The following is a 64,283-nucleotide window of genomic DNA, read 5'->3' on the forward strand; positions in this document are numbered from 1 at the left end:
ACAACTGGACAATTGCATTAAAATTCTAATGGCACTTACCCCTGATCCCTATGTATATCATGAACAACTGAAGATAGTTACAAAAGCCTCATACATTTCAATTCTCATTTGCGGTCTTTCTATTATTATTTCAGTTCCTCAAAAACTTGAACTCTTTTTTTCCTTCTTCATTTTTTTAAGTGCAAGTGGGGGTCTCAAATTTGAGATCTCTTACTTATACTCTCTTCTGTATCATATAATTTATTTCTCCCCTGAACTCTCATTTTCAATCATTGTGTTATTTCAATCCCTCGAAAATTTTGTGTGATCTTTTAAGATAGAAAGATGAGTGAGTGCATGATCTTTTAAGATAGAAATATGAGTCTGTATCTTTTAAGAACCAAACATTTTTATAGATTTGAGTGACCGAATTAATACTGTTTACTTATATATGTAAAGGATTATTATAGCAATTCTCCAAAAAAAAAAAAAAGAGGTTATAATCTGGTCAAATTAGTCTCACTGAGTCCCTGTTTATTTACAAATCGATGGAGAAATAATCATGCATGCTTTTGGTTGCTTTTGGCCGAGTAAAAGTATGGACTCCAGTAAAATCTTTTGAAGAAGGCAAATATTAATACTGTGATTTACAATAAAGTTTCTTTTTTTTCTCTTTTTTTTTTTTACTTTGTTTTTGTTAAATCTGAATTTAGTTATAAGTGTCAATTTTAGCATACTTCATCTCTACTGCCTAGGTCAATTATAATTGAGCCCATCATGGTTGAACTTTTATATTTGTTTCTTTCAATTTATGTGGCTTTCTAATCACATTAATATTGAATAAGATATTAGGAACATTTTTTTTTTGTCAGCAACGATACAGACCCAACTAGACTAAAAAAGTGTTATGACACAACTCTTAAATTTTTTTCGCTGCACATGAGATTTGAACCATCACCTACAAGCCAAAAAGAGATTTAAGTCCCTCTCTAGTTGCCACTCAGCCATTGGCCCAGTGGTTAATAATATTAGGAACATTATAAGTATCAAAATTACAACATTTAGTTCAATTGACCAGCATGTTAAGAATTGTTTCCAGTCAAATCATCGTCATGCCAAATGCGAAAAGCAAAATTCGCCAATTAGGTCCCGAATTAATTATCCCTGGGTGACTGATGGGGATTGATGGAAATACAGGAGCGCACTTGCATTATGAAAAAGTTTTATTTATCTCGCCTTTTCTCTTTTTTGGTCAAGATAACAGCCTGGAAGAGCTCCCTCTTTTTTTTTTTTTTAATCACTATCAGTTTTCAATATTTATTTCTTTATTTTGTTTATTTTTATTACTCCATCATCTCTTTCAGTCTTCTACAGGCTTTTACCCACTTTTAAGTTTGACACACGCCTTTAAAAAAAAAAAAAAAAGTTTGAACACAAAACTTTGCCTCGGTTAACAAAAGGAATTTACTAGAGAAAAAAATTTTTTTTTACCAAATCAGTTGGAAATTTCTGGAAATATTGGATTTATTGAACCTCAGGAAAACTTAATACAAATTGGTAATTATCTTGTAATATTAAGATTTCACCTCTTAAAAATGTACTCCTTATATCCGACCGGCAATATCATCTTTTTTGGATGTTATACAAAAAGAATCACTCTTCGAAAATTAACGCAAATATAAATTTCAATGTGCCATTATATATATATATATATATATATATATATCTTCCACCTCATAATTGGATACTTTTTTTAGCTATATAAAATGCCTATCCAATGATCATTTGGTTCTTAGCTCAAATTATAAAAAAAAAACGCGAGAAATCCCTTCAATTTTCCTCAAAAATTTCCTGCTAACATAATAATTTTTTGAGTTAAAAACAAAATGGTATACTAAAACGGGCTGGGGCTATATTTACATCTGAGGGACTAAACGAAAATGTTTTGACTTATTAAAACCGTGTTTCTTGTCTTAATGTCCAACCAAATAAAACGGGGTTGCCAAGGAAAAAAAAAAAGAATTAAAACAAATGAAATGGGAGAAATAGTACCTACTTTGAATTTTTTTTGAATATTTATGCATTTATTGATCCAGAAGTTATGTCAACAATCTTGTACAAATTCTACATACAGAAACAAGTTGCTTAAGAAACACACGAAATAGACCATTTCTTCCTCATAGTTGCTTGTGGAAACATGTTGAGGAAATTAATTAACAAGCTAAGTGGTATACATATCTAGGGAAGTCTTGAATTCTAATTCTCTTGTTTATTCTCCATTTTTTAAATGTCATCCTGAAACCATTACGATAAATAAATAAATAAATACAAGGTTTTTACCTTGGGAGTCAATGAATTTCAAAACAAAAATTGAAAAAGCTGCAAGCTCATAATCTCTAGTTTTTACTATTTGTAAATACACGGTCTTCAAAAACCAAAAAGAGTGCAGATTGTGAGATAATATGGCACAGCTTGAGTCATTGAATTTTTTTAAAACCAGCATTATTCAGTGCGAGCCGGGGAGGGTTGGGTTGGGTGGTACGGGGGAGGGAGTGTAAGTGAGAGGTCTCGAGTTCGAGTTCTCCTACTTATACTAAAAAAAAAAAAGATATCATTAAAAAAAAAAAAGTGCGAGCCTCTTCCCTATGTACCACTACTCTTCTTCAGTGTGTCAACCTAATGAATAAAATATGTGGTTTTGTCCGCAGTTTTTGGTGCCGTCCAAAAATTGTTATAGATTAGATTTAGTTGCCAACAACACGCTGAGTAGCCTTAGGTTTAATTTCCTTTTTGCACGTCTCCTCCTTATTCCTGAATCCTGATCATTTTGTCACGTGCAAATATATCTAATCACAATTTTTGCCCTTCCCGTATTCAGATGCTTTACTAAATTAATTACAGTTTCAATTAAAAAACCAACTCCTCAAAGTCCTTTCACTAAGTGCCTATTTAGCACATTTAAATATAAATATATAAATGTCTATCGCACATTTAAAGAATCTATAACAAGAAATTAAAACCAAACATGGGGTTGTAATTTGTCCAAAAACTATAGATGAGTGGGAACAGTAATAAGTTATGGGCACAAAGAGAATTGAACCTGTTAACAAATGTTTCTTAATGGAGTTAACAGAGAAACATTTGTTAATGGGGTTAACAAACGGAGTACAAAATCTGCGTGGAGTTTGAGAAGCCAAATGGAGTTTAACATTTGCGTGGAGTTTACGCCCACGCAAAATCTGTCAATTTCTTAATAGTGTGTTTGGATTTTCAATTATTTCTCTTTATTTACACCTTATTTACACACACTGATTTGCCTGTATCATCAACACATTTTTCAATCATCTTTTTATCTCATATACATCATATCAAAAAAGTGATACAGTACTTTTTTCACAAAAATTATCTCAAATAATTTACAATCCAAAGAGTTAACAGAGAGGACAATGTGGGATAAATTTGAAAGTTTTGAATATAATGTGTTCAAAAATAAGATTGAGGCTGCAAATTGAGAAGCCATAAACAAAATTAACGGATGCAAAGTGGAATTAGAGCTTTAATTAATACTAGTGCTCAATGCACACTTAATGTGTGTGCAATAAAAAAAATACATAATACTTATGATCATATATTTTAAATAAAATTTTTATTACTGAATCTAACTTTAATCTTTTAAATATTTTCCATAAAATAATTTTATATGGATAGTTATAATATTTAAGAGCAGTTATGTTGAAAACATATACTTAAATAGTTAAAAGTAAAAGTAGTTTGATAGTTATAAGTAGTTAAAGTAAAAAAATATTTTTTATAAGGATAAATTAATAAAATGACAATAAATATTAATCCTAATATTAACACCAAATCCCTTCCTCAAGCTTTATATATATATAGTATAGATATGAGTTCTATCATCTTACTTTAGTGTTTATGGCCTATCCTTGACATCCTTTGAATACTTAATTAGGCCCTCTAGCTATACATCAACAAAGTCAAAATTCATGTAAGTTCTTTGACATTTTAAGTGGGTATATGTGTGTGTCTACAAACACACATAATATATATATTGTTCTGTCTAAGGGGGTGCTCACAAGGCGATTGTTAAGATATATTTCAAATGTTATATTTTAAAAATATAAGATTAATTAAGAAAAGTACATAAATACAAGAGAGAATAGGCAAAATTAAATAAAAAAAGTACATAAATACAAGGAATGATAATAATTGTTAGTATGTATATACATATATAATAAATTAGGTGAATATTATATGTGTTAACGAGTGCATTAACCCTTAAGTTAGAAAAAAAATTATATATATATATATATATATATATATGCCACCAAATATTACACTTATCTCACACTCCTCATTCAAAGTTATCTAAGTGATCAAACTAATGCTGAAGATAATATTACCAAATGATTTGGGGAATAAACAACCAGAAAAGAAATAAACCTGATTTCAAAAACATTTCCAAACAAAAATAAAAAAAAGTAGTGATGCAATTCTTTTTTGTTACTTTTTTCAAGATCATTAATTACCTAGACAATGACGTTTATTCCTTTTTACTACTACAATTTTCAGCATTAATTATCAAATGCATGCCTAGTAATAAATCTATGATATCATTTTCAAGAGTTGGATTAAAAGAGACGTTTGTTTGACGTTTGTTTACAGCCATCAAGAATGTACTAGATTAATGGAGCAATGATTGTGATGACCAAACCAACTGTGAAATGTACGGCCAAACATGAAAGCCGCCATTTGATAGATTGGTTCGACACGTGTTTCCAATCACCATATCCTATAGGCCGCCTTTTGATTCTTGATCACTAATTGTGAACGAACATTATCACAAGTGGAAAATAAGCCAAGAGATCCATCTATAATTCTATATTGGACCCCCGGTGCGATGGGGAGGAGGGGGGGGGGGTGTGTGTGTGTGTGGAATTAACAGAATGGCCAAAACTGTGGGATGTCATCAAACCAATGGGAGATCAAAGTCCAGCACATTATTAAAATGTATGTATGAATATTTATTAAAAAAATAAGAACCTTAACGGAAGTAAAGTATGATGAAGTGTGTAGTTAGTTTTTGTTGGAGAATATTCTTAGTAAAATAACATTTGTAAGGACAAAGTGGTTAGCTTAGTAGTTTAAAAGTTTGTTTAGAATTAAGTAAAATATTCCGATTGTGTAACCTGTTAATGATTTGGTTAACGGATGCCTATTGGGATATCTTAATGTCAATTACTTGAAAGAGTGAAATTAATTTAGAAAAATGTTTAATTGTATGCATTCACATGATAAATTAGGTATACTTTAGGCACTAATCATTTGGAAAACTGCTATTACTTTGGGGAAAAGTAAAAATGTAGGAAAAAGTGCCGGTAATGTGTGCAATCACAAAGTTATGTATAATTTGAGTGTATTAACGAATGATCAATATTAAGGAAAATCCGACCATTAATACGGGATATACAAGTGATCATATTTTTTAAGCATGTTATTGGGTAGGATTAATGGAAGATATATGGAAGCATTAATGTTATCTGTATTTGTATTGTTTTTTTAGATCTGACATATCTATTAATTTCAAATCTATATATATCTATGTCATGTTTGTTTGCTATATTTTCTGTCATTAGTACAAATTTATTTGAATGAAATGATATTTTCTATATAAAAAAAAAACGTGTGATCAGTATTGAGGAAAATCCGACCACTAATACAGGAGACACAAGTGATCGTATTTTAAGCATGTTATTGGGTAGAATTTAAGTTTAGATCCATTAAATCTAGATCTGCATACATCTATTTATTTGAGCGCAAATACAGACCAAACCCTTGTGTGTTTGTAAAAGAACATCCTGACCTACCAAATTCGAGATACCCATGACCTTTTCTCGTGAAAGAATATGAATACCGACTAATATTCCTGACCTCAATTTAGCCACATGAATGAAATTTTGTACCGAAAAACAAAAGAAAAAAAAACTTGTTCAATTGAGTACTATTTAAGACAAAAAATCCGAACCATTCTATGCCAAACCAAATTAAGCACAACTACTCAGTGCCGAGCTTATTGCTAGAAATAATGCATTTTACCGACCAAAAGAAGAGTGAAAGAGTGCATTGTTTGGATGCGTTCGTTATGGTTCATTCATATGAAGACATTTGCATGTGGCCGCAGAAGTCTAATTTGAAGTATCATCATCTGCAAGGACAACTTTTGTCTCCCTCTCTCTCTAGAAGTTAAAGCCACGCTATCTTTGATAACTAAGGAAGAGAATTCTAGTAGTATTTCATTTGAAAACTATAAATCAAACAAAAGGAGGCACCGACAGAGCCAAACACTACCTACATATGTACAATGTAGGAGGTTGGTGGGTTGAATGTGATGTCCAATTTATTGTGCTAAAATTTGGAATTATAGCATTGAGTTGTGTTTGGTTATAATAGTCCAAAAGAAAGCATTATTGGCGACAGATGTAATGTTTCAATCTTCATTTTTGCCTTGTATTGAAAAAAAAAAGAAGAAGTCAGGTGATCTTTCTTTGATTAGATTTATTTGCATATTTGAAACTAGCGAAAATATAAATTTTCTCAACTAAAAAGCTTTGAATTAGTATTTATTTTTGTTCCAGCAAAAGTTTTGCCAAATCATGTGTTTGATAATTAACCAGAAGTTGAGGTTTCGTGGTGGTTCATGCCAATTATTTAGAGTTTTCTCCCCAATAAAATATATGAGAATCATTAATCACTAATGAACAAATCTCAGTGATGCTACACTTGACCAATCATATATTCTTAGTAAATCAAAATTAAATCTTGCAGAAACAAAAATGAAACTTATTAATATGCATAACAATTTTGTTGTAATTAATTAATCCTCATTAATCTTCTAAATAGTTCATCATGTGGTCCAAAGCTTGCATTTTATTCTCCATAATCAGAAGATGGTAAAAATTACCCGGCATTCTATTTTTCTTTAAAATTAATCAATGTTCATGTAAAAAAAAAAGAATTAATCTTCTATATACTGACAGTGTATACACTTTCACGATTAGATATATGATACATAATTCGAATTTGAATTGAAACTCAAATTTTACATATGTGTTGTATATCCAACTGTGATAGTGAGTGCATATAAGATTTACTCAAAAAAAAAGTGAAATATATAGATTGCCTTTAACTGAATTTGGTAAAATGATTCCTAATTATGTAACAACCATAAGATTTAGGTACAACTAATGCAAATCTCATGTCCCAACAGCATTTCAAAGCTTTATTCAGTGTTTTTCCCTACTAAGTACAAAAAAATTGGAGACATAATGATGCAAAAAAAACCTATTGCTTTGAATAGATTACACCAACTTCCTTCAAAAAAAAAAAAAAAGGATTATACCAACCCTCTTGAGTTTTATCCAACATCCATCTAATTTCCAAATATAACTCAAGTTCTTTCAATTTTTTTTTTGAAATTACAAAATTAACTAATAACAAACCAACATAAAAACAAGGCTGCTATAATTTCGCATCAAATATACCTAACTTAGTTTGATCAACTTGACGTCGGATCAAAAGCAACTTGACAAATGAATGACTAGGTAGTCAAGCGCTTTTCTAATAGTGACACAGAGACTTGAAAAAGTTTCTATGCAATTGCACAAGTGTCTAAAATTTAGAGGGCACATAATCTCCAATTTTCAATTGTTTATCTCTGCGATAATTGTTTAAGATTCCACATCAACCCTAGTCAAATTCATTTTAGTTCTGACAGAAAATCATTTTCTTTTCTTAAACGTAGAAAGTTGAGACAAGTGATTAACAGATTAATTTCATATTCATATGAGTTCCAAAACCAAAAAAAAATGACAAACAAAAACGTAACTCAATCATTTTCATGCATCATACTTTGCCCATTGGTCTTTGAGATGGAGTCTACCACACGGGTCTTCAACTTGACTTGAGGATATTCTTGGGATATTTCCTTTTTCCCCTTAGAATTGGACTTTTCTATTGATCCCATTAACCAGTAATTTCTAACCAATTTCCAATATAGTTGCCTTCTTCAGAAATTAAGAAAAATCCCACACTCCATGCTAAACCACAAAAAAAAAAGCAACAAATACCGGTGGTATTATTGGAAATAATCAATTATATAATTGAACTTAATCCTTGTGGGGTGTTCTCTATTTATACTATAATCACACTCCAAAACAAATTAACACTATAGTTATCGTAGGATTAATTATTATTTATAGTGTTCGTGTAAAGAATTTTTTACTCTAATAACTTCAAATCCATGCATTCAAACCTACTGGTATTCTGCGGTAGACGTGTTTAAATATTTAAGTTAATATATTCAAACTTAATTAATCTCATTATCAACTCAAACTTAGTATTATTATCGACAAATAAGTGTTTTAATATGATTATAAGTATAATGGTACCAAACGATTATTTTCATTTTTGTTCAAAACAGTAAAAAAAAAAAAGGGTCACGAAAATTATAGTTAAATAAAGATAAAAGTAAAAAGAGAAAGAGAGCAGCATGATTGAAGGGGCGCGCCATGAAGTCCAAAGCGGGGTGCATGCAAATTATAATGGCAAGGAAAGTTCCCACCAAATAATTTTGCATCCCAAATATTTAGTCACTCGTGGAGTTTTTACCCCACCATAGTTTGACAGTTATTATTATGATGGTAAATCATGAACTCCATTTGGCTCCACCATTTGACCCAGACTTGTTTTTTCCATTTTGTGATAATTTAGATTTCTTCAACATATACATATATATATATATATAGTCCAAATCATGCGCATTGTCTTATTAGAATATCCAAATTTTAGAGCATAAATCGAATTCCTAATAAGCACCATTCCTGGAAATTGAGACAGGCATTTCTTTTGCAACTTCTAATTGAACATTAAAATTTTAGAAAATAAGTAGTCAGGGAGAGAGTACATATGATTTATCTTCAGCACTCTTTTTTCTTTCTTCTTCCCTTTTTTTCCTTTAGGAATTTCTGATGCAATAATCGAAATATCATTTTCAAGGTTACTATCTAGCTATTTAAAGTTATATAATCATAATATATATGTGTGTATATATATGTAATTTTTGTTTCAAAGAAAATACTTATAATACAATATTTAGACCTTGTTTGATAATCCAATTCAGCACTTAAACTTAATGAATTCATATCTTAACATATTCAGACCATTTAATAACCAAAAATTGAACATTTAAATTAATTAAGTAGCACTGAAATTTCTAGACAAAACCTGCTCCCAAAATTAAGTGATAAGTTATTCATTTATCACTGAATGTGATACACACTCAAATGTATTATATTTAATACTTAATAATTTAATAATTTAATAGATTTAGACTTTAGATTTTAGATTTTAAACTCCAGTTTTCAGACTTCAGTTTTATCTGACGCACCCTAAATCAAACCTTACTTATGATATGCTTGATTACTATACTAATTAATTTTCACTTACTACTACAATATACTTGATTTTACTCGCATTTTACCTATTAAATCATCCTTTATTAATTGCTACTGTACACCTAATTTTAAGTTTTACTATAAAGTCAATTCAAATGGAAATGAAAAAGGATTGAAGTTAAAACTTAGAAGAAGTAAAATATGTTTGTATGTGCATTAAGAAAACTATAAAAGAAAGAAAGGCAAATGCTCAACTAAATTTTACTATACAGAAAAAACCAGCTCATCCTGAAAAGGACACCCTTCTACAATAAACCATAAACTAAAAGCAAAAACAACCGAGCAAACAAAAAATTGGTCAAAATCCAAACACTCCCTATTCCACTGTTTCCACAATCACCACTTTTTTCCTTTTTCCCTTCCCCCATTATTTCCTCTTCATTCTTTCTCTTCAACCTCTTCTAACCAGAAAGAACCAAATTTCTTATTCTATCCTTCTCTCTCATCTCTTATTATTATTTTTTTGTATCTTAAAGAAGAAATCAGAAAAATAAAGGGTGTAGAAAAGAAGATATAGCTGATCACCAGAAGATTATATTAAGTATCCCTCCCAATTTCAGCTCTTTGCAGCTTGATTTTCTCTTATTTAAAGAATTCATTTAGCCCCTCCTCTGATTTTCAGCTCCTTTCTCTTTTAGTTTTCTGCAACTTTCTGGCTAATATTTCTCCAAAATTGCCTCTCTTGTTCCCTAAATTTCTTGTTTTCTTTGCTGTAAAGTTCCACGATTGAAGCGAACCTTTTAATTTTATTGAATTTTAGACAAATGGGTCTGATCAAAATCCCAACTCTTTCCCATATCTTCAACCTGTAGAGCTTTTTCAGGAGCTTTTGCCAACTGGGTCTTGGAAAATTTAGGTTTTCAGCTGAAGAATCTGTAGAAATTAGGGCTAAGATGGCCATTTCTCCGGTGCCAATGGAGCCAACTGGCGGGGCATTGACTGAAACGACCTTGAATTCTGAGGATTCTCGTCGTTTTGGGAATCTTAGAGGTGTCCAGTGGCGTATTGATTTGGGGATTTTGCCCTCTTCCCCTTCCTCCTCCGTTGATGATCTCCGCCGTGTCACAGCTAATTCCCGTAGAAGGTATATTTACAACTTTCATTTTGTCTGCCTTTTGATTTTTGGGCTAAAGCTTCTGTTTTACAAAGATTTGGATGTTATATTTTTCTGTTCTATTGGGGAAAGTTTCTAATTTCCGACTATCTATTGTGTATATTCATGTGTTTGAATTATGGGATTCCTCCCTTTTTTTATGGTAATTTTCTCTGTTCTTAGATATCATATTTGGGAAGTTGTCAAGCTGCTTTAAGTTGGACTTGATGTACTTGAAAAATGTTTTAAACTTTTTAGTTTCTTTGACTGTTGTTGTTGTTGTTTTATTATTTTTTGGGGGGGGGGGTTGCTATGGTATTGATGTTACGAATTGCTGTACCAATCTGGTAATGTTTTGTGTTTAGCTTTTCTGCTAAAATGGTGGAGAATGCTACTTAATTTGTAGGTTTTGGTCAACCAGTCTAGCTAATTCTGTTGCCATCTGCAGGTATGCTGCTCTGAGGAGGCAGCTTCTAGTTGATCCACATTTGCCAAAGGATGGAAGTAGTTCTCCTGATCTAGTGATTGATAACCCGTTGTCACAAAACCCAGGTCAGAATTTGCACCATCAAGGTCTTGTTGCATGATTTGGCATTCATTCTGATTGACTGTGCTTCTAACTGCTATTCAAATGCTAACCAGCCTTGGTGTTTGCTGCAATAAGAATCTTGGCAATGTTATTTAATTGGTCATTTGGGACTCTGTATTTGTGTTCAGATCCTCATGCAGATATTGATACTGATAATTGGGTTTTCTTCATATTGTTATGCAGATAGTATGTGGGGTCGCTTCTTCAAGAATGCTGAATTGGAGAGAATGGTTGACCAGGATTTAACGCGTTTATATCCTGAACACGGTAGTTACTTCCAGACATCTGGATGTCAGGGCATGTTAAGAAGAATTTTGTTACTGTGGTGTCTTAGGCACCAAGAGTATGGTTACAGACAGGGTAAGTTAGAAGGATGTCAGGTGCTATTTTCATTGCTTTATGTATGGGTTAGACGTCTTAGTTAATGCATATTAGCTCAGTGTGTTTTAGGCAGTTTTGGTATTACATCATTGTTTTTTTTTTGGGGGACCCATGGAGTCCAGACTATCAAAAGCCACTTTTCACTGTAGTAACAAAAGGTTGAATTCGGCAAACCTATTTGTGCTAGATACTTTCTGGCATTAGTTGATCAGTGAAACTTCACCCCATTGATGGAAGTTATGTATTTGTGCCTTTTTCTGTGAAACCAGTTTTAAAATCAAATATATTTGAACTGCTATAATCCATTGTGGTAATAGAAGTGATTTTATCTGTTCATCTTCACAAGTCTCTTCCCTTCTTGCTGTTGTTGTTTTACAAGTAAACATATTGCTACAAATGGCAGGGCTGTGCTCTTCATTCTAAGCTCTGAAGCATCTAAAAAGCCTCATAGAAGCATTGCATATGAATTTGGTAATAATATTTTGGAAAGAAGATGTGAGCCTTTTTTTTTTCCTCTTTCATGATTTGGGATTGGAATCTATTCTAGTTGGAATGGTATTATTATGTTACTCTTTGCAAACTAGTGGTAAAAGAGTTGTGCAGATGCTGCTGATTTATATGGCCTTGCTGATGTAACTGTGTTCCTTGGGTTTGTTTACAGGAATGCATGAACTCTTAGCACCGCTCTTATATGTTCTCCATGTTGATGTTGAACATCTTTCTGAAGTGAGAAACACGTATGAAGACTACTTCACGGACAAATTTGATGGATTCTCTTTTCATGAAAGTGACTTGACATATAAATTTGATTTTAAGAAATTCTCAGAGTTGATGGAAGATGGGAATGGATCTGGAAAAGTTGCCGCAAATGCTAGCAGCCTCAGTCAACTTGATCCCAATATACAAACTATTGTTTTGCTGAGCGATGCATATGGGGCTGAAGGTGAACTTGGTGTTGTCTTATCTGAGAAATTTATGGAGCATGATGCATATTGTATGTTTGATGCTCTGATGAATGGGTCTGGTGGTGCTGTTGCAATGGCAGAGTTTTTTTCTCCATCTCCTTTTGCTAGTTCACATACTGGGTTCCCACCCGTGATTGAAGCTTCTGCTGCATTGTACCATTTGCTTTCTCTGGTAGATTCATCTCTTCATACTCACCTTGTTGAGCTAGGGGTAGAACCTCAATACTTTTCACTGCGCTGGCTACGGGTCCTATTTGGGCGGGAATTTGCTCTGGAAGAACTTTTGATAGTCTGGGATGAAATATTTGCTTGTGAGAATTGCAAGCTGAATAAATTGGCAGAAAACGATGTGGATACAAGCTCTGGAGTACTTGACTCATCTAGGGGTGCATTTATCTCAGCTTTTGCAGTTTCAATGATACTTTATTTGAGATCTTCTTTGCTTGCCACTGAGAATGCTACTTCCTGCCTAAAGAGATTGCTGAATTTTCCGGACGATGTAAAACTGGAGAAACTGATTAGGAAGGCAAAATCCTTGCAGGCACTGGCAGTGGATGCAAACAACTCAAACCCACTGCTTACTCAAGCAGGAATGTTTGAAAGGAGTGAGTCAGCAGCTGTTAGAGGACATAGCCTTTCATTTGATGCCACTTCTCCAAGAACTCCCCTGACTTTAGTGCCTGATAGCTACTGGGAAGAAAAGTGGCGGAATCTACACAAAGAAGAAGAACGCAAGAAAGATGCCTTAGAAAAACAAGCTCCAAGCATCAGGAAGGGTTGGTCAGAGAAAGTGAAACTGGGCTTGTCTAGAACTGAATCTGCTCCATCCTCATCTAGTGTTGATAAGAGGAAAAAGGACCCAAAACTATCTGTTAGGAGAAATTTGTTGGAAGATCTGGCCCGGCAGCTTGGAGCTGATGAAGACACACAGAGCATTATGGATGATGAACGTGCAGATGTGAAAGATCAAGGGGTGGAAGATGGCCAGGATTTTAATGATAAATTTGCTTGTACAACTGAGCAGACATGTTTGAGTGGTAATGCAGGTAGTGAAGAGAACTCTTCTATTTTCTCTGATCCACCAAGCCCTATAAATGGGGTTAATGATCATGGAAATGAATCAGGGAGAAGTAGTGTTGCTTCAAATTCATCAATTGATGAACATGATGGTGGTACAAATACAGCAGAACTTTGTGCACATAATCCAGAAGGCTTACCTCTTGATGAACATGATGGTGGTACAAATACAGCAGAACTTTGTGCACATAATCCAGAAGGCTTACCTCTTCCAGTGTCTGATTCACCTGATGATGTCTCTTTAGAGGCCAGTCCAAATGATCAGACTGCTGCAGAAAAATCAACAGTTGGCTTGAAAGAAAGGAAGCTGCTATCTAATAGTAAATTTCAATGGCTATGGAAATTTGGACGGGGTGGTGGTGAAGGAATACCTGAGAAAGGGCAAGTCTCTGAGGCAAATAAAGGTTGCAGCAACAGGTTTGATCATGATAGTGTTACTCGCTGTTCTGCATCTAATGGAGGAGTCATTTTGTCTTCTGAAAGTAGCAAAGGGGAGACTGTTGACCAGAATGTCATGCTCACTTTGAGAAATCTTGGGCAGTCCATGCTTGAGAATATCCAGGTATTACCAAGTATCTTTGATCTTAATACTAATCTGATTGAACATTTATTGGTTCAAATCTATTGGCCTCTTATTACCCCACTAATTTGCTTGTTACCAAACCCAATTTAATGGAATACCGTGATGTTTTGATGAGATGATGGCATGCCGAAAAACTTACTGATTGTTTCTCCTGCGAACATGTTACCGAAAGCAGAATAAATTTTTGCTTGGTTTCAGGGTAAAGATGTCATAGAGGAATTTAATGAGAAAATGATACTAGTTGGTTCCATTTACTACTATCTCTGCTTGTTCTCAGATGCTTCTAATTTTCAAAGCAGAATTGGATGCTGAAAGCATCTTTTTTATGTTGCTTCTCATTTTCAGCCTTTTTTTTCCCCCTAAAAAGGTGTTTGAAGCAGTATTTGAAAAGCAATTGTGAACAGAAGAAAATAGCTTTTCGAAAGTAATAGCTAGAATCTCGCATCTAGAATCAATCAAAGATAGGCTCTGTGATTTCTCCAGAATCTTTTGGCTTGGTAAAAGCATATGAGAATACTACCTGCCCTTTGGAAGTAAAATAAAGATACGAAGCATAACAAAATTTAGTGAACAGGAAAATGAAGTGGTCTGCGCAAGTTCTGGTCTTCTTTATGCTTCTGTATCTCCGATAAATTTTATTGCTTCATAAGTAGGAAATGATTGCCTTGATGACTAGATTCCAAAACTGATTTTGAATCTTTTGTTTCCAATTGCTTTTCCACAAGGTTTGATAGATAACAATGGTAATGTCTTGCAGGTGATCGAATCAGTTTTCCAGCAAGATCGAGCTCAAGCAGCGCCCGCCAAAAACGTTCTTGTCGGTAAAGGACAAGTTACAGCTAGGTCAGCCTTGAAAGAGCTTCGGAAGATTAGCAATCTTTTGTCTGAAATGTGAGCTGGGAATTATCTGTCAACTTTGTACATACGATTTTTTTTGTAATTACTACATCCTGAGTGCAAAATAAAGACCATTCATCGGCTTTTTATACCTCTTTCACGTCTGGTCATACCAATTTTGTAATGTATCAAGACTGTTATGTAAATACAGATTTGTTTCAATAAAATTTGATCAATATTGTTAAAGTTTGGAGAGCAGCAAGTACCAAAATTAGTCCAAGCAAAAATGAGTTTTGAGATGGTTTTATTTGGTTGGTTTGTTTAGGCTTTCATTATCCAGCTCAAAGGCTTGATTATTGATCATGCTTTGAGTTGATGAGCTAGTTTTACTTGGTTCATAATTTCAAGATTTCATGTGCTGATTGCATGTATGGTACGCATTCACTACGCAACAGCCATGGCCTAGACTAACTCCATAAAATTTGAGAATTTCAGTTAGGAAAATATTCAAGTTTGACAAAAAAAAAAATAATAATAATAATAAAGCAAAGAGAGAGAGAGAGAGAGGCCCATTTCCATCTGGGAAACTTTACCATACGAACCCATCAATCATCAACTACTCAAAAACTAGCTTGAGAAACTACTCAATCACGAGCATTTGAGATTGAGATCATTACCTACTTTCCAAATGCTAAAAAGAGTACTTTTCGTTAAGTACTCTTTATTATTTTTTGTACTTTAAGTGACCATTTACACTATGTTGACAAACATTTGGGTGGTTAGTGTTGTGGTTATTATCATTATTATTGTTGTATCTTTGGTTTCTTTGGCAATACATAATTAGTGCACATTTTGTTGGTATGGGAGGGATACATTTTATTTAAGGTTGATTCTTTGATTACTATTCTACTAAATGAGGGAGGCGTAACTTTTTCTTTATTTGTAAGGTAAGCAGTGGAGGTGGGTGCCCGTCCCACAGGAAGAAACATGGGATAAGGGGGATGCGAGGCAAGTTGGATAAGGAGGATGCGAGGGACGTTGAGGCTTAACTAGAATAAAAATTTTAATTAGTTCTGTAATTATAATTAACATTTTGTACATCATTTTTATGCTTCTAATTTTGTCAATATTCTTTATCCTAATGTTGGACAACTCAAGAAATTTTGCTAACATTTTTCCTCCACTATGCCTCTTTTCTTGCTGATATTATTAGAAGTAATAATAATAATAATAAATTGAGCTATGGGACTCAAAGGGCAAAAGAAAAGGGATAATTTCAGAAACCTCCCTTGAGGTTTCTAACAATTTCTCTAGTTTCTCTTGAAGTTTATAAAATGACACAAACCTCCCCTGATGTTAAGGTTTTGATAACAAAATTGGGATAATTGCAGAAACCTCCCCTGAGGTTTCTGACATTTGCACTGACCTCCCCTGTGGTTTGAAAAATTACACTGACCTCCCCTGAGGTTACTAATCCTTTGCAAATTTAGTCCAAATGATTAAAATATTATTTTAGGGAGTGAAATTAGAATTTTGTACCAGATTTGCCCTTTGTGCTACATATCCAATGACTGACAAAGTATTATAAATCAATTAACAATTAATAAACTTTAAGGAGTATAATTTATGGGCAAACACGCATTACTCATTTAAAGTACCGACTCTTTACGGGTATTTTACTTTCAAATATTTAATTTATGATAAATATATCAATATTTGTAAGTAAAATTCAAAGAGTGTTACAGTAATATTCTTGTAAAAAGGAAATTTGTAGGTTATTTATTTAATATAAATTAAATATTTTTTTTAAAAAAGAAATGGCCCATAAAGTATTAATTTTTTATGGCTTTCATCCATTACGTGAGTAAAGTATTCGCTCTTTATGTGCATTTTATTCTGAATCATTTAATTTATGTTAAATACATAAATGTTTGTAACTAAAATTGAAAAAGTGTTATATTAATATTTTTACGGAAGAGAGGTTGGTGGGTTTTGTATTTAACAAAAATTAAATATTTAAAAGTAAATACAAATCTGTATTTGAGCGTAAATATTTGTATTAAATTAAATGTTTGAAAGTAAAATACCCGTAAAGAACCGGTACTTTAAATAGTTACCGGCTCTTTATGGGCAAACATGCATTACTCATTTAAAGTACCGGCTTTTTACGGATATTTTACTTTCAAATATTTAATTTATGATAAATATATCAATATTTGTAAATAAAATTCAAAAAGTGTTACAGTAATATTCTTGCAAAAATGAAATCGGTAGGTTATTTATTTAATATAAATTAAATATTTTTTTAAAAAAAGAAATGGCCCATAAAGTATTAATTCTTTATGACTTTCATCCATTAAATGAGTAAAGTATTGGCTCTTTATGGGCATTTTATTGTGAATCATATAATTTATGTTAAATACATAAATGTTTGTAACTAAAATTGAAAAAGTGTTATATTAATATTTTTCCGGAAGAGAGATTGGTAGTTTTTATATTTAGCAAAAATTAAATATTTGAAAGTAAATACAAATATGTATTTGAGCGTAAATATTTGTATTAAATTAAATGTTTAAAAGTAAAATACCCATAAAAAGCCGGTACTTTAAATAGGTAATGCGTATTTGCCTATAAACTATACTCCTTAAAGTTTATTAATTGTTAATTGATTTGTAGTATTTTGTCATTCATTGGACATGCAGTACAAAGGACAAATTTGATAAAAAATTCTAGGGATAATTGCAGAAACCTCCCCTGAGGTTTCTGACATTTGCACTGACCTCCCCTGTGGTTTGAAAAATTACATTGACCTCCCCTGAGGTTACTAATCCTTTGCAAATTTAGTCCAAACGATTAAAATATTATTTTAGGGAGTGAAATTAGAATTTTGTACCAGATTTGCCCTTTGTGCTACATGTCCAATGAATGACGAAGTACTATAAATCAATTAACAATTAATAAACTTTAACGAGTATAATTTATGAGCAAACACGTATTACTCATCTAAAATACCGGCTCTTTACGAGTATTTACTTTCAAACATTTAATTTGTGATAAATATATCAATATTTGTAAGTAAAATTTAAAAAGTGTTACAGTAATATTCTTGCAAAAAGGAAATCGGTAGGTTGTTTATTTAATATAAATTAAATATTTTTTTAAAAAAAGAAATGACCCATAAAGTATTAATTTTTTATGTCTTTCATCCATTACATGAGTAAAGTATTCACTCTTTATGTGCATTTTATTCATTTAATTTATGTTAAATATATAAATGTTTGTAATTAAAATTGAAAAAGTGTTATATTAATATTTTTACGGAAGAGAGATTTGTAGGTTTTGTATTTAACAAAAATTAAATATTTGAAAGTAAATACAAATCTGTATTTGAGCGTAAATATTTGTATTAAATTAAATGTTTGAAAGTAAAATACCCGTAAAGAACCGGTACTTTAAATAGTTACCGGTTCTTTATGGGCAAACACGCATTATTCATTTAAAGTACCGGCTTTTTACGTGTATTTTACTTTCAAACATTTAATTTCTGATAAATATATCAATGTTTGTAAGTAAAATTCAAAAAGTGTTACAGTAATATTCTTGCAAAAAGGAAATCGGTAGGTCATTTATTTAATATAAATTAAATATTAAAAAAAAGAAATAGCCCATAAAGTATTAATTCTTTATGACTTTCATCTATTACATGAGTAAAGTATTGGCTCTTTATGGGCATTTTATTCTGAATCATTTAATTTATGTTAAATACATAAATGTTTGTAACTAAAATTGAAAAAGTGTTATATTAATATTTTTACGGAAGAGAGATTGGTAGTTTTTGTATTTAACAAAAATTAAATATTTGAAAATAAATATAAATCTGTATTTAAGCGTAAATATTTGTATTAAATTAAATGTTTGAAAGTAAAATACCCATAAAGAGTCGGTACTTTAAATAGGTAATGTGTATTTGCCTATAAACTATAGTCCTTAAAGTTTATTAATTGTTAATTGATTTGTAGTACTTTATCATTCATTGGACATGTAGTACAAAGGACAAATTTGGTAAAAAAAATTCTAATTTCACTCCCTAAAACAATATTTTAATCGTTTGGACTGAATTTGCAAAGGATTAGTAACCTCAGGGAAGGTAAGTGTAATTTTTCAAACCACAGGGGAGGTCAGTGCAAATGTCAGAAACCTCAGGGGAGGTTTCTGCAATTATCCCAAAATTCTAATTTCACTCCCTAAAACAATATTTTAATCGTTTGGACTGAATTTGTAAAGGATTAGTAACCTCAGGGGAGGTTAGTGTAATTTTTCAAACCACAGGGGAGGTCAGTGCAAATGTCAGAAACCTCAGGGGAGGTTTCTGCAATTATCCCAACAAAATTAGTCCAATTAGAAAAAACAACATAAAAAAGTAGGGATAATTTCAGAAACCTCCCTTGAGGTTTCTAACAATATCACTAACTTCCCCTAAAGTTTACAAAATTACACAAACCTCCCCTGAAATTAAGGTTTTGATAACAAAATTAGTTCAATTAGAAAAAACAACATTAAAAAGTACTTTAAGGAGAAAAATGAAACTTTTATTTCATAAATACCTCATATACATGTATATAAGTTGTATTAGTAAAAGAATAAAAATAATTAATTTTTTTTAAAAAAATAGTACATACATTTTATCACTCAAAAAGTTCATACATACATTTTGCCTTTCTTGCCCTCTATTTTCATTAAATACATAAGTTGAGGTGGTGCAGGGGGATCCAGAATAGCATATTGAAGACATTGTAGCAGGATTGGTAGTTCAAAACCAGGTACAAGAAAGAGTTGATGATTTTTTTTAGAGATTTTATTTCAATTAATTCAAATTATTTTCATCTCAAATTTTTTTTTAAATTTCCGTGACCTAGGAACTAGACGAAGAGAACATTGAATAAGCCATTGAAGAGGAAGTAGTGCATCATGAGGATGCTGAGCTAGTCTTCGGTCAAGCTCAGGTATTGGACGAATCGGTGACTAAATTTTTTTAGAGATTTATTTTATCCCTTTTCAAGAAATACCTTTTTAATTTATTGAATAATAAAAAAATTTATTCAATTCTCTGTGCTTAGGAAAATGGGGTGGAAGAAACTGGAGAAGAGTAACTTGAAGTTGCACTGGATGTACCTCAGGGTCAGGTGCTAGACGAACCGGTGACTACATATTTTAAGAATTTTATTTTATCCTTTTTATGCAAACCATTTTAACTTATAGAATAATGTAAAAAAATTATTCAATTCTCTATGGTTAGGAACATGAGGAGAATGATGAAGAGCATATGGAACAAGCTAGAGAAGAGGAAATTATGCATGCTGAGGAAGCCGTAAGGCAGGTGGTCCAAGCTCAGGATCTAGATGAACTAGTGACCGAGTATTTTTTAGAGTTTTATTTTATCATTTTTTATTAAACATTATTTTTACTTAATGAAAAGAAAGGTAAATTTTGAAAATTTTTCTATTCAAAATCACAAGAATCATAGCAAACATCATACTAAAACAAATGACTAGTCTGTTTTGCTGAATCTTGTGATTATTAATGCAGTTTTATTGCTTATTTATATTGTCTAATTTATTAAATATGAATTTTTTGAATAGTAAATTGTGTGTATTAATTATTTCTAACATTTAATTATTTTTATTTTTTTACTAATACAACTTATGTACATGCATAAGGGGTATTTATGGAATGAAAGTTTCGTCTCTCTCCTTAAAGTACTTTTTAATGTTACGTTTTCTAATTAGACTAATTTTGTTATAAAAACCTTAATCTCAGGGGAGGTTTGTGTAATTTTACAAACTTTAGGAGAGACTAGTGAAATTGTCAGAAATCTCAAGGGAGGTTGCTGGAATTATCCCTAAAAAGTACTTTAAGGAGAGAGATGAAACTTTTAATCCATAAATACCCCTTATACATGTATATAAGTTGTATTAGTAAAAGAATAAAAATAATTAAAAATTAAAAAAATAGTACACACGTTTTATCACTCAAAAAGTTCATATTTAATAAATTAGATAATACAAATAAGTAACAAAACTACTCTAATGATCACAAGATTCAACAAAACAGGTTAGTCATTTCTTCTGGCATGATGTTTGTTATGATTTTTGTGATTTTGAACAGAAAAAAATTTCAAATTTTGCCTTTCTTTTCCCTCTGTTTTCCTTAAATACATAAGTTAGATGGTGTAGGGGATCTAGAATTGCATATTGAAGACGCTGTGGCAGGGTTGCTAGTTCAAAACCAGGTAAAGGAAAGAGTTGATGATTTTTGCTTAGAGATTTTATTTCAGTTAATTCAAATTATTTTCATTTTGAGAGTTTTTTAAAATTCCGTGACCTAGGAACTAGAGGAAGAGAACATTGAAGAAGCCGGTGAAGAGGAAGTAGTGCGTCATGACGATGCTGAGTTGGTCTTAGGTTAAGCTTAGGTATTGGACGAATCAGTGACTAAATTTTTTTTTTTAGAGATTTATTTTATCCTTTTTCATGCAATACCTTTTTAAGTTATAGAAGAATAAAAATATTTATTCAATTCTTTGTGCTTAGCAAAATGGTGTGGAAGAAGCTAGAGAAGAGGAACATGAAGATGCACTGGACGTACCTCGGGGTTGGGTACTGGACGTGCTAGTGACTAAATATTTTAAAAAATTTATTTTATCCTTCTTATGCAAACTATTTTAACTTATAGAAGAATTTAAAAAATTATTCAATTCTCTATGGTTAGGAACATGAGGAGAATAAGGAAGAGCATATGGAAGAAGTTGAAGAAGAGGAAATTTGTTAATGTTGAGGAAGCTGTAAAGCAAGTGGTCCAACCTCAGGAGCAAGACGAACTAGTGATTGAGTATTTTTTAGAGTATTTTTTATCTTTTTAATTAAACATTATTTTTACTTAATGAAAAGAAAGGTAAAATTTGAAAAATTTTCCATTCAAATTCACAAGAATCATAGCAAACATCATGTTAAAAGAAATGATTAGTCTATTTGCTGAATCTTGTGATCATTAGTGTAGTTTTATTGCTTATTTATGTTGTCTAATTTGTTAAATATGAACTTTATGTTTAACAAATTTTGTTATCAAAATCTTGATCTCAGGGGAGGTTTGTTTAATTTTATAAACTTTAGGGGATGTTAGTGAAATTGTTAGAAACCTCAAGGGAGGTTTTCTTAAATTATCCCTAAAAAATACTTTAAGGAGAGAGACGAAACTTTTAATCCTTAAATGCCCCTTGTACGTGTATATAAGTTGTATTAGTAAAAGAATACAAATAATTAAAAATTAAAAATAATTAATACGCACATTTTATCACCTAAAAAGTTCATATTTAACAAATTCGACAACACAAATAAGTAACAAAACTACATTAATGATCACAAGATTCAACAAAATAGACCAGTCATCTCTTTTGACATGATATTTGTTATGATTTTTGTGATTTTGAACAGAGAAATTTTCAAATTTTGCCTTTCTTGCCCTCTATTTTCATTAAATACATAAGTTGAGATGATGCAGGAGATCCAAAATTGCATATTGACGATGCTGTGATGGGGCAAGTAGTTCAAAACCAGGTACAGGAAAGAGTTGATGATTTTTTTCAGAGATTTTATTTCAATTAATTCAAATTATTTTCATTTCAATTTTTTTTTAAAATTCCATGACCTAGGAACTAGAGGAAGAGAACGTTAAAGAAGCCGGTGAAGAAGAAGTAGAGCATTATGAGGACACTGAGTTGGTCTTCGGTTAGGCTCAGGTATTGGACGAATCGGTGACTAAATTTTTTTAGAGATTTATTTTATCCTTTTTCATGCAATACCTTTTTAATTTATAGAATAATAAAAAATTTATTCAATTCTCTGTGCTTAGGAAAATGGTGTGGTAGAAGCTGGAAAAGCGGAACTTGAAGCTGCGCTAGACGTACCTCAAAGTCAAGTACTGGACGAACCGGTGACTAAATATTTTAAAAAATTTATTTTATCCTTTGTTTGCAAACCATTTTAACATATAGAATAATTTAAAAAATTATTCAATTCTCTATGGTTAGGAACATGAGGAGAATGAGGAAGAGCATATGGAAAATGTTGGAGAAGAGAAAGTTATGCATGCTGAGAAAATTGAAAGGCAAGTTGTCCAACTTCAGGAGCTAGATGAACTGGTGATTGAGTATTGTTTAGAGTTTTGTTTTATATTTTTTATTAAACATTATTTTTACTTAATGAAAAGAAAGGTAAAATTTTAAAATTTTTTCATTCAAAATCACAAGAATCATAGCAAACATCATGCTAAAAGAAATGACTAGTCCGCTTTGCTGAATCTTGTGGTCATTACTGTAGCTTTATTGCTTATTTATGTTGTCTAATTAATTAAATATGAACTTTTTGAATAGTAAATTGTGTATATTAATTATTTCTAACTTGTAATTATTTTGATTTTTCTTCTAATACAACTTATGTACACGCATAAGGAGTATTTAAGGAATGGAAGTTTCGTCTCTCTTCTTAAAGTACTTTTTAAAGTTATTTTTTCTAATTGGACTAATTTTGTTATCAAAATCTTGATCTCAGGGGAGGTTTGTGTAATTTTTCAAATTTTAGGGGAGGCTAGTGAAATTGTAAGAAACCTCAAGGGAGGTTTCTGAAATTATCCTTAAAAAATACTTTAAGTAGAGAGACGAAACATTTATTCCACTAATATCCCTTATACATGTATGTAAGTTGTATTAGTAAAAGAATAAAAATAATTAATACACACATTTTATCGCTCAAAAAATTCATATTTAATAAATTGAACAACACAAATAGGCAACAAAACTAATTAATGATCACAAGATTCAACAAAATAGACAAGTCATCTCTTTGGACGTGATATTTGTTATGAATTTTTTGATTTTGAATAGAAAAATTTTCAAAATTTTCCTTTCATGCCCTCCATTTTCATTAAATACATAAGTTGAGGTGATGCAAGGGAAAACTAGGTACAACAAAGAGTTGATGATTTTTGTTTAGAGATTTTATTTCAATTAATTCAAATTATTTTAATTTCAAAATTTTTTAAAATTCTATCACCTAGGAACCAGAGCAAGAGAACTTTGGAGAAACCGGTGAAGAGGAAGTAGTGCATCATGAGGACGCTGAGCTGGTCTTCGGTCAGGCTCAGGTATTGGACGAATTGGTGACTAAATTTTTTTAGAGATTTATTTTATCCTTTTTCATGCAATACCTTTTAATTTATAGAATAGTTAAAAAAAATTTATTCAATTCTCTATGCTTAGGAAAATGGCATGGAAGAAGCCGAAGAAGAGGAACTTGAAGCTGCGTTGGACGTACCCCAAGGTTAGGTAATGGACGAACCGGTGACTAAATATTTTTAAAAATTTATTTTATCCTTTTTATGCAAACCATTTAACTTATAGAATAATTTAAAAAATTATTCAATTCTCTATGGTTAGGAACATGAGGAGAATAAGGAAGAGCATACGGAAGAAGTTGGAGAAGAGGATGTTGTGCATGCTGAGGAAGCTGTGAGGCAAGTGGTCCAACCTCAGGAGCTAGATGAACTGGTAACTGAGTATATTTTAGAGTTTGATTTTATCTTTTTTATTAAACATTATTTTACTTAATGAAAAGAAGGTAAATTTGAAATTTTTTCTATTCAAAATCACAAGAATCATAGCAAACATCATGCTAAAAGAAATGACTAGTCTGTTTTGCTGAATCTTGTGATCATTAGTGTAGTTTTATTGCTTATTTGTGTTGTTTATTAAATATGAACTTTTTGAATACTAAATTGTGCATATTAGTTAATTCTAACTTTTAATTATTTTTATTTTTTTTTACTAATACAACTTATGTACACACATAAGGGGTATTTATGGAATCAAAATTTCGTCCCTCTTCTTGAAATATATTTTTAATAGTACTTTTTCTAATAGTACTTTAACTTCAGTAGAGATTTGTGTAATTTTACAAACTTTAGGCGAGGCTAGTGCAATTGTCAGAAACTCAAGGGAGGTTTCTTAAATTGTCCCAAAAGAAAATAAAGTTGCTAGGCAGTGTAGGAGGGGGGAGGGTGGAGGGACGGGGGTTGGGGGGTAGGGCAGGGACATGAGAGTTTTCTAACGACGAGGTGAGCTACAAGGGAAGAGTCTCCTGGTCGAAACCCGTCTCCTTGCCATTTCTATTTAGGGAAATTTGCTAAATTGGTCTCTCACATTTTCAGAAAAAACTTTTTTTGTCCCTCACATTTAAAATTAGCCACAATAGTCCTTCAGATATAAAAAGATCTACCCTATTGGTCCCAAAGTTCGTTCTCGCTCAGTTCTCCAGCCAAAAAGTGCACACATCTCTCATGTGCTCATAATTTCAAGAACAAAAATGAAAACACATTTCATTTTCTCTCTTTTTTTTTTTAAAAAAAAGAAGACGAAAATGTAAGCCACCAAACCCTTTCTTCCCTCTTTTTCCTATTTTTTCAGCTGCCAAAACCCTAATTGTAAGCTACCAAACCCCCAGTCCAAGAAAATTTCAATATGATTACCTACAAGTAATAGTAGAAAAGCAAGAAAAGACACCTCAGAAACTCACCCATTGAAGAGTACAATGAAACAAACAATAATCGGTGTCATTGTGGCAAAGTGCTCATGATTTTGACTTCTTGGAAACCTGCAAATTCTAGAAGGGAGATTCTTGGAAACCGGCATTGTTGTTGGCGTGATATTAAAGAATGAAGAAGTTAAAATCTCTCTTGTTTAATCTAGGTTTATATTTAAGGATTTGGTAGCTGATATGTTTCTTAAGAGGAAACGAAATGTGTTTTATTTTTTACCCTTAAAATTATGGGCACATGAGAGATGCGTGTGCTTTTTAGTTAGAGAAATGAGTGAAAACAAGTTTTGAAATCAATTGGGTAGACTTTTTTATATCTGAAGGACTATTATAGCTGATTTTAAATACGAGGGACCAAAAATTTTTTTTTCTAAAATTGTGAGGATCAATTTGACAAATTTTCCTTCTATTTATTTAACTACGTTGTACTTGTAATTTATATGATTTATTATGTGACTATCAAAATCATTCGCACTTCAACCCGACACTCAAACCCAAACCCAAAGAAAAAAAAATTCTGTAGATTTAATTTAACCAGATCAACGTGAATTCATATTTGATTCGCCATGTCCAACCATCTTCTTTTTATGCTTTATTTAATTAAAAAATTTGTCATAGTTATTAACAGATCCTTTTCTGAATGAAATTACCCATTGGTTCAACACGAATTCCTTTTAATATGTCTTACAATGATTTTGCCAAAAGCATCAACTCAAATCGGTTGCGAGTGATACTCTGAAAGCTAAATACCATCTATATTTTAATAGCTGGGAGTAAAATCTTTAGGAATATATGTGTTCCTAGGAACTCAAAGGTTCACACCCCCCAAGCAAAAAGGGCCGTTCAACATGTGCATCACCACTCTTAAGGGACTTCCTCATTGAGGACCTGCTATGCTAGAATTTTCAGGGTAAAGCCTAAAATCCCAAAGGGAAAATGTTATTTATGTTAAGGCCTTTACATCATTTCAGCGGGCTGGTTCTGGGAAAATCCATTTCAACATACATACAGCCTCCAACAGTCTCCAGAAAGTTATGGCATTCACATAGTTTTTTTTTTTTGTTTTTTTTTTGGGGGAGGGGGGGGGGGGTGGTGTGGGTGTGAAGAAAAGGACAGCCTGTTTAACTCTCCCACCTTTGTCAGAGTAACTATAATGGATCTACATCCATTTACAGTTTAATCTATGTTATGAAAGCCAGGAAGTAGTGATGTGATGAAGCCAAAGACAATCAGTTGGATCTCCTTCACAATTACCCACAAGCGGTTGCCACCTTCAGCTCTGCCAGGTTCCACGCCAGGTTCATTCTCTTCTGCCCCATTCTCGTTAAGAGGCTGATGCTCATTTTCGCCTACAGGTTGTCCATCTGCCAAGATTGAAGATGGTCATGTGTTAGGAAATGATTACTCTTTTGGTGACAACCGTAGTCTGAAATAAGTAAGGGATCGAGAATGGAACTTCATGTAACCACTGACATATCAAAATGCAGGTCATTTATGAGTTTTGTCCATTAGATTCTGATGATAACAATCTTTTATCATAGTGCTAGATGAGCTGTAAGGTTGTTAAGCAGAAATTGTGAAAATGCAGATAGTGCAGCTAAGCAAACAAAGATGAGAATCACATCAACATCAAGAAACTACAGCAGGGAGCAACTGTAACAAGACCATTCTCTTTCCATTTGATATCGTCTATTTGCACTCTTCATGGATTCTTTATACCCAAAAAAAATTGACTTTCAGACTAATTGATTCACGAATAATGGGAACCTAGCCGAGCCCACAAACAACCTCTGATATAGCTCACCAAAAAAACAAGTAAATGAAAGTTGTTCAAGACAGATTCCTTCACAGGGAACCCAAGATTGTTAGATAAATCACCAAATAAGCAGATGTGAGTTTCTCCGTGTGTGTGTGTGTGTGTGCAGAGAGAGAGAGAGAGAGAGAGAGAGAGATTAGAAAGTGAAACATATGAGGCTTCCAATAAGAAGGCTATACAAGAGAGAATCTGGAAGTAACTCAATCAGATTAAATAAATAGCCAAAATATATTCTTGTTGAGAGCTCATCACAGGATTGGGAAAAATTAATTTTTTAAATACAAGTTCTTGCCTTTTTTTCTGCATTACATGCTTACAGATTTTCAATAGAGATATAGTTAGTCAAAGTACCGGCAGCAGCAGCATCATTCTCATTTCCAGCTCCCTCAGGAGCATGAGCATTATCTGCCCGCACAGCAGGCCTTGGTGGTTGGGGAGGTGCAGCTGCCCGGTGCATCCCCTGTGAAAGCCACCGAACTAATGGTGCCAGAGCTCCAGTTTGATACCTGCATCAGCCAGTAGAATAATTGCAGCTCTTATTAGCTGGAGAGCAAGAGAATACCTGAACAGTATAAACCATGTAACAAACTTTTGATTGAGTCATGAACTTTTTGATTTTTTTCATTGAAAACAAAGAATTCAGTTGCCCAGTGGTTTTTGGCGGTGGACAAACAACAAAAGCGAAAATCCTGAGAAACTCTGCTACTTACAGATAAACTAATGAAGCAAAAAACACAAGCAGCACCAGCCTTTGTCTAGATCCATCTTGGTTAAACAAAAAGATAACTGCCACCAGCTTCAGAATAAGCAGCAAGTCAAGCTGGAAAGCAATTTGAAATCTCCTTACAACAACTTGTCGATGTCCAGGCTGCATTTGCTGCGGCTGTTGCTGCTCATGTTGCTGTTGTCCTTGATTCTCACCCACTGCTCCAGTTTCTGGTGGACTTGGCCCACTGTGAATGGTACAGATTTGCCAAATCAGTTAAATAAAATCACCAAGACCTCCTGTACTTAGAATTCTAGATTTGCAGTTGAAGATGGAAACAATTACGATTTTCATAAAATAGTGCATAATATGCATGCCAATGGATTGTTGTTAACTTCCTACACATTATTATTATTGCATTCACATAGAAAATATCATGACACTATTCGGAGGCCAAGACATGTTGCCCAACATGTTTGATTTCTGCATTTATTAAAATGCCTTGCTGATTGCCTCTGCAAGCTAAACAAGCAAGGTAAAAACCTTGAAGTAAGTTAACTAGTTTTTACCAAACTACCACTTCAAATCTTTTTAAAGGATATGGTAAATTCTAAAATGACGGTTTACTTTCTTGTGAATCCAAAATCTCAGCTGCGAAAGGAGTGCTTCACATTCAGCATGTCTAAAACCCCAAAGGGCCCAAACTCCAATAGTCCTAATATCCTGACAGATAGTAACCAAATAAATGGAGCCATAATATGAAGAAGAGATTACTATGAAAGGAACATCTATAACTATAAAAGATTAGGACAAAGTTTCATTTCCCTCAAAAGGTTCCATGTAGTTCTTTATCAACAATATTTGATATATAATTTGTTAGGGTTTTGCAGGTGGAGAAGGGCCGAGTCTGCAAGCATACTTTCAACAGACCTTATTTGATTCAACAAACTCTAATGCTTGTTCATAAAATTATCCAACAATCATTTCTTATGCGCACATACCAACAATAACCAACTAATAACATAATTTGTTAGCTACTGAATGAAAAATAAAAGGGCATCATTTACTTTAACAAGGATTGTACTGAATCTTAACCGAAATTAATGTCAGAAAACATACTTTTATCCTCTTGCACCTAGGGCTGTAAACAAATCAAGCCATAACGAATAGTTCAGGCTCAATTTGTCAAAACTCAAAAGCTCAGTTCCAGTAAAATTTTTAGTGAGGTCGAGCTCAAATTTGAACAATGATTAGAATTCGATTAAGTTATCGAACTGAGTTCGAATACCAAGAATTTGCCTCGTTAAGGCTCGAGTATTTTTTTATATTTTTTAAGAAACATACAGCTATATTTTACATAGAATTACATTTTTACTATTATATTCCATAAAATCGATATATGTAATATTCATAAAATACTACTCAAATTAAAAAAATAGAAACAAATTTCGGGGTTTCCAGTCGAGATAGACCCTATAGAATACAAGATTGATGATAAGGATATGGTATCTACACAAGGTTCCCCTTTAGGTTAAGAAAGTCAAATTGAACTTGAGCTTAAATTCTAAGCTTGTATAAGATACAAGCTTGAAACCCAGCCTCACAGGTCAAAAGTTTTGGATCGATCCGATTTGTTTACAGCCCTACTTGTGTTATTACCTATTAACTCAATAAGAACAACCTATGGACTATATATAATAAAGCAAAATATGGAAACCTTGCAACTTGCTCAGGATTTAGTGAGTGATACTCCCAGAAACAACACTAAAGATCGATTTTATGCATGGAACAATAATTTTCCCTGCTATTTTGCATGCTAAGTGCACAATTTGTAACGAGGGACAACTTCTGCACAATGCATAAGAAAGGCCTATAATTGCCGCGTATGCCCAATGATCTTCTGGGACTTTGGTTAATTTTGCTGAACACACTTAAAAAAGTGATGAGTGTGGAAGAGAAATGGTTGACATGCAGGGTCATGTTGTAACACGGAAAGGAAATTCAAACTTTTATGACACATTACTAACAATTCAGACAAGTATACTTGGCAAATGCTTACGAGCTTCCATCAAAGTCTCACATGCAGGAAAAGCTTTTAGTAGATCCACTAAACATGTACGTCTAAATAAGCTAGTAAAAAAGCATAAGAAATATGTGACGCCCCAGCTAGGCCCCAATTCCAAACTTACCAACCTAAGCCTGCCTACTCTCGCAAGAAAAAGAGGAATCAAACCTACTGAAAAAATAACTCTCCTAAAATTAACATAATATCCTCAAACATCTTGTCCAGGGGACCTAGCAGGTCCAGCTACTGAATTGGCACCAGATTTAGTCTTAGAAGGATCCTCGTAACCAGTGTCTAAGAATTCCATGCCCTCTAGGTCTTGATTGGCTAACCTAGTCATGGCCTGGCAACCTGCTTGAAATTCACTAATCCAAATCCTGACCTCATTAGTCACTTCTTGAAAACACCAGATATGTTCTCCTAACTCAAGGTGCTTCTGCTTGGTCCTTTACCTCTCCTCCAGCACATTCACACACAGTGTTTGGAGGCGGGTCCCAGTTGGGACATCACAGAAAAAGTTTTTTGACCTTGTTAGCTTAGAAGTATACCCACATAATCATCCTATATATTCCAACAGAGAGGAGAACTAACATGGTGATTGAGTTTTATATGCCGCTGGAAAAGGCCCATTTCCAACATGACATAAGCATTTGCTTTTCCATTGTCCTTTCTTTTACCTTTTCCAATTTCTAAACCAAAGTAGTCAAGTGCTTTATATCAGGGAATACATGTTGCAGAGCTAAATATGCGAAGAATGATAGATTCACGCAATACCTGGATGCTTATGAAGACCAACAACGGCAATAAAAAAATTGCTTAAGTGTAAGATATCAAACAACAAAAGCAACACCCTAGTAGTTCAAACTATGGAGGAAATAAAATGGTATTAGGTTTTAAAAATTGTAAATCTGTAATACCATCGAAAGATTCCTCTCCTGGCCCAAGAATCAGTAAATATAAAAAGATGTCCATCACTTTTAGTGATAAAGATTCTAACAGAGATGAAGTCACCCATCTGGCCTTTCATCATGTTCTACACCACATAGCAGATCAGTATATCCATTTAAACTATGATGAACACATATCTCAGGCATTGCCAAATAAAGTTCAATTTGATTTAACCAGTTTCTTGCAATGAGTAAACTTAAGTGTTTAACCAAAGATTAACATCATTTTGATGTGCAGATAAAAGTAAACACCAGAGGGACCATTTCTTTATGTTTTATTTAAGAGGCACCATTTTTCTCCTTACCATTTTTTGCTTCAGAAATTATAATTCCATTCCTTTAATATGCAGCAATCCCAGTAAACAATCTCAATGCATTTTGTCCTGTTAAACTGTAAAAATATTGTTGTTTGCCTTTTTTTTTCTTTTTGGTGTGTAATAGCTTGATATTTAGGTGAGGATTCCATTTTGTAATGTCTCTCTGCTGGAAAAAAGGCAAAAGAGGAAAATAAAAAGATTAGGAAAAAAATCTTATATGCAGGATAAAATCAAACAGACAAGAAAGCGTTGGACTTGCAAAACCATTGTAAAGTTGCATGCAGCACAAAGAATCAGAAAGATTACTTGACCTAAGCAAAATACTACTGAATTATTATACCATCAAGTCATGCATAGCTAGAACACTCACGAAGGTATATTATAGGTGAAAGGGATTAGAGTATTTGGTGCAAATGCAGCAGTAGGCCCCATGAATGGAAAAGCTGGAACAGCATAAAGGCCACGTCCATGATTCATCCGTTCCTGGTTCTGTTGTGGAGGGTAAAATCCAGGAAAATATGAAGGATACATGATCGGGAGCGTCTGAAAATCTCCATTTAGCGAAGGTAAGCTGCTAAACTGTGCCTAGACAATTGAAACAAAGAGATTAGAACCCAATTAAGGAATGCATATAACCATATGAGCACAAAGTATTGAGTCTCCACAGCAACAAAATAAAGTTTCTTAGCTTTGCTTGTCAATGAAAATAAAGTTAACTACATCATTCTTCATGTTCTAAACAAAGAAAAGAAAAAATATGAAACCTTTCCAGTTCTGAATGAGAAAGGAACGGCAAAGTTAGTTGGAGGAAATCCGAATGATGAGGGAAAAAAATCATAATTTATTCACAGCGTTAACCACACTGGGAAATAAAATCCCTGAAAGCTTTTATTTTCATTTATTTGTACTTTACAACATAGGCAGAACCTAATATAGCACACCTTCCACAAATTTGGCAAACAAATAAGCTACCTCCAAAAGATTTGTGGTGGGCTATGGTGTTAAATTGTTGGCAAAAAGTCACATTAAACTTCAGCTTTAATGAAAACACTTCCTCATCTGGTATTTTGAAATATCAAATCTGAAAAGAAAATAACAAAAGGTTCTTTTCCTCACATCTTGCTAGAAATACCAGGATAACCCTTCCAAATAGGTTGATTCTAGCCTTGAATCAAAAGAAGTAGAATTCCAAATGTATATCCTTAACTCCAACTTAAATACTGCATGATCTTACCAGCCAAGAAATCAATTCCTTGTTTAGTTGCTAACTAGTGGGTTTCGAACAACTTGTGTACTCAGTTTACAAATACAAGAAGGAAAAGATTTTGATATAACCAGTTCATGGAACGTGGATAGAACAATAATTGTTCAAAAAAATAAGCTCAGCGGCAGTTGATATAACCAAGCACTGGAAAAATGTTGCTATTCAGCCCATATCATACGAGCATTTGGGGACTCAAAGACTAAGGTGACAGCTGGCATGATTTGTGTATTGGTTTTTTCCATTCGTGATCACGCACTAACAAAAAAGATTCATATTGGCAACTAAAAGAGTTAACACTCTGTCCTAACCAAAAATATTTGTAAAAATAATGCTTTTACTTGTTTAACCAAAGAAAGTTACTGGACAAAACATGCATGATCATTACACATAAATGATGTACCCTCTTCGTTTACCAGTATAAAAGTTCATACTCCTCTCTTCTCTTGTCCCTGTTCATTGTACCCTTCCAGCTTCCTGCCTCACCCTGAAAAAGCAAACCAACCCACTTTTCATGGCTCATCCCTGGTTCCCCCCTGTCATCCTCCAAACACCCTTTTCTGTGAGTCAACACCCTCTTACCACATTTCTGAATCATCTCTCTGATCCTCCCCTTCTTGGAGCCCCCCCCCCCGGACACTAGAACCTCTTCTTTGAAAAAGTTCCAAACACACACACACACACCACTCATGCCAAAAAGAAAATGCCCTCACCAACCCCAAAAGGGTTGGACCATTATTGCACGCAAATAGACTCCTATAAATTTGAGGAACAATTTAATGGGTGCAATGGTTGCATTTGTTACAGCCAAATTGGATATTCAGTTTCACACATGATACATAACTCATCAATTTAGGACAAAATACGCTGATTGAAGACAGTGATGACAGATTGTCTAGGTGAAAGGAGTATAAAACTTGGACAAGCTTAATGGTTGGCAACGCCACCAGACTGGGCCATTTGTGGTGCATTTTGGGTGGATTCAAGTCTCAATATCAAATCTTGGGCCATCAATGATATCTAGGCTGAGAAAGTGTCCCACAGGCCATAAGCCAGACAGTCACTGCCAGGTACCACAGATTGTTGCCACAGAAAATAGTCTTTCGAACATAAGAAAGAGATTTACTAAAAAGAAAAAAGGCACGAAAAAAGGCTCTTTCATAGAATCAATCCTATTTTCCTGCGTTGTAACAAGGATACATGTATCAAACCTATTTATATTCATCCTACAGAAGTAAACATAGCAGAGCATGTATTCTATTAATATCAGATGCAAAACACCAAAAACATAGATTGTATCAAGTGGCCCCAATATTAAGCTAATTTCGTGCTTTCTTATAATGGTAATAACCGACCACCTAACCAATCGTGACCTTTCTAAAAGTGATAAATTGAACGAAAAGTACGATCTAACTGAAAATGCAAACTGTAATTATCCCTCAGCTCTACATGTAAACAATCTAAAATTGAAACCATTAAGCAACATTCTAGCAGTAAGTTTCCACATTTAAAACGTACCTAGTTTATAGCAAAAGCAAATGGCAAAACCTGATTAACTTTTGTTTAGCGTGAACCCTCATAACAGCATAGAACCACCAGACAATCTTTTAATGGCGCATTAGTTCCATAATATCACAAATCAGTGAGATAACAACTAGTTTCTACCTCCAGATCTAGGTGGAAAAAGTATCTTATTCCCTTATATATAACAACTATTTCTTTGCTGTAACTTACATCCTTTAAGAGCAATGTTCGTGGAACAAAGTACACTCTGAATGCATCCACATACCATGTGACAAGTTTTTCACTTAATACTACCAAAAGGACAACAAAATCTTCAATGATGACTTTACTATTACAGAACTAACGCAATTTAAATGCATTACAAGAAAATGGGATATAGTAATTCTCTGTGAATCCCAGTTTCCGAACCTAACAACATCATCATGCACACTAGACTGGACTTTGGTGATTCTGTGGAGATATTATGCTTACATTTCAAGCAAGTTGGAGCTCAATAAATTCAAGCAGAATTCGAGTGATGGAGCTAGAGAAAGTGTATTGCTTTTATTGGAAATGTAGTTGATCATCTACACCCAGATGCCACCTGGCAACCATCACCTAGTCCAGACCTCCAACATCACCAAAGACGAAACGACAAAAATTTAAAAGGCAAGCAAAAAAAAAAAAAAATCCTTTCCTTGTATACCAACCAAGTATTTCCATCACTGATGAAATCTAAGATCAAGACGGTAATCTTAATTTACTCGAACACGAGTTTTCTCCATTCAAACTAGTAGGAAAAAGCTACCTATCTCCAGCATTCTCGGATTACACATGGAACACACGCTGAAAATTTTGGACAAAGCAATCATTCCTCCAGTGCTCAACAGTAAGATTTCTTACAAAAACAAAGTAATACTAAATCCCCACCTCAAGGCATGGCTCTCCTCTCTCAAAATCTTCCCCCTGAAACACTAATACAAAGTAACATTTAGCGAGAAACAAAAATGAAAAGGAACTTTCTAAATAAACCTAAACCCCATTTCCTTCCATTGAAGAAACTCAATTCTTTAAGGGTTTTCATCGCCTTTTTCTCTCTCTATGTTTCTCTCTCTGACACACACGGACGATCATATGCCAGAAGCTAACAGAGCCCAGATCATAGAAACAAAATTAAACAAATACACGAAGAACCCATGTAAAAAAAATTGAAAAAACCATAAAATCTGAAAAGCAAAAACACAAAGAAGATAAAAAAAAAACCAAAAATGCTAAGTTTATGGCATTTCTGAGCACACATATATCCACATATGAGAAACCCCAAAATTGAATCTTTTCCATTGCGATTTCTTCAATTTTTTTTTAAAAGAAGGGAACATTCTCTACCTGGGTTTGCTTGTTCAGAGTTTCTTCGGCAGCAGAAGAGGAAGAAGAAGGGGAAGAGTGAAGCTGTTGCTGCTGCTGATGCTGCTCTTCTTCAGCCATGGGAGCCAGCTCTCTCTCTCTTTCTCTCAACTCTTCTTCCTCTTTGGGTTTTTTATTATTATAACAATTCGATTTCTGCTTTTTATTTTTACGACTTTTTTTCCCTTTTTTTCTCTATTTTTCTTCCTTTCAATCGAATGTCGTCGGTCTGAGCTACGTGGTACTTTGTAACGTTGACCAATGGAACGTTGACACGTCATTGCATGAATTCTTACATTTGTTGGGTTTTTTAACTTAAAAAAAAAGGGAAAAAAGAAAACAGGTTTTATACTTTATAAGACCATTTAGAACAATTTGCTGGATGTGTACATTTTGTAATCGTGTATATACAAGAAAAAAAAAAATCGGCTACAAAAATTTTTTTTATTGAACCAAAAGAAATTTTTATAGATGTGGAACTAAAGATCTAAATTTGCTTTTGGAATAAATTTTCTCTTTTTTTTAGGCATAAGTGCTTTTTTGTTTTCCTTTCTTTTACTGAGAGGGCATATACACAAGCTTGTTACAAATTTTTTGCATATTAGTAGTAAGGTTTGTACCTAAATTTAAAAAGATTTTGGATTTTGTACATGTCCACGCATTATGATTTTTTTTCACAAGCTTTTCTATATGGAGATATGGTATAACAGCTTTCCCTGCTTCTATGGAATTTTCTGTTAAGATATTTTTTTACAGGGTTTATGTGGTTTTACGGTTCTTCTACTTTATATGTAAATAATACCTATCTTGTCACTATATGGTTTTTCCAATTAATAATAGCTTAGGCTAATTGAGGGAATTATTAGGTTAATGACATATAACCCATACATGAATAGAGGGGGAGGATTGGGTGGGTGAGGGAGGGAGGGAAGGATTGTACAAACCATACATTAATAAGTTATGGATTAATTTTTTTTTTACACTGAGAGTATATACACTGTTAGTATATATACAAGATTTATTCATAAGTTATATGGTGGAATATGGCAAGATTCACCTTTCACGGGTAACTCGACCGGTACTAGTCGTCAGTCTTTACTGGAATGTCCCGGGTTCAACTCCCGTGAGGTTAGGGATGGCAATGGGGGCGGGTGCCCGCGGGGGGCTCTCGGGGCGGGGGTTGGGGCGGGGGGTGGGGCGGGGGCGGGGGGAATTTTTTCCCCCCGCTTAGAAACGGGGCGGGGGGCGGGGGAGTAGGCCTGTCAACGGGTCGGGTCTAGACCCGGATCCGGACCGGATCCGTGAAATTATTGCGGGTATGGGTAGGGATTTAATTCCGTTTTCCGGATCCGGATCCGGATCCGTTTTGTCAAACAAAAAAACGGGTCGGATACGGAATATAGTATTCCGGCCCGTATTAGACCCGGATCCGGATATAAATGAATTAATAATTTTAAATATATATATTTATCAATATAATTTGATTAGAGTGATGTATTTTAATAAAGTTAATTTGATTTCTTTTCTTATTTGGTTTTTTCTTTGCATTAGTTAAAAATTAGTTTACAAATATATTTTTTTTTCATTTTTATTAGAAATTATAAATTTTGCTAAATTTGTTCGGGTAGACCCGGATCCGGATCCGGGACCCGCCGGACCCGCCGGATCCGGATCCGGAACATAGAATAAAAGACCCGTCGGGTAAACGGGTCGGGTCCGGGTCCGGCATAGTAATTCGGGTCCGGGTCCGGAATAATGAATTCCGGCCCGGACCCGGCCCGTTGACAGCCCTACGGGGGAGTATACCCCCGCCCCATCCCCCGCCCCGCCCCCCGCAAAACAAAAAAAAGTATATATATAATTATATATAACATGTAAGTTAATTAGTTATAAACTTATGATAATGATATTATTAGTTAGATGTATTATATAATGTATATTAGTTTATGTAATATAATTGATATTATCAATTATATGAATAATTCTACATGTCTACTAATAGAATTTATTAATTAGTTATACTAAATTTACTAATACATTTATACTAAATTTCTAATTACACTTAATAGAATAACACTTTTTTCTCAAAAAAAAGCACAAACACAATAATGAATTAGTGATTGCATTTGTACTAAAAGTGAAAACTTGACTATTTTAGTTATATTTATTTCATCATATTGGATTGTATTCAAATAACTTATGTTTGATTGTTTTTATGAGTTTCAATTGTAAAATTACAATGAATAATAATTTGGTGATGTGTTGATATTTTAGTACTTGATTATTTATTAAAATTTAATTATAATAAAATTATATAATAAAATTTTATTAACCCCGCGGGGCACCCGCGGGGGAAGCGGGGCAAGGCGGGCGGGGCGGGGGGAGCAGGAGGCGGGGGACGGGGGGAACTAATAGGCAACGGGGCGGGGGACGGGGGAGGGGTCCCCCGCCCCAACCCCGCCCCGTTGCCATCCCTACGTGAGGTAACTCGCTAGCATCCTTGGTCTGCTAGTCTTAGGGGATTAGTCTGGCCAAATAAAAGATCGGACACCCCTAAATGAAAAAAAAAAAAAAGAAGACTATGGCAATGTTCAAATACAAAGTAAAAACTAACCAATTGAACAAGTTAGATAAAATCGAGCTAACTTAACTATTTTTACATTGTAAATAATCAAACAGTGAAATTTGAACCTCCATCCAAGTTTTGACATTAAAATAGACAAAACTCTATTTAAAATGCTTAGTGGAAAAAAAAAAAAGAAATTCTCAAATTTATTATTGAAAGACAAGTAAGTAGACAACTACTTGAGGACATATTTGTCAAAAAAATAAACATGAGGACATGAATTTTATGTTCCCTCTTCAGAGCGTGCTAGTCCTGCTAAATAGTTTGCAAACAATATTGTATGGTCTTTTCCTTTTGTTTTTCTTTCCCACCCAATTCTTCAAGATACCTTTTCACTTGTAGAGAGGTAACTTTGGAACGCATACTGCTGCTCAAGCCACGACGTTGAGTAGAATTCGTGTCTAATTTATACATATCACATAGATAGATATGAATTTTATCAGCAAAAACATAAAAAAAAAAATACATTTAATGAAACTATAATATAACTAAGAAGACCTCTCTATTGTTGGTGCCGTATTTCATTGAATTTGCACCTACACAAATAGTTGTAGCTACTCTTATAAAAGGGATCTAACACCCAACATAATTAGCCTTGTACTTTTCAAATACAAAAGATGGTGCGAGCACTTCCTGCGTTCTTTTTCGTTTTCCATGCTTTGATCCTCTTTTCCCTTCTAAGTGACTTAGAATTGACAGAAACCACTGAGCTTTGATTCAATGGCCACCAAAAAAGGGACAAGTCCCTCTTTCAGCTATAAATCGGAGGTTCAAACCTCATTTATAATGAAAAAGATTTAAAACAAGTATCAAAGCATCTCTTTGATCTGGTCAAATCTGTATATCTGCTAATCCCCCTCACACAGTTGTTTTCCTCCCTCTTGAATATAATAGATTAGTTATACATATGTTATTGAAAAAAAAGGGGACTTAGATTGACAGAAATATATTGCAGTACAATCTCGCACTAGGCCTCTCCAGAACCAACACTCGGTGCTTGTATACATTGATGCTGTCTCGAACAAAATCGAGAACAAGGGGGGTAATGGTGTTGCGGTTTAGAATTACAATGACAGCCTCATCACCACCTGGGCAATTCCAACAACAGTCAAGAGATGATGCTGCTATATTGGAGGCCGAGGCAATCAGGACCGCCTTGCTCTAAGGCAATGGACGAGCACTGGACTTCAATTCTAGTTCATTCTGATTGTAAAATATTTAGTTGACAGGATTAACTTGAATTGTACTGGAATTTCCTCTTTAGATGTGCTGGCAGAAATGGTTGATGATATCCTACTTTTAAGTAGGGCGTTCTGATGATGTTCATTCACCTTCATAGAGAGGGAATGTAATCGCAATTGTCATGATTTGGCAAAATTCGCCATTAACCTTGTTGACGATACTAGGTGGAAGGAAAGCTTCCTGTGTGGCTTGAGAAAGATGCACACACTGATCCTCTAGCATTTGTCAGTCTTAATGTAAGTAATTTGTAATTATTAATTCTCTGATCTACACAATGATGACTTTTTGACCCAAAAATACAAGTAATACCAAATGAAGAGAGAACAGAACAGACTGCAGAAGATGTAAAGATGGCAAGGCAGAGAAAAACCAAGGTAATAAATATAACATCAGCTCATTCAATGTGAGACACATTACATCATCAAAGTTGATCTTAAACAAAACAGAGTAGGATCATAAGTATTTTCTCTACATAAATATTTTCTCTACATAGAAGGATAGGCAAGAAGTTGAAAGGACCAATATCTGATGAACATCATCATCCCCGAAGTACCATTGATTCATCTTTACAACCATCCAAATTCGCATGCTTGCCTTTCCTCAATAAAGCTGATTTTTCTTGCCATTCCAAGTTTAGCATATGTACCAATGGTGAAGACCTGCAAATCCCAGTGAAATACAATGAAACATGAATAAATACATTTCTAAAGCACCTTGTAAACTTACCGTGTTACAGCAGCTAGCCCATCTTTCCTAACCTTTCCCCTTTTAACAGGAAAAAAAACAACTCCAAAGTGCGAGCTTCTTCTAGTATCTAAATTCCCCAGAAATGCAACGCCAAAGGTGACTTGTAAGTGAAACACCTGCATGCATCTATCTACATGCATTCAGGACATATAGACCAAACTGAGATGGGTCGCTTAAGTATTTTTATGGTTGAGACAGAGGCAGGGGCTGTGAATTCTAGACCAACAATGTTTAAGCATGAGGTATCTAATGGAAGGCATAATAAACAACTCGATGACACTAGAGAAAGTTAATTCCTCTTTCTAGTACGACAACAAAGAGAAAATATCAACTTGATATCATAATACAAGGATGCAGCTTCCAATGCCAAAAGACACAGCCATACAGCTAAACAATACATTCACCTCTTGGGCGAACAAGCTTCTGGGAACCAAACAAGCTTTACCCATTGACAGTGAAAATTTGGCTTACCTTACAAACCTCTTGAGGTAGGACATGTCATTACCCTTCCTCATCCTCATCTGTAGAACCACCCTTTGAGTTGTCCGGAACCTTCACCTCTGCTTCCATCTCCACTTCCATTGACACTGGATATGTTGGTGCACTCCCTGCAAGCCAAAACGTGCTGTCACGTAAATAACAGTATAGTAATAAAATATGGCTCGACTTATAGAATAACAATCATATTATTACTAAAAACAATGATAGCGTACAACAACGGTAACTGTACTAATAACAACTAGAAGGAAGCCTCATAGTTGTAACTACAAAAATTTCAAAGAAATCTCACTATAGTGCCCTACACTGCACCTAAGTTGTAGTATTGAAGTAATTCCCATTTCTCAGCAATATTGTACTCGGATTGCTTAAAGGTCAAATATTTTCTCAGCAGCTAAAGAAAATTTTTGGTATGATTGTCCACCACGAGCTAAATCACAAACAACAAAACCCAAAAGAAATTGTTAATGCATACATACTAAATGCCGCTCTGTATGCTTTATAATAATACCCCCAGGCCACTATCTGCCAGATTTATAATGCAAATACAGGAAATTGAAGTTTCAGGTACATTACCATTGATCTTGTTAAATTTTCTACTTAATTTCATGTGTTTACTTATATATGCAGAAAATTTATTTCCAGTATCAGAGAATTCCTGCAAGACGCTTCATACACATAGAAAACTCAAATGACTAAAATTACATGTTGTCACTGGGCGCACAAAACAATAAGGTGAAAATAGATGTTATCATACTCTAAATTTTTTCAACATGATACACAGAGTTTTTGTCACAGAGAAATAGAATTCAGTGCTAGAATAGTAACTCTACATTCTGAAGCCCTCTTGAAAGTGTGTACCACAGTATTTCCTTAACGAGATTGCCAAAGATTCCTAGATGATCCTTCTCGCCCTTTCTTCAAATTTCATTCAACTTTCAATGTCACCAGCCCTAGGCCTTAAACTCAAGGTCTAAGTCATACCAGAACCCATATGCTGGTCCTCCATAGTACGAACTATGTGCTTATTCGTCACGTAACAGTTGCATATCATTTAAATCATATAGATAAGAAAATGTTTCCAGATGTACAACTATGGCACTGACTTAGCAATTCAATGAATCATATCCTAAAGCACCAACGGATGCTTCTCAACATACAGAATAAACAGCCCATGGAGCTGGAGAAAAATATTTTCTCTGCAAGTGAATGAAAGTTATCAAAATTTAAGCAATGCTATCTCTAAATATGGCATTTGCATCTTGTTGAAGATATGTGTAAATATTAGGAAAGATATGATTATAGTATCATGTATTAATTAGGTATCATATGATTATAGTATCATATATTAATTAGGTAGTTACACTTGTGTATATATATATGTATATTGTGTAGTCCAAAGGAATGTAGAAAAGTATTTTTTCTCCCCCTTTTTTCTTAGTTTCATGGTATCAGAGCCCTACCATCAAGGTTAGGGTCTCTGTCCGCTGCCGGAAAATTCAGTAGTCATCATTCGGTTCATCTGGTTCTGTATAGGACACATCTGTGTTCTATTCTTCACTCTTGTTTTAAAGAGTTCAGATCTGTCCTTTTTTGTTTTTATTCTGTTAATTCTGAACCCATGGCAGAAACGAAATCTGTCGTTACGTCTAATGTGGTTCCTGTGATGTCTAAGATCACGGACCACAAACTCAACAATTCTAACTATCTTGATTGGAGCAAAACGGTTCGTCTTTATCTGCGAAGCATTGATAAAGACAATCATCTGACTGATGATCCTCCAAAAGATGGTTCAAGACAGACATGGCTAAGGGAAGATGCTAGATTGTTCCTGCAAATACGGAATTCTATTGACAGTGAAGTAATTAGCTTAATTAATCACTGTGAATTTGTTAAGGAATTAATGGAGTATTTAGAATTTTTGTATTCTGGTAAAGGGAATATTTCTCGCATATATGAGGTGTGTCAAGCCTTTTATCGTGCAGAGAAACAAGATAAGTCCATCATGACTTATTTTATGGATTTTAAGAAAACTTATGAGGAGCTTAATCTGTTGTTACCGTTTAGTTCTGATGTGAAAGTTCAGCAAACTCAACGGGAACAGATGGCAATTATGAGTTTTTTGGCTGGTCTTTCACCTGAATTTGAAGCTGCTAAATCTCAAATTCTTTCCGGTCCTGACATCTCATCCTTGCAAGATGTGTTTAGTAGGGTGCTTCGCACAGAGAATACCCAGTCTGTTCAGTCCAGCAGTGCTCTTGTTGGTCTTGGAAAGAAGCAATACAAAGGTGGTGGTAAAGGAATTGACACTCGGGGACAGAATGCAGAAGTGGTTGTGTGTTACTATTGTCAAAAGCCGGGCCATATGAAGCGTGATTGTAAGAAATTGCAGTACAGGAACCAGAGAACTCAATCCGCACATATTGCTTCTACCAATGATGCTATTAATCATGAAAAGTCTGTTACGATCTCTGCAGATGAATTTGCTAAATTTTCTCAGTATCAAGAATCATTAAAGTCTTCATCTACTCCCGTAACTGCCATCGCTGAGTCAGGTAAACCAAACACATGCCTTGTGTCCTCGTCCTCCAAATGGGTAATTGATTCTGGTGCCACAGATCATATGACAGGTAATTCTAGTCTATTTTCTACCTTTCAGCCACACACATCCGCACCTACAGTTACCTTAGCTGATGGGTCAAAATCTCATGTTCTTGGATCAGGCTCAGTTAACCCCACTCCATTAATCTCATTGTCATCTGTCTTAAGTTTGCCTGAGTTGTCTTTTAATCTAATTTCTGTGAGTAAACTTACTCGTGCCCTCAATTGTTCTGCCAAATTCTTTCCTGACTATTGCTTGTTTCAGGATCTTACGACGAAGCAGATTATTGGTAAAGGGCATGAATCTGGAGGTCTTTACATTCTTGACACACAGATACCAAAGTCTATAGCTTGTTCTGGAATTGTAACTCCATTTGAAGCACATTGTAGGCTGGGTCATCCTTCAATATATGTCTAATCCTACTGTTAATCATTGGGCAGCTGTAGAACAAATTTTGTGTTATTTAAAAGGAGCTCCTGGACGTGGTATTCTGTATAAAAATCATGGTCATACTAGGATTGAGTGTTTTTCAGATGCTGATTGGGCAGGATCCAAGGCAGATCGAAGATCCACAACTGGATTTTGCGTCTTTGTTGGAGGAAACCTGGTCTCATGGAAGAGTAAGAAGCAGAATGTTGTCTCGCGATCGAGTGCAGAGTCAGAATATAGAGCTATGACACAATCGATATGTGAAATCATGTGGATAAATCAATTTCTAACTGAAGTAGGTCTCAAAACCTCAATGCCTGGAAAATTGTGGTGTGATAACCAAGCAGCTCTTCATATTGCATCCAATCCCGTATTTCATGAGCGAACAAAACACATCGAAATAGATTGTCATTTTGTTCGTGAGAAAATACAGCAGGGCTTGATTTCTACAGGATTTGTAAGGACTGGAGAACAATTGGGAGATCTCTTTACGAAGGCTCTACATGGGGTTCGAGTTGATTACCTTTGTAACAAGCTGGGCATGAGCAACATCTATACTCCAGCTTGAGGGGGAGTGTTGAAGATATGTGTAAATATTAGGAAAGATATGATTATAGTATCATGTATTAATTAGGTATCATATGATTATAGTATCATGTATTAATTAGGTATCATATGATTAAAGTATCATATATTAATTAGGTAGTTACACTTGTGTATATATATATGTATATTGTGTAGTCCAAAGGAATGTAGAAAAGTATTTTTTCTCCCCCTTTTTTCTTAGTTTTCACATCTCAATTAAGTTAGTTTTACATGGAAAGCAAAAAATTTGACCATGTTATGTATACATTGTCCTGGTAAGACCAGTAAATGAAGTTGAAAGGCTGCTGAATATGAATTTACTAAATGATGAAAGCCATGTGAGCACAGTTTGATAACAACTGTGATAAGAAGATTGACATAATAATGCCTGATATGAAGTGTTGAAAGAGGGATATAGAAAAGATGGATAAAAGTACCAAAAAATATTGTTCTAGGAAAGAAATTAATTTCAGCAAGAAGCATAGAATTTGAATAAGAAGACACAGAAAACAAAGTTATTTAATAACCTTTGCATTCCTCATACTATTTTATTCTTCTACTCTTAATTTTTGTCAACCATTAGCAGAACAAAAGATATCCATGTTCATGCACATAGGCATAAGTAATTCGAGAGACATTATTCTAGAAAGACTTCTAGAATTTAAGTCAAAATATGAGGTATAGTTTCAGCGTAAAAGACTAGTATATTTTCATGTAATATGCAGTCTGAAAGACACTAATATATCTTCTAAAGAATTCCCATAGCTTGAAAAAGGTCCATTGCCAAAGTTAATTTCATCATCTATGTGATTGGTGAAGTTAAAAGACCGGCACAAAACCTAGCTGATGGCATATGAACCAAAGACAATGCTTAAAGCATTCAAATGATTTTGAACTTTTGAGCTACTTGGAAGAAATTTTGGTATCGTAAGCATGATATACTGAAAACTTGAAGCAGGGGATGGGGATATCATATTTAGAGGAGCAGATTACAACGCTGTCTGAAATATCAAATGCACATTCAGAGATAAATTAATAGCCATGCTATGTGATATAGAAACAAGGCCCTTTTTTCAAGAGAGGGAGGTCAATGGAGGGAAGGAACCAGGGAGCACAGGGACAACTAGTCCTATTAAATTATGTGAAGTACGAACCACTAAGGGCAATAATAGGAAATAAGGCAAAATTTGTGTAATATGGAGTTTTGGAGTGTTTGGGAGGAAGGAAGCACTGTGCAAGCTGATGGATCTTTACCAAAGTTAGAAAAGATCCATCCACACTATCGAACATGTTGAATCTGACATATCAAAACTGAGACTTGTAACTATTCACTTCAAACTGGTCTCCCATGAAATAGAAGTTCAATTCAGACACCACAAAAATAACAACCAAACAATGCAGAGCAAAATGGTCACAAGCATCACTCCAACTATATGCATTTATATCAAAAGGAAAACTGTATGTTTGAAAGTTTATAGTGCCAAAGCAGTTTGCTCCATTTGTCACCACAATGGAATTAAAAATTGATAATTTAGCTATCAGAAAATATTGCACAATCACAAAAGAAGATAAAGAAGAAAAACAGCTTAAAGGAAATATTAAAATTAGAAGTCACTGATGTTAGCTCATTAAAAATTTGCATTGATAGAGGAGCCAGGCCAACAGGATCCAGCTTTTTGCAGAAATTTTCCAAAGAGCACAGCAAATAGACGACGACGGTTGAGTTTTAAACACAAATATTCCACCGAACAAAAAGACTATAGATAGAAAGACCTGCTACATCTTGTGATTAGATCTCACTTTTAGATAAATAGAATGCATAACAATGCTCAAGCAGCCTTCTTAGATCACCTCATTTATGCTTCTTCAGAACTCATATACTTAACCCAGTCATACAGTGTATACCTGATACGTAGTTTTAAAGCTCAGCTACTTCCTTGACAACTCTAAAGGAAGTATTCACCTATTGGTTCCTGTATACACGTCATGAGACTCCAAATGTACTTTTACACCCTCATTTTCTGCTGGCTGATGTTAAACCCCACTAAACTACCGCAAATTGTGCTATAACCCCAAATATCGAGCTCCACTATGCTCTAGTAACAACTTTAAAACCACAATTCAGAAGTTGTCCTCTGCATACTCATGATACTTCTATGCGGCTTAAACAATAATAGGCAATGCATCATATCCAGCCAACAATAATTTTGTTCTCCATTTCACTAAGATGAATAACAACGAACTGTTAGCATGACTTAAAACATAAAAACCAAGAAATTAAACCTAGTTTTGCTCAAAATTCTATCATCACCCCTTCTTATCTATTTCTTTACTATCATAAAAGCTAAAGCAATCTATTTGACATCTAAAAATGAGAATCGTATCTAGCCCATCAAAGGACAAGAGCATTTGTTCCTCGTTTTCCCCTCAACCACTGGATACAAGCAGAGAAGTGCTCTCAGCATATTAACCCTTATCAAATTCAATTATAAATTCTAGTAAGGACATACTGAATTAATCACTTAATTACTGCCATTTTTTTTCTTTTTACCTTCAATGAAATAAGAAGTGGAGGGCCAACCGCGAGAGGACGGGAAAGCCGGCGTTTCATCGTCAGTCACGAACTCAAAAGTAGTCGAAGTAGATTTCCCCTGGCTCAGACTGGGACCAAGATGACCCTCACTGTGGAGCCGCGCAGCAGTGGATAGCTTCCCAATGACCTCCACCACACCGCCGTAGGGATGGTTCCGGAGATTCGAAGGTGGCACCCAGTAAGAAGACCCAGGTCGAAACGGAAGCCAATCGGGAGCGGACCGGCGCACGATTATGTTCTGTATGACCTCCTCCAGCTTCCTGATCCCGCCGCTGATGGTCTCCACATCAGCCGACGACGGCGGCGATGACGCGGAGGACGAGGAGGAGGAAGAGGAGGAGGAAGAAGATGAAGCTGAAGAGGAAGAAGAATCCAACTCGATTTCTATGAGTTGGGCGGTGACCCGGGGTTTGCCGGAACGGTGCCGTTGAGCAAGGATTCGAGGGGAGAGGGGAAGGGTAGATGATGATTTGGGGTGGTAGATTAGGGTTTGAGAAATGAGACGACGCGTCATCGCCATTTCGGAGGTGGTGGTGGTAGGAATTTGAGGAGAGAATTGGAGAAAAAGGGGAGAAGTTATATGGATTGGGGTGGATAGAGTAGACAACAACAGGAGAATAGTTGGCGGTTGCCAGTGACCGTGTGACGGAGCCAGGAGACTGGCGACACTATATATACATATTAGTAGGAAAAGCACACCTTATGACGTGAACGTTAAGGAAATCAGTGGGAACGGCACACCTTATGTGCGTATAAATCCAAAAAGAAAATTTTCTAAATGACAAAATTATTAAATTTTTTAGTAGTAATTTAAGGTTTTGTTTTAGAAATATGGATGGAAGAATTGTGTTTTTTTTTGTTTTTTTGGATAAGTAGTTGGTGGTGGTTATTGTCTTATTGGAAGTTTTGGTAGGCTAGAAAAATGGGATGCATGTGTGTGTTTGTGTAGGCCTGTCAATCGGGTCTAATGAGTCGGGTTTTCATAAGTTTAAATTCAACTCATTTAATTTGGAACATTTTCGGGTTTTGAGTTATGAGTTTCGGGTTCATAAATGTGAAACTCATACTCAATTCACATAATATTCGGGTTGTGAGCCTTAATCGGGTTTAGCCCAAATTCACTTATTACTCCTTAATTTTCTTAATACAATTACTATAACTATTAAGTTGTAAAACTAATTTAACATTTTCATGACTATAATATTAAAACTAACTATGAACAAATAATAGTTCTTAAAAAGTATATAAACCAAAAAATTTCCAACAATATTTATATTTAATTAGTTCAAAATGCATGAAAAATAGTAATAAAACATGCGATCATAAGCCAATACATCTTTAAAAGTTGAAACTTTTTTATAATCTTGTGATTTGAATCTAAACATGCTTGATGATTTGTGTTTGTAGACCAAAAAAAATCAATTAATATTATGCTAACACAAAAATTTATTCAACCAATAAGAAAAGTTAGAGATTTAGTTATGCATTACTAATATTGGTTCTCAAGAAAACTCATGAAAAAGTCTTTAGATGTATTTTTGTATTTTGTAATTTATATATATTTAGTATTTAATAATAATATATTTGGATATATAATTATACATAATATCAAAATATAAATATTATATATATAGGTAATTAAAGGGCCGGACCTATATCGGGTTTGAGTCTAATAAGGCCCAATTTCGGCTCATATTTAATTCGGACATAATTTTTAAGGTTAAACTCAGATCGGCTAACTAAAAGGTCGGGCTCATCGGATTTTTTATCTGGCCGAATGAGTCGAGCTCGGGTTGGCCCAATCCCATTGATAGTCCTATGTTTGTGTGTGTATATTTTTGGGAGATGATGCAATAGGAATTATAAAAAATGATACAAATCCCTCCTCTCTCTTTTTATACATTATATAGATATAAAAATATTAACTATATATATATATAATTTTGTTTGTGTTTCGGATTCGATTTGGCTTCGGGTTCGAATTTAAATAAAAAATTAATTTTAATTTTGAGATCTATAAACACGTCTTGATGATCAATTATATTTTAATGTGATTAAACTGCTAACTTAAACATCTAAGGCTAATTTCATTTGTGTTCCATTAATCTTACATTTGAAGCATTGTATATTATAGCTGAAGCATTATAGTATATTCTAGTCCTTTCCCGCTGACTGGTTGGGGGAGTGATTCCCTCAGCCAGTAGTTGGGGTGGGAGGGAATGGGCAGGTTATGGGGGGATTAAAAATAAAAATGTATATTATAAATTTATGCAATTTTTTAAAAACGTTTAAGCACTACGGAGTCAACTCCAAAAATTGACGCTATATGCTGCTAAGTGCTAGTATATTATGTAAGGGTGGTTATCTAAATTTAACCACTGGTGAAAACCATCACCTATTGAACCCAAGATCTATATGGCGATTATTAAGAAATAAATAAACGATAAAATAGCGGAAGCGTACCTGAATCCATATTGATAAACTTGATACTTGAATCCCTAGAGATTTGGGGTGGCCTTCCAGGTCAACAGGTATTCACCGATCCTTTGAGAGAGGCCTTTAGTTTCTCTCTGGTATCTTTCCTGACGATGGGATATCAGGGAAGAGGTATTTTGTGGTATTAGGGAATACGACAACTAAAACGATACCTGTGACCTGGGGACCATAACCCTATTTATAGGTAACATTCCTGTTACCTTTGGAGCCCTATTTCAGCCCATCATTGAAATAGGAGCCCATAAGTTTCTACACATAAAAGGGCCCACATCCTATTAGATACATTAAACCCAAACTATATTTGATCACTTTAATTGGGTTTAACCTTAATTGACAGTTTGCAATACATAATTATTCACATATAAGTCCAATGTTGGATTAAGGATCCAACATATTATGGGTCTAAGTATTTAGGTTGACCGGAAATTATAAAAGATTGGGTTGGGTTAAGTTAAACTTAATCAAGTTTATATAGTTAGCTTAGGAAGGGTTGGGATGAGTGGTAAGATGGGAGGAATCGTAAGTAGGAAATTTTGAATGTAAAACCTCCTACTTATTAAAAAAAATGTTTAAGTAGTTAGATTGGCCAAAAACTATCAACTAAAACTTGGAGTCGGGTTCAATTGAAAACATATTTGGGTTGAAATACTTTTGTCGACAAGCAATTTTAAGGTTAATTTTATGTTATTTGATAGATTAGGTTTCTGATAAAAAAAAATACGTGAGTTTTGATTCATGAAAGTAAAGCTTTGTGCATAGAGTATGCTCATATAAACAACTTTCTACAAAACTAGTAACAAAAGTTAAATCAAAAACGCAAAATTTCAACTTGGTTTGTCTAGAGAAAATAAACTATAAAGTGCTTGAAATTGATTTGAGGTTTTTGATTATCTATGTGTTTCCTTTGGTAGATGGCATCCACTCTTAGGGTTGCAAACGAACCAAACCGTTCGAGTCGAGCTCGAGTGTGTGTATATATATATATATATATATAATTTTTTATTTTAATAATAAAATTATATATCTATCCCTAATTTTTTATTTTTTATTAAGAGAAAATTAAGAAAAAAAATATTATTTTATTCATTTTTTTAAAAAATAAAATAATTATTTTTTTGAGCTCGAACTCGTGTTCGAAGTTGACTCGAATTTGAGTCGAGCTCAAGCTCGAACTTTAGATTGGTAGTTTGTCGAGCTCAAATTTGAGTTCAAGTTTGATAAAATTAACTCAAAGTTCAACTCGATTAGGCTAAAGTTCAATTTGACTCGATTCGTTAGGAGCCTCGAACCATTTATTTGGGCTGAGAGACATTGCAATAGAGCTGCTCATAAGCTAGCTCAGTGTGCTACAGTCATTATTGACCGTGAAGTCTGGTGGTGCAAGATAGTGCACTTCGAACCGCATCCATAATGTACAATTCATACTTTTGGAGATTTGGTAATATTTGACGGTACGTATCAATGAAGGTGCCAAGTTGGGCTCAATTAAACTTGTATTTGGGTGTTTTTCTCGAGTCAAAACTAAGCTTGGTTTTTGGTAAAAGGTTTTAAAACTTGCACTTTTATTCTGCACTATAGATTCTTTGTTTTGTTTCTAGTACATGGGGCCTGTTTGGAACCTGAGTTTTTTGGGAGTTTGTCTAAAACTTTACTGTAGTGCACTGTAGAAGTTTTTGAAAAAATTTTGTAAAATTTTTTTATAAGGTGAAAAACTTGTTTGTAGGAGTTTTTTTGTAAGGCGAAAAACTTTTTTTCCTTTTCTTTTTTTTTTCTCTTTCTCTTTTTTTTTTCTTTTTTTTTCTTTCCTTTTTCTTTTCTTTCTTCTTCTTCCCCGTTACCTCTGCCTCCTAGCAGCAACGCAGCAATGTCTAAGAGATCAATGTCTAAAGGGAGTGTCACCCTAGAGCCTTCATGCGTGCTTAATAATAATCTCACCCCTCAAAGGAGCACTTTATATGTGCACACACTTTTTTTTAAAAAATTTTGGTTATTGTATTAATAATACGTATATATTGCACATTATTTCAAGCTTACTTCGACATTTAAATGGGGCACTTTTAGGTCATATTCCAATTATTGCATTATATATTTATTCGTTTTAATAAACTGTCATCATGCATCAACTATAGAGGGAATGCCGCATAGGAAATCCCATGATAGGAATAAGCCATCTTACTTCTCGGATATTAGAAACTCAGAATAACTAATTATTAATTTAAGAAACTCGCAACTACGAAAGTCACACATCCAAAATTTAGGAGCGCATTTGAATTACAATTTTCGCAATTTTATGTATCTTATTATCATAATGTATTTTACTCTCATAATCATTCACAAAAGTGATGATCACTAACCTATTTTACCCATCCCATTTTCATTTGTCATCACACAAATTAAATATAGTGAAAAAAAGACTATGTATCATACTCTTACCATGGATGAATTCCACTTACAAGTATTTCAATCAATAATGAAGTCAAGACTTTTTTCTAGAGGGGCTAAAATTTGTTCTAACATAATTATTTTTATGTGTTATGCTCAAAATAGTTTTTCATCTATTTAAATATAAGACATCTAAATATATCAAATATTAATTTTAATTATAAAGGGAAGTAAAATATAAATCATTTTTTTAAGAAAAAAATTAATTCAAATGTAGTTAATTCACACACACACATACATATATATTATCATAATATAAACTAAATGGCTAACTTTGTTTTACACAAATATTTACACAATATGAATTAAATTTTTAAGAACTTTGGGGAGGAAGGGGGCTATGGCCCCCATTAGCCCCCATTGATTCCACCATTGATTTCAATGGCGTCTTAATTCCAAACTTGCAAAATTACAAAGGAGAAAGCAACTGATCACAAAATGAATCTTATACCATAGTGATCCCACTGAAATATTTTAAAAAGGTTCAACAAATTTACTTCCAAGAAATACAAGTCTCACTGAACATTTTTTTCTGTAGTATGAACTCCCCAAAATTCGATAGAATTAATTAAATCACTAATATTAGTTTTCATACTAAAAATTGATTAATGTAAAAAAATGTTCGCATCTTTGTACAAAATTGTCAAACCAAATGCATAATGTTTGTAAGTATTTTATTTTGAAATAATTTTCATCTATTTAAATATATGACATCTAAAAATATCAAATATTAACTTTAATTATAAAATGATGTAAAAAATAAATAAATTTTTTAAAGAAAAAAATTAATTCAAACGTAGTTAATTCACACATACACGCACACATATATACATATATATATTCATAATATAAACTAAAATTGTAAAAAATTAGGAGGGTCAACTTTGTTTTACACAAATATTTACACAATATGAATTAAAATTTTTAAAACTTGGGGGGAGGGGAGGGGAGGGCTATGGCCCCCATTGGTTCTATCATTAATTTCAATAGCGTCTTAATTCCAAACCTGCAAGATTATAAAGAAGAAAATAACTGATCACAAAACGAATTTTACACTATAGTGATCTCACTGAAATATTTTAAAAAGATTTAGTAAGTTCACTTCCAAGAAATACAAGTCTCGCTAAACATTTTTTTGTAGTACGAACTCCATAAAATTCAATAGAATTAATTAAACCATCAATATTAATTTTCATACTAAAATCTGATTGGTGTAAAAAATGTTCGCACCTTTGTACAATATTATCAAATCGAATGCATAATGTTTGTAAATATTTCATTTTGAAATCAAATAAAACATGCAATTACATTTATTTCTATCCATATATCATTCATTTTCTAATATAAATTTCTATTATTATTTCAAGATCTATCTTCTGTAAACACGCAATTCTTGAATGATCTACACATTTTGTTATACTTTGAACTATTGTTAGACAAATCTTAAATTTTAATTATGCTGGTATAATTTTTTAAACATTTTTCAAATTTACCTTCTCTTTTAATTTCTTTCAATAACGTAAGCTCGTGCGTAGCACGGGTATTCATATTAGTTTATCAGTATTTCTCGTGACGTTACTCGAGCCATTTCTTTCTAAATCATCACGTTTTAGCTTCTAGTGTTTGATTGGATAGATGTCTTGCTTTTTCAAGTGACAAAAACTTCTTAGGAGCCAAGACTTTACTTGATAAGCAGAATACAATCTTATCATTGATGTTATGCAATTGATCATCCAAGCTTGGATTGTTAATGAGAAGTATAACAAAGGTGATTTACATCTTCACATTCATCTAACCATAATAGTGTATATATTATCAATATATATATAATATAGTGTATATACTGTTAATATATATAATATTAACTCTTTATTTAACTTGAAAGCTATGAGTATAATACTTTTCAAACATCTCACAGGAAAGTCTTGACTTTAATTGGTATGTTTAGCTTCCACAAATGGGATCAAATCTCATCCTCTGAAATATTACTATCCAAAGCTGCATTTTGTTAGTTAGTGGATTGTTGCTCTATGAGAATGCTAGGCACATTTGACCAATGACGAGCCATTTTAAGAGAAGTGTCAAATGACTATTTCTTGATTTCATTTGTCACCCAATAGAATACTCATGATCAACTCGAATTTATCTTCTTCTTTTTTTTGGCTCAAAGGATAATGAATTTTCTAAAAGATTATTTTTCTTGATTTCATTGGTGTCATTTATCTTTCATTTGTCATCCAATTGATGAAGATTGCAGGACATACCTTTTCTTCCTTTTTTTGGTCTAAAAGTTTCTATTTACGATAACTAATGGGATTTCTTATGTGAATTTCAGTTTAGTTTTGAGGGAGATATGCCTCAGCTAGGTTCATAATCTGGTCCAAAAAGTCTACAAATTCGGCCCTATGTTAGTAGGGTATTTGTATCAAAGTAAATTTACACTTTTTTCACTCCTATGCTCAATTCTTTTGTATATTGCTTCTGGAGTAAGAATAGTATAATTCCTTAAATTGAAGACATTGTAGAATGGGAGAACTTAGAAAAATATAAGAAAAAGACTATTGTATTCCTATATGGGTTTATATTTCGCTTTCTTTTTCTTTGATTAGGAAATGCTTTGGGATTTTGGTTTTGCTGGCTACTAATGCGATACATTCTTTGTTGGTTTTGCTATTTTATCACCTTAAGGATGGCACAATGAGAACTGTTTTGAAGTTTGTTGGCACTTCAAGAAACAGAGTTTTGCGAATTCTGCCCGAAACAATGATTGATGTATGTTGCTTTTAAACGTAAACCTATAGATGGGGTTTCGATCAAGAAAGGCCTTTACGACACTTAAATTGGTGTAAAGAGTTTTGGATATTGTATTGGATAATATCAAATGTGCCATTGAACAATAGGTTGTTATTTTATTTTTATAGTTAGAAATTATTGTTTTCATATATACAAAAAGCTTATATTTCAGGATTTTTTTGGCCTTATATTAACATGAATTATAGTAACAATGCAATACGCAAATGATTATGCAAAATATGGCATAGCCATACTTTATTTAAGAAGAATCTTTGTAGTTGCTTCAAGAAGATTGATTAATTAATTATTATATGCTTTTGCTTAGTAAATATGTATGTCTATATATATTAGAGGGCAGGTTTTTGACGAGGAGTTTTCACAAGTGTCAGAAATCTGAATCCCTTTTTATTATAATTTTAGATTTATTTTAATTCAATAATCCTTATCTTCTCCTTATTCCTTCACTCTTCCATTTACATGACCCACTAATCCACAAAATCAAAACTCATAAATTTTAACTAATAGATGATAACTACCCCTGCAAAATGATATCTGCAAGTTTCATATCTTACATTTACTATTGGTACTTACTACGTTACTGATAGCAATACTAACACTTATCACATCACTGATAACAATAAATAATTGTTAATTTAAGAAACTAACAACTACGAAAATCACATATCCAAAATTTAGGAGCCCGTTTGAATTACAATTTCCACAATTCTACATCTCTTATTGTCATAATGTATTTTATTCTCATAATCATTCACAAACTGATGACCACTAACCCATTTTCATTTGTCATCACACAAATTAACTACAGTGAAAAAATGCTATGTATTATACTCTTGCCATAGATGAATTCTACTTACAAGCATTTCAATCCGTGATGAAACCAAGATTTTTTTTTTCTGGAGGGGCTAAATTTTTTCCTAACATAATTATTTTTATGTGTTATGTTCAAAATAATTTTCATCTATTTAAATATATGACATCTGAAAACATCAAATATTAATTTTAATTATAAAGAGATGTAAAAAATAAATAAATTTTTTAAGAAAAAAATTAATTTAAAGGTAGTTAATTCACACAAATACACACATATATATATATATATATATATTCTCATAATATAAACTAAAATTGTAAAAATTAGGAAGGCCAATTTTGTTTTACACAAATATTTACATGATATTAATTAAAATTTTTAAAATTTAGGGGGAAGGGCTATGGCTCCCATTAACTCCCATTGGTTCCCATTGATTTAATGGCATGTCAATTCCAAATCTGTAAGATTACAAATGAGAAAACAACTGATTACAAAACGAATCTTATACCATAGTAATCCCACTGAAATATTTTAAAGATTTAGCAAGTTCACTTTCAAGAAATACAGGTATCACTAACCATTTTTTTGTAGTACGAACTCCACAAAATTTGACAGAATTAACTAAAACACCAATATCTTTTTTCATACTAAAAGTTGATTAATGTCAAAAATGTTCACACTTTTGTGCAAATTTATCAAATCGAATGCATAACATTTGCAAGTATTTCATTTTGAAATAATTTTCATCTATTTAAATCTATGACATCTAAAAAAATCAAATATTAACTTTAATTATAAAGGGATGTAAAAAATAAATAACTTTTTTAAGAAAAAAATTAATTCAAATGTAGTTAATTCACACACACACACACATACATAAACTCTCGTAATATAAACTAAAATTGTAAAAAATTAAAAGGGCCAACTTATATTTTACACAAATATTTAAACAATATGAATTAGAATTTTTAAAACTTAGCCTCTATTAGCCCCCCTTAGTTCCATCATTCATTTCAATGGCATTTCAATTTCAAACTTGCAAGATTATAAAAAAGAGAACAATTGATCCGATCTATTACCTATGCATATATTTCTCATTGCTCATACTATCTTGTGTAGATAATTTTAACCAAGAGTTCATCAAAGCTATCAATTGACAACCTTAGATAGGTAAATCATTACAAATAATCTAAAAAACTTTAAGTTGAGAAATTTAGTTAGATCCCTAGTTGTTATAATAACTTAGTTCAGATTATCTAAATACCATGCCAACTTAGCTCATCAAAATTTTAGACAATCAATTTTGTCGTGGTGAGGTTTGCTTATATGTTAATCTCAGTAGTGTGTGAGAGTTCTTCTCATAGATTAGCTTGTCACCTTGTGATGAGCTCTATAGTTCGTCATCCTTTGATGAGTTCAGCAATTTGTCATCTTTTAATGAGCTCTATAGTTTATTATCTTTTGAATTCTCTTCCCTAGTTATTGTATGCATAGAGTTTGTTTTTTGAGGACCTCAGCTCTTCGATTTTCATCAATGTCGGGTCTTCTCCTTTTTCAGCTCCTGACCATGTGATGAGCTTCTGAACTCGTTATCTCGTAATGAGGTTTTTGGTAAGATCTTCTTGCTTTCTTCTCATTATATTATGAGAATACTTTCCCATTTGCTCTTACTGATCACGATGAAATGATCTTAAGTTTGGAAGGTATGCTCGTAGGATCTTTATGTATTATTATTTACGGGAAGAGCACAACTGTCGATTCCCATAAATGGCGCCAATTGTAAAAGCAGAAAAAATCTACTGGCCAAACTGATTTGAATAGTTTAGCCAAATAAGCTGAGTTGCTGAGATGACTATGCTTGGTCAGGTTGAACTGACCTAGGTGCTTGATCGAGCCAAACTGACCTAGGGGCTTGATCGAGCCGAACTAACCTAGGTACTTAACAAGACTGACTTAGGATGTGCGTATGGCAAGCTAGCATTGTAATTATCAAGATCCCATGAGATAGAATATTACCGCCATCTGACCTATTGGGATGAGATAAACTATACTTGTTCAAACTGATGTAGGGGTTGGATGAACTGACCTCCAGTCAGCTCTTGAATATAACCTATATGCAAAAGAAATGTCAAAGGACTAGGCTTTAATCCTTGGAGTCATCCCAATGATCAAGTTAGTTTTTGAGTTATTGATATTTTTAGGAAAAGAGAAGTAGAGAATTGAGTGAGTATCAAATTATCCACCTTTGATGGCTTGCACCTATAATTATAGGATTGAGTGGGTTATAAATGAATCGTTTGATGATTATCCCATGGATTTTTTGATAAAGATGATCACCAAGTGATTGTCTCATGAGTTTTTTATAACAATAATCATTTGGTGATTATTATCTTATATTATCAAGTCACTGGGTATAAATTTGATGGTTCATTCACTTATCCATTAATAACAGCTCCCATAATTTGGATATAAGCGCTATCTAAGACCTTGGATATAACCATATTTTGGACCATGTCTAATCAACATCGTTCGGCCATGTCTGAACAATGTTCTTCTACCATGTCTGACCATTGTAGCTTGACCATATCCGACAAATGTAGTTCATCCATGATATATTAATGTTTGTGTTCTTGAATATGGCGTCGTCTGTGGGAACGCAAAAACATCCGAGAATGAAGTTTACGCGTTCTAGGAGCATGAAGGCCCTCACTATTGGGGCTGAGCAAAGTAACGCAGCTCAACAAGAAGATATTTCCGAAGGGCAAGAGTCTCCAAGAACTCAGCCTGCAAACATAGAAACCATAACCCGTATGGCCGAGTTTGTAACCGAGAACCCTAACATTTTCGAGGAGTTAGGGAGGTATCTTAAGAGACAAGACAAGCAGAAGGCCTAGTCCTCTAAAAGGAAGTCAGATGGATCTCCTAAGGATTCATCTGAAGAAGAATCCGATGGGAGGCGTCTAAGCCAGAGTGCTTCAAAACGAACATTCTCCAAGACTACCTCTAAGGTAGCCTCCCTAACCAAGGCTTTTTCCCGAGGTCTTTTAGGACGACGACCTAAGGAGGAACCTAGGCCTTTAGGAAGATTCGGGGTGAATTACATGAGAGTTCCACCTTTTACAGATGACATCAACGAGAAGAGGCTTCCCCCCAACTTTTAACTCCCCTCGATACCATCTTACGATGGCCGAGGTGATCCCGAAAACCACATCCATGCTTTCATCTCGGCCTTCCGCTTATATTGCATCTCCGACCCAGTCATATGCCGGGTTTTTCCAGTGTTTCTCCAGGAGACAGTTCGAAAATGGTTCTGGGGTTTAGAACCTAGGAGCATTTCAACCCTGGAGGAATTAGTAGAGAGATTTCTCCACCGGTTTGTATCCTCTTGACCTACAACCAGGACATCGACTTATCTGTTGAATATGCAATAGAATCCCGAAGAATCACTTCGGTCGTACGTCCAGAGGTTCCATGAGGAGAGTGTGCAGATACCTGATCCCAACGAGTAGGTCACAATCACTGCTTTTACCCATGGACTCGCTGCCGGGGTATTCAATACGGGGATCCACAAGAAGTATCCTCGTACACTCCAAGAACTGTGGCTGAAGGTTGAGAAAGGCATACATGCCGATGACCTCAACCGCATGAAGAAAGAAGTCCAAACCGCCTGCTCAAGAACCAATCCACGAAAGGGAAAAGACACTGGCCGAAATGAAATAGGCACTGGTGGCAGCTTCTAAAGTCCCAACCGGGATCGCCGAAGTGTGTTTGACAGGATATCCAAGGGGAAATCACCCATCTCCGAATCCGAATTAACCCGTTTAAACACCACCCGATCCCGAGTATTGTCCGTGATAGAACAGAACAACCTCGGAAGGGCACCTCTGAAGATGTTCGGGAGCAGAGACAAGAGGAACTCTAACCTTTACTGTTTGTACCATCGAGACATCGGGCATGAGACCGAAAACTACAACGACTTCAAAAGGGAGATCGAGCACCTTATTAGGCAGGGGCACTTAAAGCAGTTCATCCGTCGAGGTGGAGGTCATCAACATAACGAACCTCGACGCGATGGTCGGGGTGATCATGGCCGAGACAAACGGCGGACGTTGAGAGGCAGCTGTAGACCCCCTGAGGATCCCAAGGAGACAAAAAGGCCTCCCGGAGACGGATCTTTAGGTCATGGACTAGGGTATGGACCGAACATCGTCGGGGTCATCAACACCATCACCGGAGGTCCGACGGGAGGGGATAGTCAGAACTCTCGGACGAGGACCTACAGGCAAGCTAACTCGGATCAGGCCGAGTCAAGCTCTAGCCTATCCGAAGTGATCTCTTACGGACCCAACGATCAAGTCCCTGCTGCCTCGAGTAGCCATGAAACTCTGGTGATTGAGGTGCTCACCAACAATTACATTGTCAAGAAGGTCTATGTTGACCCAGGGAGTTCGATAGACATCATGTACCTCCGGACTTTTGAGAGTCTCAAGTTGACCAAGAAGTAGATGACCCCTGTTAGAACCCCCTAGTAGGGTTCGGGGGACACATCGTACATACTAAAGGGATGGTGACTCTGACAGGAACCATAGGGCATCACCCCCATTGTTGAACCATCCCTGTCAATTTCGTCGTGGTCAAGGCCGACTCTCCTTACAACTTGCTCTTGGGTCGATCCACGTTTAATGCTCTACGGGCGGTATATTCCACATATCACCTGAGTTTTAAATTTTCTACCCCGGCAGGCGTTGCCGAGGTAAGCAGCGATGTTTGCGTTACTCGAGAGTGCTACCTCGCCACTTTGCAAGCAACTTTCTCATCGGCCTCCGATACAAGGGTCGAGAAGAGGTTCAATATCCTCTCAATCGATTGCATCGATCCTCAACAAATCGGGAAGGATCAGAGGCTGGAGACTGGAGATGAAGTGGAAGATATTCCCCTGGACCCCGCAAAGCAGATTAGGTGGTCCGCGTCGGCATCTGTCTACCCGACCCAATTAAGAAAGATATGGTGAATCTTCTCAAATAGTACCGGGATGTCTTCGCTTGGGCCGCAGACGAGGTCCAAGGAGTCCCGCATCATCTCATGGTACACGAGTTGAATGTTGACCCCCAAGCACGCCCGGTCCAACAAAAAAAGAGACACCTCGGCCCTGAGGGCAGCCGAGCCGTAGGTGAAGAAGTGGACAAGCTCCTACCCGCAAAGATAATCCGGGAGGTCCAATTCCCTACTTGATTGTCCAATCCGGTCATGGTCAAGAAGGACACGGAGGCCTGGAGAATGTGCGTCTACTTCACCGACCTAAACAAAACCTGTCCAAAGGACTGCTACCCGTTGCCTAAAGTCGATACCTTGGTGGACTCGGCAATGGGTTATGAGATCCTTTATTTTCTTGATGCCTTCAAGGGGTACCACCAGATAGGAATGAATCAGGAAAACCAGGAGAAGACGGCCTTCTATACAGACCGAGACATATACTGCTACACTACCATGCCTTTCGGATTGAAGAATGCCGGAGCCACATATCAGCGATTGGTCAACCAAACCTTCAAATCTCAGATCGGCCGAAATGTCGAAACCTACGTGGATGACATTCTTCTCAAGAGCCAGACGACCTATACTTTCCTATCTGACCTGAAAGACGTTTTTGAGGTCCTCCGGAAGACGCGGATGATACAAATCCCAAGAAATGTATTTTTGGGGTCATCTCGAAAAATTCTTGGATTACCTCGTCTCAAGGCGAGGTATAGAAGTGAATCCAAATAAGAAGAGAGCGATCCAGGAAATGTCTTCACCTCGGTGCGTCCGCGATGTGCAGAAGCTTACAAGGCGATTGGCAGCCCTGAACCGGTTCCTGTCACAATCCGCTTCCAAGGCATTGTTTTTTTCAAAGTTCTAAAGAAGGCCGACAGTTTCTCATGGACTGAAGAGCGTTAACAGGCCTTTGAGCAACTGAAGGAGTACCTCCACCACCTCCCAACGCTCACCTCACCTCGGCCAGGGGACAAGTTGTTCTTGTACTTGTCTGCCGCGGGTGAAGCAGTGAGCGCCGTGCCGATAAGGGAGAAGGGTGTACAAATGTCTGTTTATTATGTCAGCCGAGTTCTCCGCGGTTCGGAAACCAAGTATATTCAGGCGGAGAAACTCGTGCTGGCCTTAATCCACACAGCCCGCAGGTTTAAATCCTACTTCTTAGCTCACCACATCTGCCTGAGGACTGACCAGCCCCTCAGACAAGTCTTATTACGCCCGGAGGCTTCCGGACGTCTCATTAAATGGGCCATCGAACTGGAAAAATACGACCTGTCTTACGAATCTCGAACGGCTATCAAAGCTCAAGCCCTCGCGGAGTTCCTAGCTGAACTCACTTTTGATGAGGTAAATGAGTCCACCTCGGCCATCGCTGAGCCTCAGCGGTGGATTCTACATGTGGACGGGTCGTCTAACAGTGAGAGTAGTGGGGTAGGCTTGCTTCTCGAAGACCCCCAGGGAGAGGTGTGTTCATATGCTTTAAGGTTTGACTTCGTTGCCTCTAACAATGAGACCGAATATGAGGCAGTCATTGCCGGCCTGCAGTTAGCTCATAAGCTCGGGGCTAGCGACTCCCAACTTGTTGTGTGCTAGATATTGGGTGAGTATGAGGTCAGGGAAGAGGTCATGCATCGCTACCTCTCCAAGGTCTACCAGTTGATAGCACATTTCGAGTATTTTGAAATCCAAAAGATACCGCGGTTGTAGAACAGGCGGGCTGGCGCCCTATCTCGACTCGCTTCTACCTCATTTTCTGATTTGAACAAGACAGTTCTTGTTGAAATCTTAGCCGAGCCGGGCTATTTAGGAGAAATTGCGTACCCCGTCTATCCTGGGGACACCTGGATGGGCCCTTTGGTTCGGTTCCTCAGTCGAGGAGAGCTCCCAGAGGATCGAGCTGAGTCAAGGAAGCTCCAACATAAAGCAGCTCGGTACGCTCTCCGACAAAATCTCTTGTACAAGAGATCCTATCTCGACCCATGACTGCGGTGTATTACAGCAGAAGAAGGGGAAAGGATCCTCCAAGACATATACGAGGGGCTCTGTGGTGCTCACGTCGACTAAAGGATGTTTGTCAAAAAAGCTTTGTTGTTTGGATATTTCTGGTCCACCATGAGGGTAGATGCCCAGGTCATGGTCCTTACCTGCCCTTCTTGCCAGCACCACGCCCCTAAGCACCACTAGCCGATTAATCTTATGATTCTGATCACCTTGTCATGACCGTTCGAACAATGGGGGACTGACATAATTGGCCCATTCCCCAGAGCTCTAGGCAACTATACCTATCTGGTGGTGGCGGTAGATTATTTCACCAAATGGGTCCAGACCGAACCTCTAGGAAGCATCATTGGGTCAGCGGTTCAAAAGTTCTTCTGAAAGAGCGTGGTCTGTCGCTTTGGCCTACCACGGATGGTCATATCGGATAATGGCAGGCAGTTTGCTGATAATCCTTTCAAAGCGTGGTGCGAAAACCTTGGGATCAAACAGCATTTCACCTCGGTTGGACACCCCCAGGCCAATGGATAAGCCGAAAACTTCAATCGCACTCTCCTTCATGGTCTTAAAACTAGGCTACATCGAGTTGGGTCATCTTGGGTAGAAGAACTCCCGAGTGTGTTGTGGTCCTACTGGACCACCCCAAGATCAGCAACCCAAGAGACCCCGTTCTCTCTAACTTATGGGTCTGAAGTTGTCGTCCCCGCCGAGTTCATCACCCCGAACTCATGCATGACAGTATATACCGCTGAAATTAATAAGGAAGAACGGTGAGTTGATTTCGACCTCGCCGAAGAGAAACGTGATATGGCGGCAGCCAAAATCGCACTTTATAAAAATATTCTATCTGGCTACTATAATGCTCGGGTCAGACACCTACGGTTCAATTCGGGAGACTTTGTGTTCCGGAAGAATTCGGTTAGCCAAACTGAATTTCAGGGAAAACTAAGTCCAAGTGGGAGGGATCCTACCGTGTTGTCGAATCCAGCCAAAATGGATACTGTAAACTAGCGTACCGGGATGGTTCTCGGGTGCCCCGAACTTGACATGCTAAAAACCTTAAATTGTATTACCCCTGAGGGGTATGTGCTTTTATTGATTTAGTTCTTGAGTTAAGTTATTTCTCATTTAGTCTCATTTTATTCCAAGTGAAAAATAAGGGGACAAAGCAGCAATAAAAGAAGAAAATCGAGCTCAAATAAAAGGAAGGAATACGAAGTCAATTCTATTGAAGTACAAAAGGCAAAAAGCCGAGGTCCAGAATGCTCTTAAGCATCTATGACCTCGGCCCTCAAGTACAAAAAGGAATGCTTCTAAGCATCCCCTACTCCGGCGCCTTGTTCTCCAGTGGTCTCTCCACCCACCTCGGCGTCCTGCTGTCCTTCAGCCTCCCCGCCGGTCTTGTCCCCATCGAGGCCATCTCTGTCTAAGTCAAACTCGTGCAGCCACTTGTTGAACTCTGTCCGGACCTCGGCTAGGTCTCTTTCGGCTTGGATGCCCTCGGCCATGCGGTCACATAATTCCTTAACATTCTCATTGTAGTTCGACACACTCTGGAGGGACTCCAGCTGTTCAGAAGAGAGGAAGGACGCCGTGTCGTTGATCGCTGACGTATAACCAAACATAAAGTTCGGCAGCGTAAGCTCGCAGAGGTCGCGGGTGAAAGACTCCGACTTGCG

General features: G+C 35.0%; 4 protein-coding genes across 6 annotated transcripts; 2 read left to right on the plus strand and 2 right to left on the minus strand.

Moving 5' to 3' along the window:
* Nucleotides 1-9,826: 9,826 nt before the first annotated feature.
* LOC113774749 lies at nucleotides 9,827-15,289 on the plus strand. The gene is made up of 6 exons (XM_027319359.1): nucleotides 9,827-10,590; nucleotides 11,048-11,151; nucleotides 11,372-11,548; nucleotides 12,231-13,697; nucleotides 13,764-14,173; nucleotides 14,952-15,289. The coding sequence occupies exons 1-6, from the start codon at nucleotides 10,400-10,402 to the stop codon at nucleotides 15,087-15,089; spliced, it is 2,487 nt and encodes an 828-aa protein (XP_027175160.1). The 5' UTR covers nucleotides 9,827-10,399; the 3' UTR covers nucleotides 15,090-15,289.
* Nucleotides 15,290-26,590: 11,301 nt separating this feature from the next.
* Nucleotides 26,591-35,825, minus strand: LOC113774812. The gene is made up of 5 exons (XM_027319437.1): nucleotides 35,679-35,825; nucleotides 31,899-32,113; nucleotides 28,204-28,446; nucleotides 27,845-27,999; nucleotides 26,591-27,041 (listed from the first exon to the last, which is right to left on the minus strand). The coding sequence occupies exons 1-5, from the start codon at nucleotides 35,775-35,777 to the stop codon at nucleotides 26,854-26,856; spliced, it is 900 nt and encodes a 299-aa protein (XP_027175238.1). The 5' UTR covers nucleotides 35,778-35,825; the 3' UTR covers nucleotides 26,591-26,853.
* Nucleotides 35,826-39,919: 4,094 nt separating this feature from the next.
* LOC113775700 lies at nucleotides 39,920-47,670 on the minus strand. Of its 3 annotated transcripts, none has more exons than XR_003468918.1 (4): nucleotides 46,977-47,670; nucleotides 40,783-40,919; nucleotides 40,291-40,427; nucleotides 39,920-40,223 (listed from the first exon to the last, which is right to left on the minus strand). XR_003468918.1 is itself a non-coding variant. In XM_027320684.1 (3 exons), exons 1-2 carry the CDS (start codon nucleotides 47,536-47,538, stop codon nucleotides 40,813-40,815), a joined length of 669 nt encoding a protein of 222 aa, XP_027176485.1. In that variant the 5' UTR covers nucleotides 47,539-47,670; the 3' UTR covers nucleotides 39,920-40,223; nucleotides 40,783-40,812. The 3 variants fall into 3 exon arrangements, 1 of the variants encoding a protein (XP_027176485.1); XR_003468917.1 differs by having other exon boundaries at nucleotides 40,291-40,437; XM_027320684.1 differs by lacking the exon at nucleotides 40,291-40,427.
* Nucleotides 47,671-59,471: 11,801 nt separating this feature from the next.
* Nucleotides 59,472-60,086, plus strand: LOC113774291. Its single transcript, XM_027318843.1, has one exon. It carries the CDS (start codon nucleotides 59,472-59,474, stop codon nucleotides 60,084-60,086), a length of 615 nt encoding a protein of 204 aa, XP_027174644.1.
* Nucleotides 60,087-64,283: the final 4,197 nt, after the last annotated feature.

Source organism: Coffea eugenioides, chromosome 6 (genome assembly GCF_003713205.1).
Source record: "Coffea eugenioides isolate CCC68of chromosome 6, Ceug_1.0, whole genome shotgun sequence".
In the NCBI taxonomy this organism is placed as follows: Eukaryota; Viridiplantae; Streptophyta; class Magnoliopsida; order Gentianales; family Rubiaceae; genus Coffea; species Coffea eugenioides.

Coding starts and splice junctions, on each gene's coding strand:
- LOC113774749 (XM_027319359.1), top strand. CDS start 10,400: ATGGCCATTTCTCCGGTGCCAATGGAGCCAACTGGCGGGGCATTGACT. Junction 13,698..13,763: donor AAATTCATCAATTGATGAAC/ATGATGGTGGTA, acceptor CTCTTGATGAAC/ATGATGGTGGTACAAATACA. Junction 14,174..14,951: donor CCATGCTTGAGAATATCCAG/GTATTACCAAGT, acceptor AATGTCTTGCAG/GTGATCGAATCAGTTTTCCA.
- LOC113774812 (XM_027319437.1), bottom strand. CDS start 35,777: ATGGCTGAAGAAGAGCAGCATCAGCAGCAGCAACAGCTTCACTCTTCC. Junction 28,447..31,898: donor TTCACCTATAATATACCTTC/GTGAGTGTTCTA, acceptor TACCATTCACAG/TGGGCCAAGTCCACCAGAAA. Junction 27,042..27,844: donor GAATGATGCTGCTGCTGCCG/GTACTTTGACTA, acceptor CAATCTTGGCAG/ATGGACAACCTGTAGGCGAA.
- LOC113775700 (XM_027320684.1), bottom strand. CDS start 47,538: ATGGCGATGACGCGTCGTCTCATTTCTCAAACCCTAATCTACCACCCC. Junction 40,920..46,976: donor CACTTCTTATTTCATTGAAG/GTAAAAAGAAAA, acceptor TTTGGCTTGCAG/GGAGTGCACCAACATATCCA.
- LOC113774291 (XM_027318843.1), top strand. CDS start 59,472: ATGTTCGGGAGCAGAGACAAGAGGAACTCTAACCTTTACTGTTTGTAC.